The 72,089-nt window shown below is 37.2% G+C and overlaps 1 pseudogene; it reads right to left on the minus strand.

Moving 5' to 3' along the window:
• Positions 1-11,749: 11,749 nt before the first annotated feature.
• LOC114697403 lies at positions 11,750-59,852 on the minus strand (annotated as a pseudogene).
• Positions 59,853-72,089: the final 12,237 nt, after the last annotated feature.

The following is a 72,089-nucleotide window of genomic DNA, read 5'->3' on the forward strand; positions in this document are numbered from 1 at the left end:
ATGCAAACTTTCTTTAGGAAAAAAGGTGTTCCTGGTAGCTTGAAGTTCCCTTGTGGTTTCAGAACATTGATACAATTGAGATGCAGTGGATCATGGTGACACATTGCCCTGTAAAAATAACCCTCTGTAAAACATTGGATGCCAGCTAGTGTGAGGCAAGGTAAATTGGCAATTAGGGGATTTAATATACAAAGGATTGAAAGCAATACAGCATATTGAAATCCCAATGACTGGGTTTCTCCAAGTATTAGATGAAGCGGGGTTTTACATGCCCTTCATTGAGAAAAGTCAGACTCCAAAAAGTTCCTTTGCTCCAGCACAAAGTGTGGAAATCATCTCCAAGCCAGTTTTCACAGTTAACTTTATTACAGGTCACTCATTTCAGACAATTAGCGAAAGCTAACATCCAAGACTAGCAAGTGTAATAAAACTTTGTATTTTTAACTTTGTAATAATATGTAGACTTTAGGTGGAATAGAAACTGCCTCTGTGACCTGGAGAAGGAGAATAATCAGAAGAAAAGCTAGAGACAAAAAGGAGAGGAAGAACTTCACAGATTCAGAAAAATAGAAACAGTGTTGGAAAATTGCAGAAAAAAAAAGACAAGTGATGAACAAAAAAGAAGGCAAGGCCTCAACAACTCTGCCCTGCGGCTTCCTGTAGGGAGGAAGAGAAGCAGAAGATTGCTGCAGAACCCAAGCCTGGCACTCTTGTGTCACCAGACTTGGTTCTTTAGTCTCACAAGCCTCAAATCCAGCTGTAGGTTTTGGTTAGACAGTGGGTGGTTCCTCTCCCAAATGGGTGAGTGGTGAAGGTGAAGAGAAATGTCATAGAGTGGAGGCTGGGGACCAGATGTCATCTTGAGAAAGGAAACTGTTGTTTGAAACTGAGGTGCCAAAGGGCCTTAAAATGGGAAACCCTCAATGCAGGGCTCTAAGTTTCTTCACAGACAGTCCAGGGAGGAAGCTGTGGAGAGCCAGATAGCCAGTTGTTGGGAAGCCAAAAAGTGCTGGAAGGTCATGGCTCATCTGAGGCAGTGAAGCGATTGGAGAAAGGTAACCCTGCCCTCTATTGCTAGGAACAGATCTCATCAACTGGAGTAGCCTTGAAGTCTGAATATTCTGAGCTTTTGCAGCTGTGGTACTCAAGTGGCATCCTTGATATCCACAGCAGCCTGTCTCCAAATTGGTGGTTAATATTTAGGATGTCTTCAGATTCTGAAGACAGATCCTCTACTCTATATACCTCAGGGCTGTGCTTTCTTCGCACAACCCCAGAGGACTTGGAAGATATTCTGGAATCGAGGAGTAGTCACCCCAAATGACATAAACTGGGGGTCTACAAGAGATTGAGAGAATCTGCTCAGCCTACAGATTGCCAAGCTGAGAATAACCAACAAAGGCTTTTGGTAGACATAGAAGTAAAACTAAAGGTGTGGATGCTGATAGTGGATATTTAACATGTTCACCATAAACTTTTGCTGTTATTTTGATGTACAGAAAGGAAGATTTGTCTTGAATCCAAAGTCAGAAGGGACAGAAAAAAAGTCATAATATATTAATAAATACAACAATCCTTCAAGAAAACAGAGAAATTGTAAATACTTTATGCTGAATATGGGACTACCAATTATATTAAAAAAACAAAAAACAGAAATAACAACAAAGAAACACTAAGAGTAAAATTTCTGACACACTCCAGTTAAGGTCACATCCTAGAGTATTGGACTCGATGGGTTTAAAAATAGAAAGAAAAGTAGACACAAAGTTGGGTAGGTAGAGAAGGAAGATAGATCTGTGAGGAGTTGTGGGAGGGGTAAATATGATGAAAATATGTTGTATAATATTTTCAAATAATTAAAAATAAAAATAACAGCAAATACACACGAAAGAATCAAAATATTTTATTTTATCTGATCATAATGGAACAAAACTGGAAAGAACTGCCAAAAGAAAAGCATGGAGACAGCATGATATACTCTTGAAGAAAAGGAGAAAAGTAAAGGATAACAAAAGTCCCTATAATCAAATAAAAATGGAAATACAACTTCCCAGAATGTTTGGAATACACCATGGCTTTTCCAAGAAGAAAGTTTATAGTTATGAATGCTTCTACGGCAATATATCCAGAAAGATCCTAAATAGCTAACGACATGATGTAACTTAAGATCTTATAAAACAAGAACAAGAAAAAAAAACTAAGCAAAAAGGATGCAAAAAATAATAATAAAAAATTAAGGCAGAAATTAATGAAATGTACACTCGGAAGACAATGTATGGAACCAATGAAGAAGTGTCTCTGAGTAAATAAGTAAGCCTTACAGACCCAGGCAAATCAACAAGAATAAAGTCAAACAGACCCAGTGAATGAAATTAGAATAAATAAGAAGTAAATTCTAATAGATCTTATACAGAATATTGAGAATCACTAGGGAATAGTTGAAAAAATTATATTCCATAACACTGAAAAATCTGTAAGTAGATTAATTCCTATATACATATGACCTTTAAAAGTCCATAAAGAACTAAAACAGATTAATAATAATCAATGAGATTAAAATAATCATAAAAAAATTCCTCTAAAGAAAAGTCCAGGATTGGGTGAATTTAACTACCAAATCCTAACAGTTTGAAATGAAAAACTAACACTAAGGCTTCAAATTTCTCTAAAAAATAAAAAGGGAAAGTGCACAATCAAGCAAGTGTTAACCTGACAGCACAGTCAGAGACACAACAGAAAAAGAAAACTATAGAAATATGGATATGGGTGCAAATATTCTATAAATTCTTGCAGATGATATTCAATAACACAATAAGGAGATCACACAGCATGACCAAGTTGGTCTCATTTCATGAATTTATGTGTGATTTAACAGATGAAGTCAATAAACTTAATATCAATATCAACAGAGTTAAGGAACAAAATCATATGATCAACTCAGAAGATATTAAAAGCTTATTTGACAAAGTTCAGTATCCATTCATGATTAAAGTCCTATAGAAACTAGCATTAGATCATATCAAAACATAATAGACTATGTATAACAAACCTATAGCCAACAATATACTAAATGGCAAAAGTTTTATAAAATTTCCTATAAAATCTGGAAAGAGACAAAGGTACTCATTCCTTCCACTGTAATTAATTATAGGGCTTGAAGTCTTAGACCAACAAAATAAGAAAAACAAGTATAATAAATATAAATAGAAAGTTAAATCAAAGTATTCCTCATCTCCAGTGACATAATACTGTATCTAATATTGTATCATCAGAAAACTCCGAGCTGATGAATGCATTCAGCAGAGTAACAGGATGAGCATTTGACAGGCAGAATTCTGTAGCTTTTCTGTATACCAATAACAAGTATACCAGAAAGGAATCAGGATAAAATTTATTTGTAATATCTTAAAAAAAAAGTTTAGAAATAAATCTGAGGGGGTGGAGAACTCTAGAATGAAGACATTAAGAAACTTAAGAAGACACTAGGTGAAAAGCCTATCATGCTCATGAATTGTTAGAATTATAAAAATAACAATCTTATCAATTTCTACAGATTCAAAAAAAGAAAATCACAGTTCCATCTATCATGACAGAATTTAAAAAATGCCTGAAATTGATGTGGAAATACAAATGACTCCCAAATTGCCAAAGCAATCTAAAATAAAAAGTGTTAATCCTGGAGACATCAAATTACCTAATGTTAAACTATACCACAAAGCTGTGGTGACAGAATCAGCATGTCAATGGTACAACAATGTACACATAGTCCGAAAGAAAACAGCTAACCTAGACATATCTCCACTCCACAGCCACAGCCACCTAATATTAGGCAAAGATGTCAAAAAGGTACATTGTAAAAAAGACAGCCTCTTCAGCAAATGTTGCTGTGAAAATGGAATATCCATTTACAGATTAGGAAAGTGATAAATGACACTACAAGTGATTTATAATCTTCCACATATCAAGGGAAACAATTACCAGAATAAAGGAGCAGTTTGTAGTATGGGGAAAGAGAACATTATTTCCAACTAGCTATCAGATAAGGGACCAATACCTAGAATCCATAATGAACTCCAAAACTGAAAGCCAGAAGACAAAATAAAGTAAAACAAAAATGTATGCAATTGACATGCTGGTAAACTGAGCAGATACTTCTGAAAGAAAGAAATCCATATATTTATATGTCATTAGATATTTGCAAAGATGTTAAACATCCTTATCTACTAAGGGACTGCAAATTACAACTACTTTGAAATACCATGTCACTTCATTGATAATGGCCATCACCAGGAAAATAAATGATAGCAAAAGCTGGTGAGAGATGTGAGGACAGAAAAACCCTGTACACTATGGATGGAAATGTTAATAGGTACAGTCATCATGGACATTAAAAAAAATGAAAACGGCAGGGCCTGGAGGGGTGGCTCAGCAGTTAAGAGAGCTTGTTGCCCTTCCAAAAAAACCAGAATTTGGTTCCTGGTACCCACACTGGGCAGCTTACAGCTATGTGTAAGCTCCAGGGGATCCCACAACTTCTTCTGGCTTCCGTGGGCACTTGCACACACCTGAAATACATTCATACAAACACACATAGATATCAATAAAATTTTAAATAATTATGATACTATGCAAAAATAGAATGACCCTATGACTCAGTTATACCACCACCACCACCCCACCCCTGTGGGTATGAAGCACTCCAAGATAACATAGCACATTCTTGCTTATCACTGCAATATTCACAAAGACTAAGAAATGGCATCAATATAGGTGTCTATCATTAGATGAATGTATCCATAAAGAAGAAATGTGATAGATAAGCAAACTGAAATTTTTTTCTTGTTTTTTTTTTTTTTTTTTTTTTTTTTTTCAAGAAAGAGTTACTCTGTGTAGCTTTGGTGCTTGTCCTGGATCTCGCTCTGTAGACCAGGCTGGCCTAGAACTCACAGAGATCCACCTGGCTCTGCCTCCTGAGTGCTGGGATCAAAGGTGTGCACCACTACCACCCAGATCCACAATGAAATTTTATTTGAACAAAAAGAATAATGGCATTGTCACACATGCAGGGAAATGGATGGAACCAGAGATCATTATATTAAATGAAATAAGCCAGACTTAGGAAAACAAATGATACATTTTCTTTCATTTACAAACATGAAAAATTTAATTTGCATGTGTGGTGTGTGTGTGCACGTGTACGTGCATGCATGCGTGCGTGCGTGCGTGCGTGGTGTGTGTGTGTGTGTGTGTCAGCTCATGAAAATAGAAAGGGAATCTTAATAGTGAAAGAGGAGAGATTAGTGGAGGAGAGGAAGGAAAAGGAGTAATGGAATACATGGGACATTAAAGCAGAAGTAGGTTCTACTTGATGGAAGAGAAAGGAACAGAAAAGAGGCGTCAGAGGTAACAGGAGAGGACAGTGGGAAAAGAAATGATGGGGATTAGCAATATGACATATATGAATAAAAATGACATAATCAAACGCATTGCTTAATATGCTAAGCTGGTTTTGTTTTAAATGTATGCAATTTGCTAAAGACCAAGCTTGGATTTAACTGTAGGTATATATAATTAGAATATCAATTTTGGTTTAAATTGTGTAAATGTTAACTATTAAAGGTTAAATGACTTGGTTTTCATTTCACTTGTACTTGCCTAAACATTAACTTGAAGACAGATTGCTTATCTTGAAATCAATGGCTGTAGGGACATATTTATTTAAAATGTGTTGTGTTGACCTGTTGACATTTTATTACTGCATAAACTTTCAGAATTTATTGAATCTTGCTACAGTATCTGTGATAGGTTAGAGGGGTATTGCTACATAGATGGCTAAGCATTGGGAAATGCAGTGCATAAGTGTTGGTTGTCAGCCATGGTGAAGCCCAGAGGTTGATTCATGAATGTGCAATGCTCCCCTATTTCAAAGCTCCTTTGGGCACATTTCTGTCACCAACAGTTCAGCCAGGGTGATATCCACCACAGCAGCACTTCTCTTAGAAACTCAGGCTTCTGGATTAAGAACAGACCTGTTCTGCTAGTTTCAGTTTTCTTCTCTTCAGTCAAATAGCCTACTTCTTGGGTGAACACATATATAATTCAATTAATGGATAAAAAAACAATCTGCTTAGCAATTGGAACTCAAAAGTTTCTATCCATTCACTGGGTTTCTCTGGCTGATCATTCCTGTGTTATGACTCCTGGTCTATGCCTGAGAGTGAAAAGAGTGTGGGACTGAGGCCAAGTAAAGAACTATGTCCAAGTCCTGGTTAGAACTGCAAGGATAATCCAGGTAGGAAGGCACACACCTTTAATGGCAGCATTTGGTAGACTGAAGCAGAAGGGTTTCCATGAGCTTATGCAAGCCTTGGCTACAAATCAAGTACCAGAATACCCAGGGCTACACAGTTTGGCTGTGTCTTAAAACCACACACACACACACACACACACACACACACACACACACACACACATACACACACAGCATATTATATCATATCACAAAAATAGCTTGCTTTAATATTTTAATTATATTTTCCAGTAAGTTACCATTTTGACCTTTGCCCATTTCATTCCTTTCTAGAAGTTTATTCTTTAATATTATACTATAAGGTTAGTCAAGTAAGTGGCCAATTCAACAATCTAAAGACAAATTTAAAACCCTATGAAACATATTGACCTCATCATTAACTCCTCCATTTTGAGATGTATGCAAAATTATAAATGAGATCATTGGTATATTTGGATGTTCAAGGTAATGTATTTGCTATGCATGAAATATATGGGCACCAGGTGAAGGATAGCATGAAGCAGATGACCTCACATCAAAGATGGTAGCATATATTACTGTTTACCTGGGTGCCACAAATTAGGCTTTCTACCAGGGGAAAAACAAAGCAAGAGATACAAACCTATAAAATGTTATTCATTTTTCTTAACCCCCAAACTACCTTGCAATGTTTACTTTTACCAAGATAAAACAACATAAACCAGATTTTGCCTCCCTTCTTACATAAGCAATGACCGAGTAGGAGAGAAAAAGAGAGATGACATAAGGACACGAGGGAACTTTTGTGGGACAATCAACATAATCATTCCCTTACCTTCATGCTATTGGTGGCTTCAAGCCTGTATTCACAAATCAAAATTTGGCTAATAGTGTGCACTTTAGGTTAAGGGAATGTCTGATTGGTTTGTTATTTGAGATACAGTTTTAAGATACAGACTTTACAGTTTGAGATACAGACTGATCTTGAACTCATGATTTTCCTGCTATATTCTCCCAAGCACTAGAATTATAACAATGAATAATATGCCTGGTAAATGATAAGTTTTATGTGGATATTATTGAACTTTAGTTATATATTAATAAAATTGTTGCATTCACATAATTCACACATAATCTCTTTCCTAACAGTACCACATAGTTGAAATGAAAAGTAATGCCTTTCCTACCACTATTTCAAATACAGAAAAATCAGAACTCTCATATACTGATGATAAAAGCATAATTTGATACAATTGATTGGTGAACCTGATTAGCTTGGCTTATTCATATTTTTTACCCAGCAATTCTACTTGGGTACCTAAGCATACAATGCAAATTCATATAAATATTTATGAGAAGATGTGGTCTGAAATGTTTATGAGTATATTCATAAAATTCAAAGTATTTGCTCACTGGAATGAAACTGGCACTTTTTTTTTTCAGTATGATGCTATACAATACGTTTGATACACCTGACCCAACCTATGACATTCTCAGATGCACTATGTTTACCAAAAGAAGTACAGAATGCTACAATCTAGCAGCCCTAGATTATAAAAGTACTAACCTGAGTTTAAAAACGTAATTTGAGGAGTGGATGAGATAAATAAGTGGTTAAACGCTTGCCATGCAAGTGTTAAAAACTAAGTTTGAATACCTGAACCCTGTAAATCTAGGTGCTACTGGTGCCTGTCTAAGTGTCAATAACACCAGTGCTTCTATGTTGGGATGGGAGCTGAAGACAAGAGAATTCTCAGAAGCTTATAGATCACCTAGCCTGATGTATACAGGGAAAACCAATAAGAGACACTGTCCCTTACAATGAAGAGGGTGAGAACTGATACCCGAAGTTTTCCTCTGGCTGCCACATGAACACCCCCCCCCACACACACACACACACAAACACATACCCAAAGATAATTTAATGACTTTTATAGTCAGATAATAAATCTTCTTCTGGATGGGGCACAAACTGGATGAAGGACAGTTAAAGTGTATAACTCACCTGACCTAAATAAGGGCTAAAAAGGTGCACTTTTCATTTTGTGAAAACTCTTGAAGTTCCATACTTGTGTGTTACCTCTGTAGTTGACAGTGTTAATCTGGGAGTGGAGTCTAAAAATTTAGTGAACTAAAGTCTCATGCAATAGCCAACTTTATTCAGGGCATCAGACAATTTAAATTCTGAGGGTTAAGCAAGGTCATATGAGCAAAGTTCACAAGAGTTCAAGCTGCATTTTGTCATGAGGACAACCCATCATCTGAATAATGGTAAGATAATGATTAATCTGAAGTAAATCCACTCCTACTTACTACACCTTGGAAAGGCATGAAAGCACATTCCAAGAGCAATCCCACTCTTTGGAGTGATGAGGTCACAGGACTTTTATCTTGTTTTGTTGGAGTTTTCTTGTAAGCAATCAGAATTCTCCTCACACAGCTTTATTCATGAACTGTGTTTTGACATTTGTGTGCTTTTCTATATGCATATTGCCCTTTAATAATGTTAAAATAAATAGAAAAACATGATGATAAAAAAAAACTGTATTCAAGCCAAAAGGCACACACATCTCTAATTTCTTACTTCATCAAGTAATAGCAGATTTTCAAGTATTTGCCTGGATTTGGTTATTTTGGAGTAAGTATGGGAAAAGCAAAATCACATTAACTTTTCCAATACCTGGGAGACAGAGGGTCCTTGTTCCACATGTGTGATGTGCTCATAGCAAGAAGAATGGGGTTGACACTCCAGAGTTCATAGCAGGAAAGCAAAAGAAACTGAAGTTCATGGCTACCCCAGTGGCACAGAGTGAAGTCTGAGGGAGAGAAGGATATCAGAATCTCTGAAGGTTCTGAACATGTTAATCAGTCAGTAGAATCATACTGAGAATTGTAGCATGAGGTACTGATCTGCCATTAATATCGCATGCATAGATAAGAAGAGGATTGGTGCTGTGGGATAATGCTTGTGTACACTGGTTTAATAAAATTGCTGATTGGCCAGAAGCTAGGCAGGAAGTGTAAGTGGGATAAGTAGACAAGGAGAATTCTGGGAATAGGAAGTCTGAGTCAGGAGATGCCAGCCTGCCATCCAGGGAGCAGCATGTAATGGCACACAGGTAAAACCATGGAAAATGTGGCAACATATAGATTTACAGAAATGGGTTGAGTTTAAGTTTAAGAGCTAGGCAGTAGTAAGCCTGAGCTAATTAATGGCTGAGTAGTTTTAATTAATATAAGCCTCTGTGTGCTTAATTGGATCTGAGTGGCTGTGGACTGGTCAGGACACAGGAAAACTGGCCATAAATGGTGCCAAAACATGGGGCAAGAGTTTCCACCTAAAACCTGAGGAAGCTCTTAAAAAAAAAAAAAAAAAAAAAGATTCTAAAATGGAGCTGAAAACAGCTTCCTAGTTATGTCTCTCAGGCAAGCCGTGAGCTACAGTATGGCGGGTTCACAGTGACATGAGGGCTTGACCTGCAACATGACAGATTCCCTTAGCAGTACACTGCGGTGTCTCCAAGCCACACATTACACTGGATGGCGGATTTAGCCTTTGTTAGTACAGAGTACAGACAAAAAAAAAAAAGTTTCTGGGCTAGATGCTGCTTTGATAGAAACATAGACCCACTGCCTCCCAGAGTCAGCAGACAGCATGGCTTATTACAAATTGTTTTATTGCAGATAGTGGAAGTGGGTCTAACTCTGTGTATCAGCTACTTCTCTTATCACTGTGACAAAATTCCTGACAGGAAACAACTTCCAGGGGAAACGTTATAATTGGGCTCATGGTCTGAAGGGAAATGACCCATCATTGAGGTGAAGGGATGGTAGCAGGTGGCTCCAGGGAATGAGTGTGTGGCCCCTGTCTCCACATCTCAGTAGACCAGGAAGCAGAATAGATAGGAAGTGGATCTAGACAATAAACGATAAAACTCATGACCCATCTCTAGACACGAACTTCCTCCAGGAATACTATATTTTCTAATTTCAACAGCCTCCCAAGGCAGTGCCAGCAGCTACTAAACAAGTTTTCAAAAAGGAGCTGGTGTGCAGCATTCCATATTCAACCCACAGCAGCACTGTCCACCCTGAATTGACCATGAATCCCTGGAGCCAATTTCCAGTGCTACTGCTGTACCTGACTAGGTTCTTACATTCTACTTTGGCTTGCATCATTTCATTCTTCAGTGTGTTTAAAGATACACCCTCAATGGAAAACCTAGTAATCAAAGAATCTTTTGAAAACTAGTAATCAAACAATCTTTTGAAAGTTTGACTAACATATTTAAAATATAAAAAACCACCCCCACCCAAAAAAAATAGATTTCTGAGCTATACTGCTTACTCAGCTCCAAGAAATTTCACCTTATGGCGGCTCTTGGCCCATCTGTGTTCTACTTGTTTCCAAACCCTTATGAATGCAAAACTATCCAATATTATTATCAGCATTCTAATTATTACCACATACCTCTAAAACATGTTTTTAAAATTTTTCTTGTATATAATGATTCATATTTTTATATTTATTTGTATTCACAGCAAGTAAATTGCCCAGGCATTAAGAAGATACAATGAGTTTGATAAATGAATACTCTCCTTAGTTAGCACCCAATGGGAATTTACAACTGTGATACCCTGAAAGTTCTCTAATACACATCCCCAGTCTATCCTTTTCCAGATGCATGTCTCCTGATTTCTATTCTCATAAATTAATTTTTGTCAATATTGAAATTCAGATAAATATAACACATAATATTTTGTCTTCACTGTGTTTTTTTTAGCCCAAACTTTCCCTCTAATCCTGATCCCAGAAAACACCTTGCTTATTTAATGTTTTCCCACTATCCCATTCATTCTCTATGCTTCATCATAGATCACTTAAACACTGACCTGTTTAGAAGCACAACACCCTTTTATGTAGCAGTTTTTATGGTGTTTCCAACTTAACACCTTTTTTATTACTAAGAGATTTTTCTATTCATTTTACATACCAACCACAGATTCCTCATCTCCTCCCTCCTCCCTCCTCCAACCCCCAGACTTCCCCCCAAACCACCCTTATTACCACCTCATCCTTTAAAAGCTTGATATTATAATTTTCATAGCCAAGTTTTCTCTTGTATTTTTTCATTTCCTTTTATTCAATGAGATTTCATAGCTAGTAACTCAATCACTTATTCCATCTCTCCATAACCTCTTCACTTATTCATAATAACTGAATAAGAATAATATAATGATAATAACTAATTCACAATAATTGCTTCTATCTAAAGGTCAGCTGATGTGGAAGTTTTCTTCTGAGTGAAAGTTCTATGTACTTACTTCTTTGTATGATTTTCCATTTTCACTACATAGTCATCATAGTCAATAGAGAGGGATATAACAGCTATTGTTGTTGCATATTGGTTCTCTTAAAGTGGAAGCTCTTGTTTTTTTTCAGAATATGAAAATTTATTAGTGTGCTTCCATTGTCAAAATTTATGATCTTAGTCTTTTTTTCTTGCCTTTGTACAGGGCCAAAAAGGACATATTGGCTACTTTAACTACCTTAAAATGAATTCCAGGAGCATCACCTACAGCATGAACATTTCAACCAAATACAGCAAACAGAACTTAATTTTCCTCAATGAAGTTCAAAAACCATCATTGGGCATGAATACTGTGATCCTCTTGCCATTCTTGATGAGTTGCACCCTGACACACTTCCTGATAGCATTATTTGGCTGTTTGGCTTCAATCCCTACTTTTTCCAGAACAATTTCCTTTGCACAAGAAGTACCTCCAAAACTGTTCCCACTGAGGCTTTCTTGTATTGTTTATCATGCCACTTCTGGTCCCTATGGTGACAGAGGAGTTTCCTGGCAGTATGAAGACCATGACACTTGCCTGCTGTGGATATTGCTCTGTATGCTGTGAATGTGTTGCTATGATTGATTGATAAATAAAACACTGATTGGCCAGTAGCCTGGCAGGAAGTATAGTATAGGCATGATAAGCAGAGAGGAGAATTCTGGGAAGTGGAAGGCTGAGTCAGGAGACACTACCAGCCACCGCTGCCATGAGAAGTAAGATGTAAAGATACCAGTAAGCCACGAGCCACGGGGCAAGGTATAGATTTATAGAAATAGGTTAATTTAAGATGTAAGATCTAGCTAGCAAGAAGCCTGAGCCATTAGGCCAAACAGTTTTAATTAATATAGGCCTCTGTGTATTTATTTGGGTCTTAGAGGATGAGGGCCTGGGCAGGACTGGAGAAAACTCCAGCTACACTTGCCCATCTTGTTGGTGTCATGAGCTTGAGAGAAAGTGAGTGGAAGCTCTTCTAATGTCAATTTGCCTAAAGTAAGATGACTGAGGAAGGCAAAGGAGAACCAGCTAATACTGCTTTTCTATATAGGAATGTCATCAGATTGTCTTCTGTTTCTATCCACAGATGTGTGTTGCTCCCAGCCTTGGTCAGAGAAGCTTGAGTGGGAAATAGTCATGTACAAACATATTACTGCTCAAGGTGCTGAGAATAAGTAACATGAGTACTCAGACCTAGTTAGAACATCTACATCAACCCCTTCCCTGAAAACTGAGGGAATGTTATAGAAAGAATGTAAGAGCCAGAGAATGGGAAGTAGTGCTGTGAAATGGTGTATTCTTGCCAAGATATGGCTCTCACACACATTATCTCACAGCTGCAGAGGTTAGCGGCCCAAAATCAACTAAGTTATAAATGCTAGCATGGAGGGAGGAGGGACTGCCATAACCAGGTCCTTCCCTAACTGAGGAACTCTCAGCAGTTGGTATCTGCTGGAGAAGGGAGAGAGACATTTTTCTTTGGTGTGGGAGGGTAACTATTGTTTGGCTGCCTATGTCCTGAGAGATGATTCTGCTCCCAAGAGCACAGGGACAGCAATAATTAGACTCAATCAGTTAAAACAATTAAGTTATAAGGGGGTGACATAAAGTTGGGAGGGAGATGTGTTAGAGGGTATTTTCTGAAAAGTTGGAGGGTGGGAGGGAGGAGTGGGTATGATCAAGATTCATTGTATAAATATATGAAAATTTCAAAGGTAAATACAAATTGAATTTAAAAGAAGAGATGGCAACCTAAATCAGTGATAAATTCCTGGCTATAAAGAAATAGGGCCTCTCAAGGCTTTACTTTCATAATTTCCCCTGGGATCATTTGAGGTATAATCTTTTACTTTTTTATATGCTGGGGTCTGAAGCCAAGAAAGAGTAGGTCTTTCTTTGTCCTGCTTCCACAGAATTTGTCCCATCAATATTAAGAAAAGAAATGGAATGCAGCTCGCTCGGTGATCCCGAGTCTAAGGAGCTTCACTCTTCTGGTCATTCTCACCCGCTTCCAGTGCTTCCTGTGGCTCCACCCACTCACCAGTCTCAGACTTCCCCCTCTTATCATTCCTCCTCCATCATGGATCTGCACTTACACCCAATGTTTGCCTGAGAAATCAGTTCAGATTGCTGCTTAACTATGCAAGGCTCCTTTCTCTTAAAATTAGGCAATCCGGGCTTTCTTAGATCTATAATTCTTCAATAATCACATAAAAACCTGTGCTTGCATTGTCCAAAGTATTTCTAATAATACTCTGCAGCAAGGGTTTTTACATGTTCATACATACGCCACTAAAAGCTCCCAGGAGACAAACAGCCTGTGCAGAAGATAATACAATGACCTGTGCAGATTATCATCATGCCATAGGCTTCTGAGATAGAGATGTACACCACTGGTATTTTGGGGTTATGTATTAGCTTTATGATTCTGGAAAGAGATTGAAAGCATATGTTGTGTTTAACATCCCTGAGTTCTACCTGCAGAGGGCAGGAGCAAGCCCTTTCACTCTCATGACAACCAAAAATATTTTCAGAATTTTCTCACAAGCAATCTTCATGTATAGCTGTCCAGCTTCTTTCTGTGGAGTCTGTATTTATTTTATATTTTTGATTTGGCAGCAGGATAGAAGGTTTTCAGACTTTGTCAAGGGGTTTAAAAATAGATTTAGCTTATGTGCAAGCTTGGTTTTCCATGAGAGTCAGCCCAGATTTAAAGCAGACATTTCAATGTCATCATCATGCCAGGCCACAGGACAGAACTAGAAAACACTGCAATGTTTCCACCCAAACAAATACCCAAGTGTCCTGGGAGTGAGGCAAGGCAAGCCAAGCTGGCAGAGGAGACATGCAGGCTGAGGTCACATCCCATAGCACCGAGGCCTTGCCCAAAGACTGAGATGCAAAAAGCCCTGGCCAAGGGTGTCCCGGATGTCCATCTTGTCCCTGGCATAAAACTAGAGTTTTAAATGCCAAAGCTCACAGAAAATGGACTCCTTTGGTTTGGAACCCATCTGCCACTCCTCACTATGTCCAAGTTTTTATTATAAAGACAGATTTATTTTCTAGCATTATTTGTCTTCATTCCAACTTTGGGGCAAGCAATCTGGTGTGAAGGCAAGGTCACCTCTGCCTGTTGCTACTAGCAGCTTTCATTGATGGCAGGATTTGAAATGAAAGTAAAACAGAGCACAAATTCTACAATCTAGACATGGAGAGGCTCCACTTCAACATGATAAGTACGTAAGGATGGTCACGTGTGTTGCTGCTCTATAGAAATAAGTCTGTAATAGAGAACAAGTAGTATTCTTGATAAAAATTTGCTTGGATGTTAAGATACCCTGGGATATATGTTCATCCTTAGCTTTGATTTTTCTCCTAATTTAGCATCTTTTTTTTTTAACTGATATAAGCATACTTGGGGCTTCTTATGTGTTGAGTCAATCAAGCTCTAGTCACTGTGAAGGGTAAACTCTTAATACTCAATTACTATCAATGCTTGATTTCTGTCAATAAATGTTTCAGATGTGTCATCCTAGAGAGGTACTTCAGGAATCATTTCACTCATGCAGTTAATGTCAGTTGGGATAAAAAGACTTTTAATTTCTCAGCTCTAAAGCAGTATCAATGAATGAATGTGCTATAGTGTGACTTCTTGTCTATGAAGTAGAGGGAAAAAAACATCTACTTTGACTTCCTGTATCCATTTTGGCTGAAAAATCGAGTATGAAACTGAGATTCAGCATAGATTTAAAATTGTGGAGGTTGGAGAAATTGCTCCACAGTTACAAGAACTAACTGTTCTTACAGAGGACCTTGGTTGAGTTCCTATCACCCATATGTAACTCCAGTTCCAGGGAATCTGACACCTTCTTTTGTCCACCACCTGCATCTGCATATGCATGGTGCACAGAAACAGACAAGAATCCACACTCACACATAAATCAAATTTAAAAAAAAATCTTTAAAAAGAGGAAAATCTGTGATGGGGAGACTTGATTCAGCAGTAATAGTAATTTCATTAGCCATTGAACCTCTCTCTTTGATATAATAGAGCTTAATATTTACTAACTAGAGCTTAATAATCTTTGAGATGCTAGGAAATTTCTACAGACTTCCATGACCAATTCTGTTCAATAAAAGCATCCTGTCTCAGTTATGGTTTCTATTGCTGTAAAGACACAGCATGACAATAGTAACTCTCACAAAGAAAAACATTTTGGGTGGATTGCTTACAGTTCAGAGGTTTAGTCCATTCTAGTCATGGTGGGACATGGTGGCATGCAAGCAGACATGGTGCTGGAGAAGGAGCTTAGAGTTCTACATCTTGATCTGCATGCAACAGGAAGTGAACTGTGTCCCACACTGAGCACAGCTTTAGCAATGGAAACCTCAAAGCCCACCCCCACAGTGACATATTTCTTTCAACAAAACTACACCTACTCCTGCAAAGCCATATCTCCTCATATTGACACTCCCTTTGAGGGCCATTTTCTTTCAAACCACCACACATACATTATACTGTATCCCTTTTTTCTTACTGAAAATGAAAATGAACTCTGGGGTACACCAAAGATCCTATCTCTTCCAGCCTATTTAAAAACATTATCCTAACAATTGCCTTTTTTGATTCTGTAATTGTTTGTCCTGCACAACTGAGTAATTTGTGTCAAAGTATAAACCCACTATTATTTAGATCACCACAAAATTACTTGAAAAGTCTTTTTCCCCCTCCATCTGTCAGCCAGGTGCCATTATTGCTACATTTTACAGCAAAATTCCATGAAAGTGCAGCCTGCTGTCATATCCTCCAGTTTTCTTTCCCCAGTGCTCTCTTAAATCTGCACAAATCAGAATTTTGTTCTAAAGCCATACTGAAACTGCTGTCATAAGGGTCATTTTCTAGGGCTTGATAGAAATGCTGACTCGGACCATCATTCAGTCAACAGGTATTTAATGACAATGGCCATACAGAATTTCAGTCTGGTTTCTGAGGAACATAAAGTCTTAGACTAGAAGAAGCAAGCTTATTTAAGATGTGACTTGTATTAGTTCTTTTCTATTGCTGTGATAAAATGTCATCACTAAATACAAGTTTAGGACTGGTAGCACAGACACTGAGAGCAACAATTAATAAATGTGACCTCCTGAAACTGAGAAGCTTCTGTAAGCCAAAGACATGGCAAATAAGACAAAAAGACAGCCTGTGGGATAGGAAAAGATCTTCTCCAACCCCACATCTGAGAGATGGCTGATCTCCAAAATATATAAAGAACTCAAGAAACTAGACATTGAAATATCAAACAATCCAAGTAAAAAATGGGCTACAGAGATAAACAGAATTCACAACAGAAGAATCTCAAATGGCTGAAAGATATTTAATGAATTGCTCAAAATTCTTTGTCATCAGAGAAATGTAAATCAAAATGACTCTGAGATACCGTGTTACACATGCCAAAATGGCTAAGATCAAAAACACTGATGACAATTTATACTCAAGAGGATCCACTGTTCGTGTGAGTGCAAACTTATCTAGCCACTTTGGAAATCAGCATGATGACTTCTCAGAAAATTGGAAATCATTCTACTTCAAGACCCAATGATACTATTCTTGGGCATATACCCAAGACAGGTTCAACCATACCACAAGGACATTTGGTCAACTATGTTGATAGCAGCATTATTCATAAGAGCCAGAACATGGAAAAAACCTAGATGCTCCTCATTGGAAGAATGGGTAAAGAAATGTGGTACATATACACAATGGAGTATTACTCAGCTGAAAAAAAAAATGACATCATGAAATTTGCAGGCAAATGGATGGAACTAGAAAATATCATCCTGAGTGAGGTAACTCAGACTCAGAAAGGCAAACATGGTATGTGTTCACTCTTAAGTGGATACTAGATGTAAAGCAAAGGATAACTAGACTGCAACCCACAGCTCCGGAGAAGGTAAAAATCAAGGAGGATACATGGATTACCTTGGGAAGGGGAAACAGATGAGATCTACATGAGTAAACTGGAGATGGAGGAGCAATACATGGGAGGGAATAGGGAATGAGAATATGAGGGAACAAAACGGGATGGTCAAGCTGGGGGATGGACAGAGTGGGAGGGCAATGAAAGAGATATGTTGATAGAGGGAGACATTATGGGGTAAGGGAGAAACCTGGTGCAAGGGAAATTCCCAGGAATCTGCAAGGATGACCCCAGATTAGAATACTAACAATAGTGGAAATGGTACCTGTCCTGGCCTATCCCAGTAATTAGATTGGTGAATATCCTAACTGTCATCATAGAGCCTTCATCCAGTAACTGATGGAAGCAGATGCAGAGATCCACAGTCAAACACCAGGCTGAGCTCTAGGAGTCTAGTCGAAGAGAAGGAAGAGGGATTTTATGAACAAAAGACATCAAGATCATGATGGGGAAACCTACAGATACAAATGAACCAAGCTCCTAGGAACTCACAAACTGTAGACTGACAGCTGTGTAACCTGCATGGGACCAAACTAGGCCCTCTGCATGTGGGAGACAGTTGTGTAGTTTGGTCTGTTTGAGGGGTCCCTGGCAGTGAGATCAGGATCTATCCCTGAAGCATGAGCTGGCTTTCTGGAGCCCATTACCTACAGTGGGAAACCTTGCTCAGCCTTGGTGTTGGAGGAGTGGCTTGGTCTTGCATCAACTGAATGTACCAGGCTTTGCTGACTCCCCAGTTTGCTCTGCCCATGACCTTGGGCTATAGGGCCCAAAGGAGGTAGTGCTTCCCGCAATTGAGGGATCATGTGGTCCCTTCTCCCTGCTGCCTTCTGCATTTATTTATTTATTTATTTATTTATTTATTTATTTATTTATTTATTTATTTATATCCTGGTGTGATCAGACACCACATGACCTAGGAATTGAACCCAGTTCCTCTGGAACATCAGTCAATGCTCTTAACTGCCTAGCCACTTCTCTCCTCTCATGGGCCTAGCAAATACCACTACACTCCATGGGAGGCCTTACCCTTTTGAAGGAGGGAATTGAAGGTGAGTGGGGGACAGAGAAGGCTGGGGGGAAGCAGGAGGAGAGATGAGAGGGAGATCTGTGGTTGGTAGGTAAAAAGAATAATAAAATTTCTTACTTAAAAAAAGAAAAGAAAAGAAAGCAAGTTAAAGAAAGATTTATATATTGGCTTCTGTTTTCAGAGAGCTTGATGTCCAAAACAGTGGGAAGGCATAGTGGCAGCAGCTGAAAGACTGCATCTCAACTACACACAGGCAGCAGAGAGCAAGAGCAAGGAATGGTGAATGGTTCTTAATCTTTAAAGTCTGCCCCCCCCTCCAGGTGACCTTCTTCCTCCTACACAACTGCACCTCTAGAGTTCGATGACTTCTCCTAACAGTTTCACCACCTAGGGACCAGGTGTTCAAATATGTGAGGTTATAGGTTATGGGGTACATTGGTCATTTAAACAACCACATAAATTATGTGACAAAGATCATTTATTCTCTGGGTAAGGAAGGGGTCTCTTATAATAAGTGACCCACACAGTAAGACAGTAGTTAGGTGGCTTCCAACCCCAGGGGAAACAGTGGGCATGATGTGTTCTTTCCCTGCTTATATCCCTATCTTCTTTGGCCTTGGTGTGTTTTAATGATCAATGTTCAGTTCTCTTTTTAAGTGTCCTGTCAGAAAGATCTGACATAGATAAACATAGTCTTCTTAATATATATTTCCTATTTACTTCAAAAGAGCATTCTCTGTTTTCCTATAAAGTTATAAGTCATTTAATGTAAAAATCTGTGGTGTGAGAATCTGCCAGATTCCAGCTCTGAACTGCTCCCTCCTTTCAAAGGGTTCTTAAGTGGAGGAGAAAGGAATGAAGAAATATTAGGTAAAAATATAGAAAGAGATAATATGAAAGACAGAGACACAGGATAGCTTCCAGAGAGCCCTGGGTCTATACCCAGTCCCTCAGAGGTTTACTCAAAATGTTTTTTTATAATATACCAAAGGGAGAGGCAAAAGACCTCCCCCTTGTGAGATCAAAGCACACCATACAGCCAAGCATAGATGTGGTGATATTTTCTTTGTGCACCCCAATAAAGCTTATCTGAGTACCAGAGGAAAAACCCAGCCACTATATTAAACATAGAAGTCAGGCAATGGTAGCACATGCCTTTAGTCCTAGCATTCAGGAGGTAGAAATCCATCTGGATCTCTGTGAGTTCAAGGCCACACTGGGAACAGAGCCAAGCATGGTGACACATGCCTTAAGTTCCAACATTAGTTAACTATAAAGGTCTGGAGGTCTGTACAGACAGACAGAGGAAGTGACAGAGCTGGACAGAAAGAGGAAGTGATGTAGCTGGGCAGAAAGAGGAGATGAGATGGCAGAACAGAAAGGCATATAGACATGGGTATACAGGAAGTAGGTCATTTTGGAAGCTGAGGAGTTTGTGAGGTGAGGTTGGCTATGGCTTGTACTATTCCTCTGATCTCTCAGTTTTAACCCCAATATCTGGCTCCTGTTTTTTTTTTTTAAATTAATAAGATCATTTAGCAATTCATCTTACATCTGGTGGCCCAATGTCTGTGGTAAGAATTCAATAAACAGTCACCTGCCTGGGACTCAGGCCTAAGCTGCATGCAATTGGATGAAAAGCCTCCTGTGGCCTAACAAGCCCCCGGCTCAGGACCAAGCATCATGCAGCTGAAGTCTCCAAATTGGCCTCTCCAGGAGGTAAATGTTCAGCTGTTAGGGATTGGAACATTATCTCAAGTGAGACTGAGTGCAAGATGGGTCAAATGTATAGGGCCAGAAGGACAGAGAGGAAAATTAAAGCCATATGTGGTTAATAAAGCTATGAATTTATGGGGCCATGATTTATTACAACAATGGAATACCCAGATTAATATTCTTCCAATCTCAGAAACAAACCATAAATTAAGACATTTTTCTGAGAGAAATATTAGAAGATATTATAAAGAACAGTCAGTGCATGCAGATTATACAAGAACAGGGCACAACAGCTGCTGGTCTTTCAAAGTCATCAACAGCTCTATCTTTGAAATGGTTAACAGAGAAGCCTGTGTGGATTCAGCAATGATCTTTAACAACAGAGAAACTGAAGGCCTTGATAGAGCTGGTACAAGAGCAGTTAATTGCTCAGCATATTGATAAATCAACCAGCCCTTGGAATTCTCTTTCATTTGTTATTAAAAAGAAATCTGGTAAATGGAGAATGGTAACAGACCTAAGAGCAATTAATAAGGTAATTCAGCCAATGGGCTCTCTACAATCTGGAATTTCTTTGCCTACAATGTTACTTTAAAAATGCCCTTTTATAGTTATCAATTTAAAAGATTGTTTCTCCTCAATACCCTTACAAGAAAAGGTCAGAGAAAGATTTGTCTTCATGATGCCTGCTTATAATAATTCTCAGCCAGTTAAAAGATATCAATGAAGGGTTCTCCCACAGGAAATGTTAAATAGCCCAACCCTGTGCCAATATTTTGTATGACAATCATTGGAAGTAATATGTAAATAATTTCCTGGATCTGTAATTTATCACTTCATGGACAATATTTTACTACCTGATTCAAATGCAGATACTTTAGAAAGAATGTTTGAAGAAGTAAAGAAAATTTTGCCTTGTGGGTTACAAATTGTTCCTGAAAAAGACAAAGAGGAGATTCTATTAAATATTTAGGATATAAAACAAGTCTACAAAAAAATTAGACCCCAAAAGGTGCAAATTAGGAGAGATCGAATATGGACTCTTAATGACTTTCAAAAACTATTCAGAAACATTTCCTATCTACGGAACTGAGTAATTTGTTCAAAACCTTAGAAGGTGATAAAGACTTAATAGTCCAAGAGAATTATCACCTGAAGCTGAGAGAGAATTGACCTTGGTGGAAAAGAAAAAGTACAGGAAAGACAAGTGGATCAGGTCGATCCAAAGCTGGATTGCATTTTGGTTATTTTACCTTCTAAGCATTCTCCTTCAGGAATTTTAATGCAGAGGGAAGATATTATATTGGAATGGATGTTTCTACCAAATAAACAGAGTAAAAAATTAAAAACTTATATGTAAAAGACCTCTGAGTTGAATTTAAAAGAAAAATTGAGACTTTGTCAATTAACAGGAATAGACCCAGCAGAAATTGTAGTACCTTTAACTAAGGATGATATTGACAAATTATGGGCAGAAAGTGAACCTTGGCAAAGAGTTTGCAGTAATTTCTTGGGAGAGATTAACAACAAATATCCCCAAAGCAGTAGAATTCAACTTATAAAGAGGGCTAACTAGATCCTGCTTCATATTGTATGGGAAACACCAATATCTGGAGCCCCTACATTTTATACAGATGCAAACAAACAAGGAAAGGCAGCTTATGATCAGAAAAATTAAGTAAAGTTGTTCAAAGTCCTTACAACTCGGTTCAAAAATCAGAATTATATGCTATGCTGATGGAATTAATGGATTATTTGGAATCTCTCCACATAGTTACTGACTCTCAGTATGCTGAAAGAGTGGTCTTACATATTGATACTGCAAAATTTATCCCTGATGAGTCAGAACTAACTTTGTTATTTATTCAGTTACAAGGTATAATCAGGAATAGGAGTCATCCCTTATATATAACTCACATCTCATCCTATACTGGTCTGCCATACCCTCTAGCACAAGGTAATGATGAGATTGATAAACTATTGATAAGAAATGTGCTGGAGGCCTCAGAGTTTCATAAAAGAGGTCAATAGCCATGTTTTTTTAAAAAAAAGGTTTTTCCATAACATGGCAACAAGCCAGGGAAATTATAAGGAAATATCATACTTGTTCTTTTTACAATCAGACTCCACTACCAGCAGGATGTAACCCAAAGGTACAGAGGAATTAAATCTGGTAGATGGATGTGTTTCATTTTGTATAATTTGGAAAATTGAAATATGTACACCACACCATTAATACTGATTTAGCATTTCAATGGGTAACTGCTCTGAGTTCTGAAAAGGCTGATTCTGTAATCAAACATTTGCTGAAAGTTATGGCTATCATAGGTATACCTGCACAAATTAAAACTGACAATGCTCCAGCATATGTTTCTGGTAAAATGAAACAATATTTTTTGCTTGTTACAAGTATACCACATAATCCCACAGGCCAAGCAGTCATAGAAAGATCAAATTGAACTCTAAAGGATATGTTACATAAACAGAAAGGAGTAACAAAATTCCCAGAAATAGATTACATAATGCTCTAGTAACTTTGAATTTTCTCAATGCTAATGAGAAAGGAACAACAGCTGTGGAGAGGCATTGGATAATAGAAAAAACTACAGAATTAAATCAGCTTATATACTTTAAAGATGTGCTGACCTCAGAATGGAAACCAGGATATGTATTATTTTGGGAACAAGGTTTTGTTTTTGTTTCTACAGGAAAAGAAAAGCTATGGATACCATCAAAATTGATAAAGGTTAGAACTGAACAAGAGAGACTTCTTGCTTAGAGGAGGTGATGGTTCATCAACCAGCATATCCATGCAATTTAAACTAACTTATACCACTAACAAATGCCTTTTCAATTAATCAGATATAACTTGCCAAAAGAGAACCTCCCCAAAGTTAGGGTCAGGGAAGGGATTTTGCTTTTGTCTTTCAGGAGAATGAAGCCTAAGGAATCTGAAGAACACTGGACAAATAAGACATCTGGAAAAAAAGAACAAATCATCTAGAATAAATGTCCCAATAAAAAGAGTAAATTGGCCTATTGGTATATCACATATAAAATTTCATAAGTCTTCCCAAATGTTAGTTTCTGCTCTTCTCTACAGATACTTAATACAAATGGTCTTTATGTAGTGCCTATTTATTAAAAATTAAAGCTAGCTTTGGAGTTGGAGAATGTCTCTGTCCTTCTCTAAATCCAAGCATACTTGTTAAAAAAAATACAAAATTTCTGTATCATGTCAGAAGAACCATCTGATATGGGACAGAATAAAACCAAAATTAAGGGACTATTCTATTGCAACTTATCTCATAATTCTTTGGTTCTATTTTGGTTCTCTAATACTTTTCTTAAGCTATGAATTTTATATCAAAATTTATAAGATTAATAGATATATGTATGTATTTTAAACTTTTGTCATGATATTAACGGTCATCTAGAGTACTAACTAATTCTAGAAAAAAAGCTTCATCTAGCTGCCTGTACATGTTTTCATGTTTGAATCTCTATCAGTTTTCTGTAGGGAATCATGAACATGTCTAACAGCAAATTTGAAGTCTCCAAAAAGATGATGGGGCCCCTCAGCAATGATTCCATCAGGATCATGATAATACTGCTAAGCTGATAAACACCACCCAAAGATCAGCTTTGGACTACAAACTGCTCAGGACAATTTCAAGATAGCTAGCTGAGATGATTCAGATTCACAGACCACTCAAGCAAGGACTTGAGACAAGCCCTACACTTTCGCATTGTGCAAAGACTGGACAACAAATGATAAAGCTACCTCTCCAAGGATTTGACAATTAACCCAAATTTTTTCTTTTCAGGATCAACAATATGAAAATGTACTAAATAATTAGAAAATGATGTTTGGATATTTATAACATTTGCTTTTAATGGAGTTTAATCCTATGTGTATATAGTTTAATTTCAACTAATAGTTATAGTAAATTAAATGATTCTCAAAAGTATGAAAAATATCAAATGGTTCTGCTAAGACAGTGTGAACCCATAACAACACACAAAGTAAATATTTATGTGCCATTTCAACCTTGGTCTTTCTCCATTTATCATGAAAGCAAGCTGCAGAGTTTAGAAATGTATTATCCTTTCTTTGATCTCCATCCCTGAGCTTTCTCCTTAGGATTTTTAACAGAAGCAAAACAAAATAGGAAAGGTGCTTTAGGTATAGAACTCTTTAGGGTCTTTTCTTCACATATACAGAAAGCTGTGGAGGGAAAAAGAAAACACTGCACTTCTGAGGTCTCCTGTGCATCTTCAGAGGGAAGTGATTCTGTGGGTGTTTATTGGTCTCAAGGTTCAGAAGGAAGAGAGTTTGCACTGTAAAATCCTTACATTGTAGTCACAAGCATAGCATGTACCTTAGTGAAGAAAGTCTCTCCATCAGATCACAGTTGACATTGTAACAAATTAACTACAATCCTTAGTTCCTGCCATCTACAGGTAGTCTTTCCTTCCATGTTTATTTAAAGTATCAGAGACAAACTAGAAATTCAATTTGCAAGACAGGAAAACAGTCTCAAAGTCTCCTAGCTAGACATAAGCAAGCAGTCTTAACAATTCCTCCTTGAGGAACAGACTCTCCAGCCTTGGTTACATGACAGGGAAGACTACAGGAGATGACTGACATCCTCATCATAGCACCTCCATACCCTCCTAAGCCAGGACCAACAAGAGTCACTGTAGAGTACTGAGTGACCTGAGAGTTACACAAAGCAGCCTCCTACCACTCTCTTGCTTGGCTGAGTCTTGGTGTGTTTGACTATCTCCCACAGACTGGAGTGATGCATTCCTTAAGCCATCTTTAGGTCATCATTTATCAGACACTTCAGGAAAAAATAATTTTGCTAAATGTCTTTAATTGCAGTGAAAATGTAATTATTTTTTTCAGGGTCAAATAAACCTATCTTTTGAAGGAATCAGAAAGTCACTAAACAAATCACTGTTTATATCTATACATTCATTCATGTGTGTGAATTTTTACTTTTTTCATGTACTTCTAAATATACTAAATGATAAGTTAACATTATCTTTTATACCTCATAGGAAACTAGAAATTGATAATCTACCAAAGTTATTGACCTTGTAAAATTTTATCGCACAACTAAATTACACATCTTTCCTTAAGATAGACTTATAATTTTGATTTAACTATATTTATTCTAAAATATGACTACATCATTTTATAAATCATCTGTTTAGGGCTATTTAATTTTGTTTTATTTTTAAACTGATGTGCCTTGGTTTAGTTTCTCAAAATAATTTTCTGTAGAAAAAAAGAGAATTACAGTGAGTTAGAAAGTTCATTATGTCCTTCCTCTAGTGTCTAAAAAGTAACTTCATTTAAGGAACCATATAGGCACAGGCCACTCACCTACCTTGACAATTTTACAACCCTACATTGTCCTAGAATCATGTTCAGGTATTGTTTTTTAAGTCAATGTCCCGTTTCTTCCTTTTTCACTATTTTTTCAATTTTCTAAAGAAAAACAACACTAAAACATTAAATAGAAGGATCTACTTGCATGGCTTCTGAAGGGGGTGCCCCTCAGTTGTGACAATAGTGGAATAATGGGAGGCTCCTTTTCTTCTCCATTGTCCCTGGGTTCAGGCCCCAATTTCCCCTTCCATAACATCAATGGAAATGGCATAACAGAAGTATCTGCTGTATCAGATGTTTTCACAGGCATTTTATTGACCCTGACACTTAGTCACAGAACTCACACTAAATTGAACCATTATGATTATTCTCAGAGTGGATTATCAATGTAATTGCGATTGTGTGAAAAGTATTGTGAACATTTACTGTCCCTCTGTTTCAACAGCAAATACTTTTTAAACATGAATAGTTTAGCAATTAAAATCACAAACATACTCATAATAACAAAGGTCATGTCTATTATTATTATTATTACTATTATTATTATTATTATTATTATTATTATTATTATTATAAGACAGCTGAGTTTCCCTTATATTTAATTGGAAAACAAGGCACTAAATTTTAGAGTCATTATTGATGTGCATTGAACAATTCATTTAATCAGAATCTTTAGTTGGATAATTGTATTTCATGAAAGTAAATAATTTTACTAATACATTTACATTTGTTGTATCAAATAACTCAGAGTTGTCATAATGAACAGCTCCAGGTCACTTGAAGTGCAAATCAAGCAGATTTCTGTAGCCTAATTAGAAGCATACACATATGGGAAGAAACATGCCACACACACACCTTCCAGCATTTAACAAGTTCAAAAAGAATACTTGGTGCTTTCATTTTTCTGATTTTTGGTGATATGCTGTGCCAAAAGATCAACCTGATAGATGTAAGCCAAATTTTAATTGAGTTTAAATGGTGTGAGAGCCAGAACTATGCCACAATGATTTGAGTTTAAATGGACAAGCTATGTGGAAAGCACCCAAATGATTCTTTTGAACAGAGCAGGACTGCAGTACCATGATATGTATCATGTGTTCAGGGATTCCAGAATGCACTAGTCAGCTTTTGTTACTGTGACCAAAGTACATGACATAAGAAACTTACAATAAAGTATTTATCTTAGGTCTTAGCTTCAGAGAGGTCAACCATGGTTGCTTGATTCCATGCCTTTGCCAGAAGGTCATGGCAATGTCAAACTGTGATGCAAGCTGATTTTCACTTCTTGGCAGGACTGCGGACAGAGAGGGAACCAAGAATGGACTAAGACAAGATACTCTCGAAGTCTATTCTGAGTCACCTACTTCCTCCAGCTAGTCCCATCCACATAAAGTTTCCAGGAACTCCCACCAGCCGGAGATTTAGGCTGTACCAGTAAGAATCTCGGAGGCACTTTACATTCAAATCATAACGAAGGGATAGCTGGATATTCAGTATTCATTTATAAAATATTCCTTCTCACTAATTCAAAGTTCATTGCAACATGGTGTGAGTAGGTATGTGGCTGGAAAATTAGAAGCAGAAATCATACCAGACACATTACTGTGGAAATCTCAACAATTAGTTTATGTAGAAAGCCAAACACAGGTCTTCAGAAGACTAAAGTCTGTTCAAGTGAAACAATCTTTAAAACAATTAACTCTGTTCAGAGGGGAGAGATCTGCACTTAAGAACACCCCTTTTAAATGCAGAACTCAATAGTTACCCAAATTTGAAGAGTGGACTTTCCTGGATGCATGATGAAGCTCATCTCCCTCCCTGATGCAGCAACTTCACAGACTGAAGGATTTCTGAAATAGAGGTTCCATATAACCTGAATTTATACTTTCTTAACACACTTAATGGTGTTTAATATCCAAGCCAGGAGGTACAGAGAATCCAAGACAAGTAATTTTCAAGATATGAAATTGCTGTCAAACAACAGTTAGTTGCATAATTTTCAACTTAAGAGACAAAAAATTAAGGTCAGCAAAAGAATGCTAGGTAATTGTTTTTAATCTGCCCATAATTTTATGTCTATATTATGAATAAATAATATTTTCTGCTTAGAGTTTTAGAAGGAAAGTTACATAATGAGCTTTTTTTCAATCCTCACAATATGTTCTATAATTGTGAGTCCATATGTTCCTAGTAATAGATAAAATTAGGTAGAGTCTACAGATTTTCCATTATGATAATACAAATGAATATAAGGAATTTTTTCTGAATTCTATCCCTAAGCAAAATCTGGCACAAATATTGCAGTCCTTGTTGCTAAAGTATTCTCCAACCATATCACATTTTCAAGTTTCTCTGAAGCCGAATAAGGAAATGATCATAGAAAATCACTTAGTGTTCCTTACGACACTCATGCCTAGACACTTCTGTCTGTGGATCCTGGAAATGTCTCAAATGGTATCTGGTCCTATAAATCTGTTATTGTTAATCTGCCTTCAGCCTCTCTGTCCATTGTGGAGGACACTCCCCAATGACAGCAGTCAGGCCAGGGGCAAACACTTTCCAAGACATCTAGAGGTGTTGAAAACAAATGTGTACTCTAAGAAACTGTCCAAACATGATTCCTTTCCTGATGTTCACCAGCTTTGCAGTGTTCTTCTAATGCTCTGCACATTCTGGGTCCACCTTTCATGAGCTATAAAATATGTATCAACAATATAACATAATTGTTTTGGTATAAAAATAATGCAAAAAAATTATAGCATTGATACATGTCATCTAGTCATACTAGTCATCTAATATTAGGGTGTAACTAAATTACTGCAGCTACTGTTATTGATACAAATGGAATTTTTAACATTTAGTTGAATTAGTAAAGAAACACTTTTACTAGTTAACTATTTTATGAACAACTTCAATTTGTAGAAAAGGCAAAGAAAAAAATAATATGATTTATAAGTACTATCTGTTATAAAAAGAAGAGGAAAATTTTTCCTAATGTGTTATTTCCAAAAATTTACCAAGACCTAGGGTTGACTTAGTTAATCAGAGCCTTTGAGTCATACAGCCAATACATGTAAAGAGCTCTGAAATTATTAGCTATTATGAAGGCCCACGGGTGTGGCTTAACTGAAATCTTGCATTTAGCCTCATTCTTTGGACTATAGACTGTGGTTCCCATGTCACTTTAACATGTCAAAGACTGGGAATGGGTGAGAAAGCAAACACATTGCCAAATCCCTGTATCATAATTTCTATTCAAGTAATTTGAAAGGAAAGCAGAAATCTATTAAATGCTCAAAATTAAGAAGCAAACAAACACAAAAACTTCTGAAGTGATTAAAACCTTCACAGTCTGGAAAATAAGCAAGTTGACACCCAATCCCACTTTCATTAGAGCCAATCAAATGGTAGTTTTCACATAAGAGATGTGGGAGGAGGAAAAATCTACAGGTCACTTATAGGCCTGTCTTTCAACAGTCCTTTACAGATCCTTTCCTCCAAAGCAATTTCTGACCCATAACGATACAATGTATAAACACACAGCCACTCCAGGAAACTTATGGAAGATGGGTGCCAAAGCTCTCCAGAGAGGATGCTCAGTGACATGACCTGGAAATCATCTAGGGATGAGAGGAAGTGTCAGCTAGTTTCTAGGGAAACAGTTAATTGGTTCCTGAACCATGATTAGAATATTCTTTCTCATTCCTTCCCTTCCTCTTCCCTCTCTTTCTCCATTTCTTGCTTTCTTCTCCCCTCTCTCTTTTATTTCACTTATCCATTCATTTCGTTGAGACAGGATCTCACAGTATAGCCCAGAATAGCCTCTAACTCTTACCCTTTTTGTCTCAGCCTTCCAAGTGCTGAAGTTATAAGTGTGCACTGTCACAGCTGAATCTAAGACATTTTCTTTACACAATCCACATTATTTTTAAAATCTAGAAGGGACTAGCAAGATGACTCAGCTTGGACAATGGTACTTGCAACCAAGCCTGAGGACATGAATTTGACACAGTGGAGGAAGAGGATTAACTCCCTGTCTCCACACATGTGCCATGGCACATGAAACTACACAAACAAATAAATAAAAAGATGTACATTTACAAAATAAAATTCAGAAGTGGTTTCTCCATAATGCCTAATCTGTTAAAAACTAAGAGTTAATACAATGAATTATTGCTGTGAAGAAAAATTAATCAAGCATTGCATTTAGTGGTCATGTTTCCTTATTCTGTTTACCATTTCTCTAACTTTGACTTATCTCTTTAAGAAATCATTTAGCTTCATTGCTTTATATAACTTAGCTTTAATACAGATATAAGGAGTGAATTTTGATGTAAGGACTTTCCAGTGACCAATAAAGCTGAATAGTCTGCCTATATGTTGCAAATATACATGATGCCCTGTTTCTACACTGTTGGGTTCCTGCAAATTTTATGGCCAGCAGGGAAATGATCTGTGAGAGGAAAGAATCGAATTGGTTTCAGAATGCTTAGTTAACTGGTGCTGGTTCAAACTTCTAGAGTTTGACACTGGGCAGTTTATTTTAGCATATTTAAGTATAGTACGGTTTTGGTGGGTGGGGAGGTTAAGACGTGTCTACATCTGAACTCTTTTTGCAAATTACATTTGACCTCTACCATGAAGATAGGTTCTAAAGCTTAAGGGTCTAGGATGTATTTTGGTCTCTGACTGAGGTAGCATAGAGGTCACCAGGCTGCACAGCACATATGACATCTCCCCTTAAGATGAGTTCTATTGACTGAGAAAAAAAAAAAGCTCAAGGTAAAAGTCTAGGAAGGGAGGGTCTGAGAAAAACATTCTGGGGGCTTCAGGTGGGGTCTGGCCATACAGATAGCAAAGTTTATCAGGTTATTAACTATACCCACTCCCAGCCTTCTTGTTAGAAAACAGTTATAAATCTCTTTCAGTGAAGAGACAGGCCTGCAGTGATTAACATCCCTGGTTTCCCTAGGACTAATCTGTGGGTTTGTGCTCTCTACACTACATGAATGAGTATGCCATTAAAAGAGTGGTTTGTGAAAAATTAACCTCCACTTTAAAGTATTAATTAGGAAAAAGTTTAATCAGATTCTGTTTTTTATAGATGGATCCACTGACAAGTAACTAGGCTTAGATATGGTCATATCTAAATTCTAGTGGCTTTATAAGGAGAGGGAAGTTCCTGAGCACACAAATGCACACACACACACACACACGTATATATAATCATGCACATATGCACACATGCACACATATACACCTGTGCATATGTACAATTGTGAGCATACTTGCACATGAACATCTGTACACACACTCATGCACATATATACCTGTGCAAACATGCACATGCATATATACAACTATCACATGTACAGAGCCTGAACTGTTGTCATGCTATGGCCTGCACTACCTTGGGACTCTGTTATCAAAAGCTATTACCAAATGTGAACTCTCAAGACTAGATAAGATCTGTAAGCTTCGTTTTGGGTAAAGACTGCTCAGCCTGTGGTATTGTGTTATTAGTAACAGAAAGCAGATGGATACCCACAGTCAGGGTGATCTCACTTACTTTATCAGGGCTCTGCAGTAGGTGTTGGTACATTCGAGTGATGACCAGATGAGAACCACAGGATCCACAAAACTAAAGTGTGCAGAGGAGCAAGGCATCAGGAGAAGAGTACTTAGTGTTCAGATATTATGAAACACAGTGGTAGCTAGCAGAGATTAGGTTTTCAAAGGTCACCTTTAAAATGTCTCTTATTCACTGCAAAAATAAATAACTCTAAAAGAACAGTAGGTATAAAATGCCCAAATCAGCCGTCCCAGTGACTCAGCACTACAACTCCAGATGAGAAAATAGACCCAGGCAGAGCACAAACCCCAGGAAAGCAGTAAGTTTAGGAGCAGAACAGAATGAGAACATGAAGAATATTGAGTCATATAAGAGAATGACTTAAAATGAGATTTAAGAAGGCTATAGAAAAATCCTTAAAGCTACGATTCCATTATATGGCTGCCATTAAAAATGGAGGAAGGAACAAAAGCAAATACTGGGACAGAATCTGTCAACTCAAAGAAAGAAAACACAAAACAAATCACACAAGGCAATGTCCCTTAGGTATTATTATTTCAATTTTCTGTGTCAGTCTTGCTGAAAGAGCTTTCATTGTTTAAAGGGACATGTTGGAAAGACTTGATTTATTCTAGGTCTCTAGAAGGAACTCTAAGGCTGTAGTAATACCAAGTCTTCCCAAGGCCCTGTCTACACATGTTATTGAAATAGATGATGGATTCTATACACACATACTTATCATGTATAAATATATGATAGAGATAGGTATGTGATAGGCAGTAGATAGATGATAGATGATAGATAGATGATAAATAGATGACATATGATAGATAAGATAGATAGGTAGATAGATAGATAGATAGATAGATAGATAGATAGATAGATAGACAGATAGATAGATAGATAGGCAGAAAGAAGACAGGAAGACAGACAGATAATGTTATGCATGTAACTATATAAGCTAGAGCTGCATCTTCATTTCTGAGAATGGCTGAATAGGAGATAGACAGTAATCATCTTCAATGTCCTGTCTACTTTTGGGATATACAACCTTCTTTACTAGGAAATACAGCTTGCTCATTATGATTTCTTGTTTAAAATCATCCTGATTAGATGAGGTACCATGTTATACATAAAGCAGCCCAGAACCTGCTTCTTTAACATAATGCTAATGCTACCCTGCCTGTATATATACACAGAGGAGTTAATAAGATATTAATAAAGTGGAAGTTACCTTACTTTAAAAGTTATAATCATTAAGAAGTAAAACTATCCCCATTAAGGTAAGCCAAACATTACTTATAAAACCTTTTTCTTATAAGAATATTAGCACCAGGTTTCTTCCCATCCTCATGTGATCTCCCTCTATCAAGATATCTCCCTCATTGCTCTCCTACTCTGCCCTATTCCAACTCTACCATCCTATTCCCCCACGCTCCCATCCCCCACCCACTACCCTCCTTTGTCTCCCCTGCTCCCAGTTTGCTTAAGAGATCTTATCTATTTCTGCTTCCCAGGGTGTTCCACATGTCCCTCTTACAGTCCCCATTGCTACCTAGATTCTCTGAAGTTGTGGGTTGTAGTCTGGTTATCCTTTGATTTACATCTAGTATCCACTTATGAGTGAGTACATATCATGTTTGTCTTTCTGAGTCTGGGTTACTTCAGTAAGGATGATATTTTCTAGTTTCATCTATTTGCTTGCAAATTTCATGATGCCATTGTTTTTTTACTGATGAGTAGTATTCCATTGTGTATATGTACCACATTTTTTTTATCCATTCTTCAGTTGAGGGGTATCTAGGTTGTTTCCATGTTCTGGTTATTATGAATAATGCTGTTATGAACATAATTGTGCAAGTGTCCTAGTGTTATGATTGAGCATTCCTTGGGTATATGCCCAAGAGTGGTATCATTGAGTTTTGAAATAGATGGATTCCTAATTTTCTGAGAAAACCACCATACTGATTTTCAAAGTGGCTGTACAAGTTTGCACTCACACCAACAGTGGAGGAGTGTTCCTCTTGTTCCATATCCCCTCCAACATAAGCTGTCATCAATGGTTTTGATTTTAACCATTCTGACAGGTGTAAGATGGTATCCCAGAGTTATTTTGATTGCATTTCTCTAATGACTAAGGATGTCGAACAATTCCTTAAATGTCTTTCAGCCATTTGAGATTCTTCTGCTGAGCATTCAGAAGTCCAGTCAAAGAGATGGAAGAGGGATTCTATGAGCAAGGGGCATAAAGACAGAGTTGGGGAAACTTACAGATGCAACTGAACTAAGCTAGTGGGAACTCATGAATTTTGGACTGACAGCTATGGAGCCTGCATGGGACTGGACTGGGTCCTCTGCATGGGTGAGACAGTTGTGTTGCTTGTTCTGTTTGAGGGGACTCTGACAATGGGAAAAGGATCTATCCCTGGTGCATGAAATGGCTTTTTGGAACCCATTGCCTATGGTGGGACACCTTACAAAGCCTTGATGCAGGAGGAGGGTCTTAGACCTGCCTCAGCTGAATGTACTGGGCTTTGTTGACTCCCCATGGGAGGCCATAACTTTTCAGAGGAGGAACTGGGAGGGGTTTGAGGGGAGGAGCTGGAGGAGGGATGAGGGATCTGTGGTTGGTGTGTGGAATGAATAAAAAATTTCTTAATTAAAAAAAGTTAATAAAAAAATAATATTAGCCTATGTATAGAAAGCCTACAAGCAGCCGGGCGGTAGTGGAACATGCCTTTAATCCCAGGAATTAGGAGGCAGAGCCAGGTGGATCTCTGTGAGTTCGAGGCCAGCCTGGGCTACCAAGTGAGTCCCAGGAAAGGTGCAAAGCTACACAGAGAAATCCTGTCTCGAAAAACCAAAAAAAAAAAAAAGAAAAGAAAGAAAGAAAGAAAGCCTACAAGCTCCTTTATTATTTAACAAAACTGGAATTAAGATATATATATATGACTACATGATAGTGACTATAAAATTATTAATACATATTAATATATCATAGCTTAAAACTTATAAATACAATTATACATGCAATGTATATGTTATAAAGTATATAATATATTATATTGTATTAATATTAACATTAGTGTACATAATATTGTAAATATCCATGCTTTATATGTGTACCTTTATATGTGCATATTCATACAATATATATGTATAAATATCCATCCATATATATATTAACAACACCATTCTGGTAATGAACAATTCAGGGAGGGTTTTTGAACCTTAATTAGACTTTTAAAAATGGCAGTCTTTTCTTATCACATAAACAACATAAACTTACACTTGTCTCATTATATGACTGATCACTTCTGGACACTGACCTGCCCATGTGTATCAATAGCACCAACATCACCACCGTGTTAGATGCTGAGCTTGCCCTTGGGTATAAATGTGGCAACAAGGGAGTTGTTGGAACCACACCTGCCTTTCTGTGGTTGAATCCAACCCTGTATCCAGACTGAGACACAGCTCTCATTTGAATGCTGGTCAAAAACCCATGGCAAGTAGTATTTCTTTTTACTCCAATCCAAGCTGTCTGGAAGACCATCTGTTCATATAACAGAGTCCAAGTCAGCTTTATGGACATATTTTTACAATCTGCTGTCCCTTTGTAAAAGACTACCCTACATCTATGTCTTCCAATCCTCATACATTACAATTGTACAGTTTTTTCCCATGGAGTCTCTTACATAAACCTGAATATTTTCACAATGATCATGTTTATTTTTACTACCACAAAGAACCTAGAATAGGCACATTCCTCCAAGTTTTCACAAAATATAGCAGAAATGCAAAGTAAAACCCTGGTTTTTCCACAGACCTCTCCTTTATTTCCTTCAAGCCCTACATGGCTCAAAAACTTAAAATCATGGAAAATTTAGCTCAGATACTTGTTTACAAGATTATACCTGGCAGGAACTACTCTCTGTCTGGATTTTATTCCCTGCTCTCTTAGAGTCTGTCTCTACTCACAATATACAGATCCCCTATACCAAACCCTTGCATTAGACCCATTTGTATTTAGAATGTGAGTATCTGGGAGGAAAATCCTGTCATCCATTGTTTTTGCACATGCGTCCTCGGTGGCTTAAGTGAACTCCATTATCTGGGTATCATAACAAGAGTCTGAGCAACAACAAGAGCAACAAAGATTATAGACTTCATCCCTAGAGCTGATTTCAAGCTTTTTACATCATTGTACCAACCCCAAATAATCTGGTGTTTCATCATTCACATGGCTGTGAATCCTAAGGAGTTAACTTTTCCATGTTTAGCTTTTGTACACTCTCCTGGGTTGAAAAAATTCAAACAATTTCTCACAGGGTCAGACTAGTAATTCTATTTAATGTGGTCACAAAATTCTTTTCTTTTAAAGCCATCTGATAATCCTAGAACAAGTTGAAATTTGGTGGTTTTCAACCAAGCTTTAAAGACAATGTCAACTTCATTATTTGTGAGGCTTACTAAGTAAAAATATTAAACCCAAGTTGACTCCTTCCTATAATCCTTGCACTCTAGAGACAAACACAGGATTATTGCCACAAATTTGAGGCTAGCAAGAACTACAAAGTGAGACCCTGTCTCAATACCTAATCAATATCAACATGGGAGTCATTGTTAAAAATAAAGTGAGTGAATGAGTGTGTGTGTGTGTGTGTGTGTGTGTGTGTGTGTGTGTGTATTTCTGTGTGTGTGCAAAGAAAGTAGAAGAGAAGATATTTGTGGGGGAAGTATTAGGATGAGAGAAGGACAAGAGAGGGTAGTGGGGTTTTAATATGATCAAATTCCATGATATGCATGTATGAAAATGTCATATGTAATCCCTAATTTTAAACAATTAAGGTACACTAATAATAATAATAATAATAATAATAATAATAATGACCAATCAACACCTCCAAAGTCGATAGAAAGATTTTAAGAGCCAGACATCAAGGAAGACTGCTGCAAAACACTATCTTCTTGACATGAAAGGACCATGGCACTTGTGAACTCATAGAAGCTATGGTTACTTGCACAAAACCTGCTTGAAATCAAGACAATGAACATTCCAACATGGGTAAGAGAAAGCCTCATGAGACTCCACACCAAGGTGTGGAGCTTTGGACAGGTAATGACTGATAGGAGAGGAAGAGTCACTTTTCTTCAGGTTATAGTACATAATAAGTTGCCTATGTTTCAGTTTATAGCCCTATACTCAAGGTCAGATAAGAAGCATGAATTACAATCAATAAGTTATATTTTTAAAAAGAGAAAAATACAAACTTGTGAGGAGGATGGGAGGAGAGAGAGCAGTTGGAAGGAGGAATGATGGCTATAATCTAAATATGTTGTAGTCATGTAGAAATCATGAAATACTAAATAAAAATAAACCCATTACCAGAGAGAAAAAAACTTTAAACAACAAAACAAAAAATCCCAAAGCCTTTTGAGGGGATATTTCCTTAGAGGCTGACGTGTAGCTGTGTCTTCCAAAGTAAATGAGCAAAATATTTTGCTGTGATGATGTTGCAGATTTCCTACCTAGCCTTTTCATAGAAACACACGGTTCTCAGGGTTGGAGATTTAGCTCAGTAGTAGAGTGCTTGTCTAGCGAGCACAAGTCCCTGGGTTTGGTCCTCAGCTCTTAAAAAAAAAAAAAGGAAGGAAGGAAGGAAGGAAGGAAGGAAGGAAGGAAGGAAAGAAGGAAGGAAGGAAGGAAGAAAAAAGAAAGAAAGGAAGGAAGGAAGGAAGGAAGAAAGAAAGGAAAGAAAGAAAGAAAGAAAGAAAGAAAGAAAGAAAGAAAGAAAGAAAGAAAGAAAGAAAGAGAAAGGAAGAGTTCTCAACTCTCATTTTATCATTTAGATAGATAGGGAGAAAAGTGACAGAGTAAACAAGATCCAGTTCAGGAAAGTTATTAGAATGAAATACCCAGTGAAAAACTGAATACTAATGTGAGCTCAACATTTCTTCACCCTCCAGTTTCATTATTTTATATTAAGCTAACCTGCTCTCTGTGGTGGTATTCTAATTGTACTGAAATGTGATTGTATGTTAATAAATAAAGTTGGCCGGGGGTCAGAGCTATTAGAGCCATAGCAAGAGTGTGGCGGTGGTGGCACACGCCTTTAATCCCATAGATCTCTGTGTGTTCAGGGATACAGCCAGCATTGGAGACATACGCCTTTAAGACCTAGAGGGATGTACATACAGACAGTGACGAGGCAGTCACGTGTTTGGGTTTACAACCATTGAGAAGGCAGAATGACTTGGAAATGATTTACACACAGGAAATAGCTCTCTCTTTCGGGAAGCTGGGACAGCAGGAGGAAGGGTGAGATTTTAGCTCTGAGCTCTGACCTCTCGGCTTTCTCTTTTACATTGTTTCTGTGTTTCTTATTTAATAAGACTGTTGGATACATCTACAGCTCTCTGAAAACCCATCAGAGTATTTATTTTGTCTAAGAAGCTCTGTGCTCATGGAGTAATCCATTTCTAAGGAAGTGCATTTTTTTCCAGAAAAATTTCAACTTAAAGAGCCTGTAAATTGCCTTGTACAAGCAGTCCTGAAGTCACCTATCAACACATTTGTAACAAACACAAGTTTGTGCAAATTAGACATGTCATCCAGCAGCTCTGGGCACTGATGAGATTGGAAGACTTTGCTTTTCTTACCTCTTCAGGTGAAAAAAATGGCTGATGATAATGTAATTCCCACACCTTGGGTTATATATCTCACCCAACACTGAAGAAAAGGCCTCACGCCTTGTTGAGACCCGCTAGGTAACAGTTCCTAGAAGGGGATCCCCTCCCTGTTTCTCCACCAGCTACAAGATAAATAGGTAACAACAGATTAAAAATCAACCACAAACCAGTACAAATTAGCCATACAACTTTGAAACAATTGAAGGAGGCATTAGAGAAAGGAAACTGCCATATGGCCAATATCACCATTCTAAAATTTTGGACACCTTCTTTATATGTCTTTAGCTCTACAGCCAGTGCTTTCAAGGTTGAGCTGAGGCAATAAAATCAAAGCTGTGTTTGTACCTTTCTTTTGGTAGATGTGGATGCACTATCAGTTGAAAATATTTTTAGGAACATTTTCAAACATTTGTTTTTGAAAACCTGATAGATGCAAAAAAGATAGGCTATGCAGCATAACTACCAAAGAGTTGAAGTCTGGTCAAAAGAGGGGCACCAAGAAATCAATCATTAATCAATTTTTTAAACTTATAAAATATTTTAAAACACATACAAAAAACAAACAAACAAATAAACAAAATAGACCTTTTTCACTTCAACACATATTATGCCCATTTTCTGGTTTGTATAAAGCTTTAATGTTTAAGTATGCCTCACCTTGAGCTGCACATGGGCCTGAAGCATCCTAGATTTTGGCAAACAGGTAGAACAGTTAATAAAAAAAAATCAAAATAGGAAATAGGCAGACTAAATTGACAGCACATCTGTAAACATATTCTATATTTGAAAATTACAATATCAGTACAATTGGTACAGTTTACAGGTGAACTGAAACTGGTCTACTACTAGTTCCTGAACCCAGATAGACCATGTGCAAATAGATTTATGTTTTTGAAGTAGTTTATTTTTCTTTGTGTGTCTGTGCATAGGTATGTGTGGGCACATGTGTTCTGGGGCCTGTGTAGGCTAGAGAAGTCATTTCCTCCTGGAATTGGAGTTACAGCTGTATGAGAGCTGCCTGATATGGGTGCTAAGGAGGAAAGACTGGTCCTCTACAAAAGAATGTAACCCTTTACCCACTGAGCCACCTCTCCAACCTGGGACAATTAGTTTTGTCAAGTGGACACATTATGGAATCATGTAGGAAGAGAGTCTCAATGAAGAATTATCTAGATTAGGTTGGATTGCAGACATATCTGTAAGGAATTGTTTTGATTATATTAATAGCTATGGTAAGACCCAGCTCACTGAGGGTGGAATTTATCTCTAGAGAGGGGGCACTGGACTGTGTGCTTGTAGAGTAGACTTAGCACTAGTAAACATGCATGCTTTCATTTCTGTGTTCAGTTGATTCAAATTCCTGCCTTGACTTCTCCACATGGCAGTTAGTAACAGCAAAGTGTAAACTGTATGCAGCCTTTCTCCCCTAAACTGATTTTTATCAGGACATTTTATCACAGCTACAGAAATGATACTAGGACATTAATATCCAAATGTTAACTATTTTTATAAAAGTGGGACTTTTAAAATCTTGAAATGTAAGATGCAATTCTCCCTTAAATATTGAATTATAACTTCAGCTTTTTTGTTTGAGAGAAATTTAAAAGGGTGGGTAAAGTGTCTTGTCTCCCAACAAAGGTATGCAAAGTTATATAGACACTCTCACACAGGAGATTAAAGCAAAGATTCCAAAACGACATGGGAACAGAAAAAAAAATCATGGGACCTGATGGTCTCAACAAGAGAAAACTTTTGAACTGAAGCTCATAGACATAAGTTAATAAGTTTAAGCAAGCCTTTGACTTCTTGGTGTATTTAAGGAGCTGATCTTGATGTTCAATGCTTCAGAACACCCTCAGGTGTGTGTTCAGTTGGAAACAACATACATATTATAAGCTGGTGCAAAGCTCTGCATGATGCATTCATGTGATTGAAATTTGGGAAAAGATTCAAATTAGGCAGTAAGAAAATTAGTCTGACATTTAAAAAAAAAGAAAAGAAATAACCCAGTGTTAAAGATGGATTGAAAGTACAGGTCCCTGAAAGTGGGAAAGACCTATTGCTGCTAGAATGCATCCTGGGTGTTCTCCAGGAACACGCACAGTTCTTGAATGATTTAAATGAAGCCTAGTGACTCATGTCCAAGTGCCTCACCCAGTGCTACATAACTAGTCTGGAGATCTAAACACTAATGTCCAACTTCTGTTTAAAATTCAAAGCATGCTTCACAAGCATGTCTGTGATCCTGTGATCAGAACCCCTCAGGAAGAAACTCTAGGCAGAGATAGAACATGCTCCATTCTGTACCAAGGAACACAATGTTACTTCTGTTTGTTGAAGGCCCTGACAAAGAAATGTGACTGAGAGCTGGCTGATCTATGTACCCTCTAAGCCAAAGACAAAGCAAATGTCAGTAATTTGCAGTTTTCTTTGTTTATCTGGGACAGATACAATGCTGGGCTCAGATAACAATTGTCTAAATGACAAATTATGTCCCAATAATAAAACATTTAGAAAATTGGCTGACTGTTGCATTACCAAAGGGAACTGAATGTTTACCATATGCCTAAACTGCACTTGAAGGAAATTTAGTAGTCATGTCGTCCAACTTCTTCATTTTACTGGTAAAGACTAAGAAAGGCCAAGATGTTAGTTCAAATTACATAGCCAAATAAACAGAAGAGGAACTCAAATGTAGGTATTCAAGTCTACAGTTCAAGCCAATTAGTCTAAGCTGCCCAAAAGTCTGAGTGATGAATAATTGGCAAGGTAACTGTCTTTAGTTGAAAGCTATTGATTGTTTTCCCCATCTTCTATATTAAAATCATTAAAAAACATGCACTATTTCTTCCTTAAAATTCCAATGCAATTTATTACATTTGAGTCTGATGTTTCCTTTGTAGAAGTGATTTTGATTATTAATTACATTCCCTTTTCAAAAATAATAGCTATTCAATTTTTCCATCAGTTTGACTTTAATAATATGTGTTTTTCTAAGAACTATCAGCTTCATTCAAGTTACCAAACTTATTTACAAAGCGATTTAATAAAATTCTAATTTTATCTTTTTAATAATTGTAAGATTCATTATGATAATCACTATCACATTATAATAGATTTTCTTCTCTATCTCTGTCTCTCTGTGTCTGTCTCTCTGTCTTTCTGTCTGTCTCTTACTCTTTGTCCCACCTTACTGAGTCTAACTGGGTCATTCAGTTTGTTTAACTTTTCAGTATACTGCTTTTTCTCTTCTTCTACATTCTTTTCAGCAATTGTTGTGTTCAGCCTGGAAATTTTAATCACACTATTAAACTGCAGTAACTATTTGTATTAAAAATCTTCTTGTGTGTTCCATGACAATCTAAATCTTTTCTTGAGTAATATCTTTTGATCATTTCTCTTATTTACAGTGGTTTTAATTTTAAGTGGTTTATATTTTGACTATATCAGGGAACTCAATTTCCTCTTGAGCCAAAGGTTTAAGACCTTTCATGACAGGAAAGAAGATGAGCATAAAAACAAAGAAACAACAACAATACTGAGCTAGAGATCAAAGATTGTATTTAATGAATACATTTAAGTGAATATTAAGTTAATATTAACCTGGTGTCCATTTAGCAACCAAAAGTCCTAAAATAATAGCCTCATTGTTTGTTTCTTTGATTTTCAATGTAGCCACCATTGTACCCTAGAGTTCCTAAAGAACTGTGTTAGTATCTTTATTCAAACTACAAAAATCTCTGGAAAGAATATCTGATTTTGAACAAAGATTAAAAACTTGTCTATAACAATCCAATGATAAATGGCAAGTTATAAGTTTGCAAGCAAGGTGTAAATATCCCTATAGATAAATTATCTAATGGATATAGTTTATTTTACATAATTATGGCTGGTCTGCTTAATTAAATCTGACTAAATGTAGCTTTTATAAATAGGATGTTGCTCAAAAGATGCTTGCTTCTTCTTTCATTCAGACTTTCATATATGTTTAACATTTTAAAAATCTTTGTTCTAAATGCATTTGCAAAGACATAGGAACAGGATAAATCTGTTAATAAGGATGCCTAAAACTGTATACCCCTCATCAGCCCTTGAATTCTTAATGATGTCATATTTAGAAATTTTATGTTATGTCTATTTAAATTTGAAATTAATTTGGAGAAATTAGAATGTAAATAAAACAACACTATTTGAGGGTAAAAAAAATGTTGCCAATTTACAGAACAGAGTCTTACTCAGCTCTTATAAAATTGACATCATGAATTTTTCAGGCAAATGAGTGGAACTAGCAAAAGTCTTCCAGAATGAAATAGCCCAGACCCAGAAAGACAAATACTGAATGTACTCATTTATATCTGGATATCTAGCTATTAAATAAATGATAACCTACAGTCTGTAGACTCAAAAAGGTTAGGCATAGAGGAAGGGACTAAGGGCAACATATGGAAGGAGAAATAGAATCCATTTCATGGGTGAGCAAGAAAGGGCAGGCAAGTAGAGATGAGAATGGGATAATCAGGTGAGAAGAATGAGGAGAGAGCAGATTGAGAGAGGGAATAGGGAGGGGAGAGATAGTTAGAATTGAAGGTCATTTGATGGGTGTAATGGACACCTAGCGCAGTAGAATCTTCCTATAACATATGAAGGTGATCCTAACGAAGTCTGCAAATGATTAGGGAGAATTGTAATGTAAATATCTGCATTTTCTCATGCTCTTAGGTGACCCCTATGAAAGAGATGTTTGATCTCCTAGGGGGTTGTAATCCACAGGTTGAGAACTGCTATTCTAGTGTCTGACACAGAAAGGTACTCTGTGGGGTACCAAAAGAGAAACATGAATGCCAACCCAACCACAAAACCTTTGCTCTACAATCTGTTCTGCCTCTAAAACATGCTAGGGCAATGGTGGCACATACCTTGTGGGATTAACGAACCAATGTCTGATTTGACTTAAGGCCCTCTCCATGAGATGATACTTGACCCTGCTTTGGTGACCAGAAACCAAAAACTAAATAGCCCACATACCTACCGTAAAACCAAATACTACTGCTCTGAAAACAAAACAAAACAAAGTGAAACAGGAACAATAAAACAACTCCTAGTGATATCCTGCTATACTCAGCTATACTCATAGATGGGTGTAGCTGGAGAGTTTTCTCTCTGGGTCCTGCCAAGCCTCAGCAGTCCCTTAGCCCACTTATAAAATAAACATACAGACACTTATATTATTTAAACTGCTTGGCCATTAGCTCAGAACTATCATTGTCTAACTCTTACTCTGATATTCAGCCTATTTTTATTAATCTATACTTTGCCACGTGGCTCGTGGCTTACTGGTACCTTACATCTTCCTTGTCCTGGCTGCGGCTGCAGGCAGTCTCTCCCTTCCCTTCCTGTTCCCTCAAGTCTCTTCTCTGTTAGTCCTGCCTATACTTCCTGACTGGCTATTGGCCAATCAGTGTTTTATTTATTAACACATTTGTCATACAGAACAACCCACAGCAGATGGGTGCCTCATTCAAACATCATCAGAGTGGCTTATTTCTGCAGCAGATAGGAACAAACACATAGACTCACAGCCAGACATTACACAAGGAGAGAGAGGAAGACCTTGGAACACATAGCTCTAAATGATATGTCTCCATCAAATCCCTCCCCTAAGAGCTCAGGGAACTCCTCAGAAGAGGAAGCAGGAGTTGGGGACACTGAAAGGATGGAGCACAGCAGAAGAAAAAGGTTCACTAAAACAAGTGAGCAAGGCCAGTATGAACTCACAAAGAGACTGACCCAGGAATCACAAGGCCTACATAGGTCTGCACCAGGTTCTCTGCAAGTATACTATACCTTACAGTTTAGTACTTTTATGGGATTCTTGAATCTGTGAGTTACTGGGTTTCTGATTCTTGTGACTTCTACCAGGGCTCTTTTATTTATCTGTTGTTTTGTCTTGTCCAATTTTAATTTCATGTTTTTTGTTTTATCTTATAATTTATTTTGTTATCTTTTGTTATTATCTCTTAGAAGCCTGTTTTTTTTTCCTAAGGAGGGACAAACAGGAAGTGGATCTGGATGTGAGAGGATATGGTGGTGGAGAACTATATTTAGCTTATATTATATGAAAAAAGAATTTGTTTAATAAAAGGGAAAAAGTTATATTTTATTATATAGTAGTTAAATATCATAAGAACACAGAAAAAAAGAATATCTGATTTCTAGGACTAAGTGGATATGAGCAGGTGGTTAATGTGGCTCCATCTCCATCAGTGCAAGCGATATGAAAATATCGAGTAGAGGTTATAGAAAACTTCCACAGTGAAAATCAGTCTACTATATTAGACAATGCCTAACATAATCTTATATCAAGACAATCTACATTGCATAAAGGAAAAAGTAGGGGGGGAAAGACCTGCAAATAACAGACACTTGAATAAATAAATTCAGTATGGACAAATTTAGGAAGAAATTGTCTTACAAATCATACATAGACATTATCGGGCTTTACACACCCATCTTGACTGTAAAAGAGGATGTAATAGAATGTGTGAACTTGATCCTGAATGAACACTTCATCACAGTGTGTTCCCCAGGGATGGTTCATTACTAGCTTTGAGTATTTAATATTAATTGTCAATGTTCTCCTAAGAAGCATCTTTCTTGCAGACTCCTGCATCTATAAAACCTATAGTAAACCAAGGAAGGCCCCTTTAACTGCCATTCCTTAACTGCACACACCAGGGAGAATGCTGAAAGCCAGCAAGAAGGCCAGGAGGCCTTGTCAAGCTTAGAAAGTGAATGCATACTCTGTTTCCTGCCTATAGTTGGCCATATTGCTAGATACTTTGACCAACTTTTATCCCCTGACAGATTTTTTTTTTTTATTTCAGCACTCAACATGAGTTTTCCAGCCTATGTAGACTCATGATAATTAAATCCACACTTCTTGTTGGCTATCAGCCTGTGTTCATGCTTGATGCATATGTATCTTGACCCTCAGCTTGACATTATTCTAACCTTTGATAATGGCAACCCCCTAGCAATCTCATGTCCTTATGAGATATCTGTGTCATCATCTTTGAAATTCCATTTTTTCTGAATCATATGTCTTTTAAAATATGGATTCTAAATTTCTACAACACAAGCTTTTTATAGAATGGATCTAACCAATAGGCAAGTCCTTTGTTTTTAATGTCTCACCGTATCAGTGAAGTGCCTGTGTGTTTTAGCAGAAAATTGGATGTTTAGGTCACAAGCAAATGGTTTTGAGGATCTGCCATGTTCCAATAACAGTAAAAATTTGGAAGTGATAAAAGATACAATAAATAGGTCAGTTAATGAGAATTATTTACCAATTTACAAGTACCAGGTGTTTAGGAAGTGCATTATGTATCCATCATCTTTGCAGTAAGTATATGGAGTGGTTATTATTACTGTTTTTTTTTTGTTACAGTGTGCTTGATGATACCAAGACAAAATTATCAGATTATCCAGTTAAGATATGTTCAAGTCCAATTTTTAACTCTAATTTTAAAACCAGACCATGTTCTTTGTATAATGGAGAAGAGAGACATGTATAAGTAAAACAGAATAATAATACCTACCAGTCAATAAACTATTAGAGAAATATTAGAAAGTATAACCCATTGCATGAATAGAGGGATGGGAAGATTTAGAGTTAGCATGACAAACAGAAAATAGATGCAAACAATTCTTGAAGTATAAGCAGTGTTTGTACAGAGAACAGGACACCATTCCAGCCAGAGGAAATAGACTGAGGAAGACTAGGGCTGGCCATGAGTGGTATGATAAGTCAGAAATAATTTGATTCATGTTTCCTGGGGAAATCCATACTGAATCTTTGGATCCCTGCACAAGGCTTCCTAGTGAAAATCTCTCCTATTTACCAGGAAAGAAGCATGATTATGTGGATGAAATATTCTGTATCTTTTCTTTTTCAGAAACTGCCACAGGAAAAGAGCTTGGCATGAGCAGATTCAGTGAAACTAAACACGGAGCAGTTATCTATCTGAGAGCCTTCTGCCAAAATGGTATGACTTCCAGCATACCATTGTACAATTATACCTGACATCTCATTTCATTTTATTGACTCTGACAAAATCCTCTTCTAATTTAGGCAAGCAAATTCCACACACTGCATTTCTACAAACCTTAAAATTACTCTGTTACCTTTGTACTTCAAACCTAAGATTTCAAACCTTTGCCCATCACCTGTCTCTTAGGTTTGATGACCCAGTGGATTTCTGTGCACTTTTCTCATCGTATCCTAACTTTTCCAGCTATTCATGTGCAAAGCCAGAGGGAGAAAGGCTGTGCTATCCATTTCTAGGAAATGGCCTATCCTACTTCTGTTACTCTAAATGGCCCATTTTAGTAAATTACTATATGAGTTCTCTGAGACGATGGCTCTGATCTTTTCCACCCAGCCAACTGTGTCAGCTGTTCAGACCACTGTCCTGGTTGTGGGTCCTGACTGTGTCAGACCAGCTGCCACTCACATTGCAGAACCAGGTGATTTGTGATTCTTTCATCTCTCACTAGACCTGCATAGCTGCTTTGTGAGTTGGCGGTTTGACTCTCAGTCATCTCTTTTCTTGATGCTAAAATTGCTTGGGGCACTCACTTAATTCTTTTTTTAATGTCTTCATCACTTATGATTTCTCATTCTATTTTATTTTTGAAAATAGATTTTTCTCTCATTAAATACATCTCAACCACAGTTTCCCTCTTTCCACTTATCCTACCTCCTCTTCCACCTCCCCTCTTCCCCAGATCTACATAATTCTTTACTAAAGAGCAATTTACAGGATGGAGTCATGATTCAGCCTTTAAGAGAATTTCCTGCTCTTGCAGAGGACCTGTGTTTGGTTCCCAGGACCCACACTGATGGGCTCTCAGCTGCCTATTACTCCAGATCAAGAAGGAATCTGATGCCCTCTTCAGGCCCTCACAGGCATTGCACAAATATCAATCACATACATGCACACAAAATAAAAATGTCTTTTAAAAAAAGAATATTTTAGCACGGAACATGCACTATTTGTTAAGTATTAGCTTACAGTCTTACCATTTTCATATAACCGATGCATGTGTATATTGTAATTCCTTACCTATAACAGTTGTGAGTTCCTCAACAAGATCAAAACTAACAAAAGAAACAAGTCAGTAATAATAATACAGATGAAGAGCATACAATGTAGTCCATATCTCTCATATTCTATTTTTAATTATTTTGTTTAACTATAATTTAAACATATTTTGTCATATTTAGGTGTTCTTTTCAGTGATATGTCTCTGTGAATATTCTGTGAGATCAATTCCTCCTCTCTCTCTCTCTCTCTCTCTCTCTCTCTCTCTCATACACACACACACACACATACACACATATGCACAAACACACAATCGATGGAAAAGCCATTTTGTATGCCTTAGGAATCTTTGGAGTATATTACCAACCTAAAAGAAAAACAGTTTTGTTTTGTTTTGTTTTTCTACAAACAAATTTGCCTTTAGGCTCCTAAAGACTTCTGATCCAAATTCTTGGTAGGGTTCTTTGGCTTCATTTTAGCATTCCCATTAGTGTCTTATCTCTGAACTTCACTACTCAATTTAGTATGTGGTAGGAAGCTTTCACTAACAGTGACTTCACATGTCCACAAAAAGAAGTTCACGAAGAAGCTGAGCTTAATGAATCAATGATGATATAGCTGAGGTAGACATGCAGCAGCATCCTCTAACTTTTTAACATTTAATATAAATCCTTTCCCAGAAGGAAGAGAGATAATAAAGACTCAAGTTATTTTATTTATCAATGTACATTGTCTTTATTAATTGCTAATTAGGATTTTGTAGTACACAGTCATCACAATAGGCCTGGCCCTTTCACTCTGTGAAGAAAAATTTCTACTTTCCAGTTTGGGGCTATTATGAATAACTGTTGGAGGTGAGACATTCATTTTCAGTTTTAAAAGGAACTAGGTATTTTCCAGAGTGGTCAAACTAGCCCACATCCAAGCACCGTGTAAGCCACCTAGCCTTCCTCTACTGCATTAACTTTATTTGAATGAACAATAGCCCCTTCTTCCCAACCCTGTCTCATATTTTAGCTATTCTATAGGTTTATAGTAATATTGCATTGTGACTTGTTTGAGCTTTCTCTATTATATGATGATGTGCTTTGAAAATTTTTATTTTTTTTAAATTTTTAGTTATGTATATGAGTACTAGGAACTGAAAACTGGTCTTCTGCAAAAGCAGCAAATGTTCTTAAGTGTTGACTATCTCACTAAATTCCTGGTGATATTTGTAATTTTCAATGTGTTTATTTGCCTTCAGTGTATCTTTATTATAGAAATTTCTAAAATGTATTTTATGGTAGCCTATTTTCTAAATGGATCAGTGGGTCATTTTTTTTTTTACAGTTATAGGAGTTTTAAGAATGTTTTTCCTAATTTATTTTGAGACTTCTTATACCTTAGCATAAGACCTATGTCATCTAGGTCATTTGCACATATTTTCCTCCCAGGAGGGGTTTCTGTTCATCCAACAGTGTGAATCATACACACACACACACACACACACACACACACACACACAAAGTTGAACTTTGATTTAATTGCTTTTCTCCAGCGGATTGTTGTAATTGTTAAAGTTGAGAAATATTTACCTCACCCTTACTCTCTCCAGAAGTTATTCTTTGTTACTTTAAATTTATTTTATTAGAGATGAATAATTAGGTTTTGGCTATCCTGTTTTTTTTTTTCCAACATGAAGTTGAGTATTTTTCTTTCAAGTACTGTGAAGAATTGTGTTGGGGTTTTGATGGGGATTGCAGCATTGAATCTGTAAATTGCTTTTGGTAAGATTGGCATGTTTACTTTGATCTTACCTATACAATAGCATGGGAGATCTTTCCATTTTCTGATATATTCTTCACTTTTCTACAAAGACTTAAAGTTATTGTCATACAGGTCTTTAACTTGTTTGGTTAGAGTTACCCCAAGATATTTTATATTATTTGTGGCTACTGTAAAATGTGATGTTTCCCTTTTTCTTTCTCTGCCCATTTATCATTTGTATATTGGAGGGCTACTCATTTTTTTTTTTTTAGTTAATTTTGTATCCCATCACATCACTGAAAATGTTTATAAGCTGTAGGAGTTGCCTGGTAGAATTTTTGGGGTCACTTATTTATACTGTCATATCATCTGCAAATAATTAAATTTTGAATTATTTCTTTCCAATTTGTATCCTCGATCTCCTTTTGCTGTCTTTGGGCTCTAGCTAGAACTTTAATTACTATATTAAATAGATATAGCAAGAGAAGACAGCCTTGTCTTCTTCATGATTTTAGTGGAATTGTTTTTATTTTCTTTCTATTTAATTTGATGTTGGCACTTAGTTTGCTCTACACTGCTTTTGTTATATTTATGTATATTCTTTGTATCCCTGATCTCTCCCAGACCTTTTTCATGAAGAGGTGTTAGATTTTTTTTCAAAAGGGTTTTCACAGTCTAATGAGATGATCTTATGGTGTTTTTTTTTTTTCTTTCAGTTTGTTTACATGGTGTCTTACATTGACAGATTTTCATATGCTTAATTATCCCTGTGTCTCTGGAATGAAGCCTACTTATTATGGTGGATTTTTTTTTTTTTTTTTGGTGTTCTTGGATTCTGACTGCCAGTATATTATTGAGTATTTTGGCATCAATATTCACAAAGGAAATTGATTTGTAATTCTCTTTCATTTTTGCATCTTTCTGTGGTTCGAGTACCAGGGTAACTGTAATCTCATAAAAAGAATTTAGCAATGTTCCTTCTGTTTCTGTACTGTGGAACAATTTGAGGAGTATTGGTATTAGCTCTTCTTTGAAATTCTGGTAGAATTCTGCACTGAAACCACCTGGCCCTGGCCTTTTCTTGGTTGGGAGACTTTTAATGCCTGCTTCTATTTCCTTAAGGGTTATAGGTCTGTTTAAATGTTTATCTGGTCTTGATTTAATTTGGGTATATGGTACCTATCTAGAAAACTGTCCATTTCTTTTGGATTCCAATTTTGTGGAGTACAGAGTTTTTAAGTATAGCCTGATGATTCTCTGGATTTCTTTGTGGTCTGTTGTTATGTTCCCCATTTCAATTCTGATTTTGCCAATTTTGATATTCTCTCTCGACTTTTAGTTACTTTGGATAAGGGTTTGTCTATCTTGTTGATTTTCTCAAAGAACTAACTCTTTGTTTCATTGATTCTTTGTATTATTCTCTTCATTTATATTTTATTGATTTCAGCCAGGGGTTTGATTATTGCCTGTCATTTACTCTTCCTGAGTGAGTTTGCTTCCTTTTGCTCTAGAACTTTCAGGTGTGCTGTTAAGTCACTGCTGTGGGATGTTCTGTATGTCCTGTGGGAGCCCGTTCTTGGGTTCCTCATGGCTTTACCCAGCAGGTCCGCATAAAGCATGATTAGGACCATGGGCCTGAGTGCAGGTATCTGAGATGGTCTGCACTTGACTGTGCTGTGGGATGGTCTGTATGTCAAGTTGCTCTGATTGGTCAATAAATAAAACACTGACTGGCCAGTGGCTAGGCAGGAAGTATAGGCAGGACTAACAGAGAGGAGAAATAAAAGTACAGGAAGGCAGAAGGAGTCACTGCCAGCCGCCACCCTGACAAGCAGCATGAAAAGATGCCAGTAAGCCACGAGCCACGTGGAAGTTTATGGATTTGTAGAAATGGATTAATTTAAGCTATAAAAACAGTTAGTAAGAAGCCTGCCACGGCCATACAGTTTGAAGCAATATAAGTCTCTGTGTTTACTTGGTTGGGTCTGAGCGGCTGTGGGACTGGCAGGAGACAAAGATTTGTCCTGACTGTGGGCAAGGCAGGAAAACTCTAGCTACAAGTCACTAATGCTGTTATTGATTTTGTCTTTATACTGGCATCCTGGCATCTGGGACAGGGATGATTGCAATTGTAGGTTCTATTATCTGGTCTTGTCTTTGTTGGGTGGATGTTTTGCTCTTTGGTTTCTGTTCATTCTCTGGTTCTTAGGATAGTGTGGTGCCTGTGTGTTGCATGGTGCTTATACTTCTGTGGTTCTGATAGGTGTAGCCATTTGAGCTTCCAGGTAAAATATGCTTCTTGGTATTGGGAGTTGACACTTAAGATTAGAGAGTGGCTGTGGCTATAGCTGTAGCTATAGCTGTAGCTGTAGCTGTAGCTGTAGCTCTAGCTCTAGCTGTAGCTATAGCTGTAGCTGTAGCTGTAGCTGTAGCTGTAGCTGTAGCTGTAGCTGTAGCTGTAGCTGTAGGGATCCACAAATGGGAGGAAAACATGGTGTTCCATCAAGATTGTTGAGGTCCTGGAGATTGAGGCAGAGAGTTTGGAGAGGTCACAGCAGAAAGTCTGTTACAAAGCTGGGAATGAAACTGGGGCATTGGATTTGGAGGACTTGAGGGAAAGATGAAGATTTGCAGTTACCTTCTTGCATTTCTTGGTTAGATTGCTCTGTGGTTTCCTTGAAGGGCGAGTGCGTGCCAGAGATGAGGGCTAGAAAAAACAATGTGGGGGAGGGAAATTATGAGAGGGACTTTATGTGATCCACTGGAGTTGGGGTAGGAGAGGAAGGGAAGCTCCAGCAAGTGTTTATCTGCAGTTCTAGGGATGAGACTGGGGGATTGGATCTGGAAGAGCAGAGAGAGAAAGAGAGAAGTGAAATTCTGTAGTTCCTGCTTCCTTGGTAGGAATGACATATGTTCATTCTTTTTTTGTTTGTGCTTCTGAGGCAGGTTGTCTCTGTGTAGCTTTAGAGCCTCTCTTGGAACTTGCTTTGTAGATCAGGGTGTCCTCAAGCTCACAGTGATCTGCATGTCTCTGCCTCCCAAGGGCTGGGATTAAAGGTGTGCACTACCACCATTCTTGGAGACAAATTGCTAAATGGTCTTATTAAATAAAAAATACAGAGCCAGATATACTGGTGAAAACCTGAGAGATCAAGGAAAAAAGAAAAGCCACAAGCTAACCTCACCTCACTGACACTTAAGTCTCCAAAGAGACTACTTCTTGTATATGCACACCTATATGCCTTTCTGTTCTGTTCTCTCATTGGCTCTCTAAGCCCAGCTACATCACTTCCTCTTCCTGCCCAGCTCTGTCTGTACAGATCTCCAGCCCTCTATGGTTAGTGCTAGGATTAGAGGCATGTGTCACCGTACTTGGCTCTGTTCCCAGTGTGGCCTTGAACTCGCCGAGATCCAGACAGATCCTTGCTTCCCAAATGATAGGATTAAAGGCATGTGTTACCATTGCCTGACTTCTATGTTTACTATAGTGGCTGGCTTTTTCTTCTGATCTTCAGATAAATTTTATTGGGGGACACAGTGTCACCAATAGAGAGACACAATACATCACCACATCATCTGGCTTGTGTCCAGTGTGTAACCCCTAAATATCCTCCAGTTGTCTGATTTTTACAGCTAAAACTTCAAGTACTTTGTTGTGTATGTATGGAAAGAGTGGATAACCTAGTCTTGTTCCTGATTTTAGGGGAATTGCTCCGAGTTTCTCTACAATTAAGTTAAGGTTAACTATGTGTATGTTGTAAATTGCCTTTATAATGTTTAGGTATGTTCTTTGTATCCCTACTTTCTCCAGGACTTTTATCATGAAGAGGTGTTGGATTTTATTAAAGGCCTTTACTGCATGTAATGAAATGATCATATGGATTTTGTCTTTCAGTTAGTTTATATTTTGTATTACATTTATTGTTTTATGAATGTTGAAGCATACCTGAATCTTTGGGGTGAGGCCTACTTGATAAGGGAAAATGATTTTTTGATATGTTCTTTGACTCTGTTTCCAAGTATTTTATTAAGATTTTTTTGCATTTGTGATCATAAAGGATTTTGGTTTATAATTATCCTTATTTGTTGGGTTTGGGGGTTGTTTAGGTAAGAGGATAATTGTGACCTTGTCAAATGAATTGGGCAATGTTCATTCAATTTTTCCATTTTGTGGGATTATTTGAGGTATATTGTCATTATCTCCTCTTTGAAAGTATGATAAATTTTGTATTAAAACCATGTGGTCCTGGCCATTTTTGTTAGGAGATTTCAATGACTGCTTCTGTTTAACTAGGGATTGATTATATGTCTATTCAAATTGGTTATCTGATGTTGACAACTTTTATAAGTGATAAGTATTGAAAAAAATCCATTTCTTTTAGATTTTCCAAATTGGTGGAGTACAGGTTTTTAGGGTATATCCTTATGATTCTCTGGACTTCCTTGTTATATGTTTTTGTAGTCCCTTTTTCATTTCTAATTTTGTTAATCTGGATATTCTTTCTCTGTCTTTTAGTTAATTTGGATATGGGTTTGTCAATCTTATTGATTTTCTAAAAGAACAAACTCTTCATATTTTTTTTTTTGTTTCTTTGTTTCCATCTTATTGATTTCAGCTCTGAGTTAATTATTTTTTGCCATCTACTGCTTTTGGTTGTTGTGATTTCTTCTTTTTGTTCTAGAGCTTTCAGGTATGTAGTTAAATTACTAGTATGAAATCTCTCCAATTTCCATTTTTGGAGGTACTTAATCCTATTAACTTGCCTCATAGAACTGCCTTCATCTTGCCCCATAAGTTTGTGTATGTTGTATATTATTTTCAGTAAATTCTGGAAAGTCTTAAATTTCTTTATTAATTTCTGCGTTGACACATTTTTTTCATTCAGTAGTATGTTGGTCAATTTCCATGAGTTTGTAAGTTTTCTCTTGTTTCTGCTGTGTACGGGTCCTCTTTCCCTTTTCAGCCAATTGGTTATCAGTCTTAGAGGGCAAAGGGGCAAAACTGGCAACAGAAAGCTTTGCACATGGGAAGTAGCAACCTCTACCAGTCAGCAAAAACTTTCCAACACTGCTGTTGATATCCTACTTTAATATATGGTAGTCTGATAGAGTGTAAGGAGTTATTTCAATTTTACTGTATCTGTTCAAACTTTCTCTGTGTGGTAAATTTGGAAGAAAGTTCCATGAAGTGCTGAGAAGAAGCTATATCCATTTGTGTTTTAGTGAAATGTTCTGTAATTATCTGTTAGTTTTACTTGGTTCATAATGTGCCTTAACTCCTGCATATCTCACTTTAGACTTTGTCTGCCTGATCTGTCTGTTGGTGAAAGTGGGATACTTATATCTACCTGTATCATTGTGTGGGGGTGGAGGTGTTATTTTAGCTGTAGTAATGTTTCTTTTATGAACTTGGGTGCCCTTAAGTGCATAGGTGTTAAGAATTGCAATGTCATTTTGGGTGATGTTTTCCTTTGATGAGTGTGTACTGTCCTTCCCTATCTTTTCAGATTAGTTTTGGTTTGAATTCTACTTCGTCAGATATTAAAATGGCTATATCAGCTTGATTCTTAATGTCCTTTTGCTTGAAAAATCTTTTTCTATTCTTTTAGCCCAAGGAATGTTTCTCCTTGATATTAAAGCATTTCTTAGATGCACTATAAGGATAGATTCTGTTTTCTCATTGATTGTTTTTAGTCTGTATCTTTTTATTGGGGGAATTGAAGCCATTGATTGCAGTGGAATACTATTTTAAAGTATGTTGCTTTTTTTCCGACTGCTTTTGTTAACAATGCAAAGATGTGTTATATTTGTTTCATTAAATAAAATTAACCTTTGAGCAGGATGCTAAGTCAGCAATTAGCTGCTGGGAAATGGTAGGAAGGAACCACCTGTAGCGAGGGTTCTTAGTTGAGGGCTGAGCAGAAGGATGTCTGGGTTTTTGGAAGAAAAAAGCAAAGGAAGAAGATACTATTCAGCATCTCTAAGCAAGCAGAATTCCACCTCAAACTTTGAAATATGAGATTTTTAGGGGGATAGAGGTCTAAATAAAGTTTCCCTTAATAGCTTTGCAAGAGTCTGTGCCTGAGGGAACAGAATCCCCTCTGGCTGTGGCCTTTGTGGCTGGAATGCTGCTGGTAGCAATGGAGTTTCAGTCTCAGTTTCAGATTAGCACAGCAGTTGCTTAAGGGGTAGCCACTATAAATAATAATAATAATAAAAACAGTCAACAACAATTGTTGTTGAGAAGTATCAGTGAGCATTACTATTGAGTCACGTTATCCTCTTGATGTGTGTGTGTGTGTGTGTGTGTGTGTGTTTGTGTTTCCTGTTTTTTCTTTAGTTTTGTTTTGTTTTGTTATTGTTTTGAGTCACACTGGCTTGGCATTGTTTATTCCTTCATTTCTGGGTGTGATTAACTCCTTTTGCTTGGAGTTTTTTGTGTTGTTTTGTTTTGTTTTGTTTTTTCACATTCTATGGAGCTGAATTTGCAAACAGAACTTTCTCAAATTATTGCTTTATCATACGTCTTTTATTTTTGATCTATTATGACTGAAAATTTTGCCAGATATTAATTTTTGGACTAGCATCTGTGGTCTTGTAGAACATCTTTCCAGGACTTTATGGCTTATACTGTATCCTTTGAGGAATCAGGTGTAATTCTTACAGGTATATCTTTATCTGTTACTTGTTCTCTTTCCCTTGCATATTTTAATAATTTCTTTGTTATGTACATTTAGTGTTTGGATTATCATGTGATGAGGGAACTTTTACTGATCCAGTCTGTTTGGTGTTGTGTACTTTTTTGATTACCATCTTGTTCTTTATGTTAGGGAAATTTGTTTCTAAAATTTTTGCATTTTCTATTCCTTTGAAGTGAGTTTCTTTTCCTTCCTCTATTTCTATAATTCATACAGTTTGTCTTTTCATAGTTTCCCCAATTTCCTGGATTTTTTTGCACCAGTAATTTCAAGGATTTGGTAAGGATTTCTTTGACTGATATGTCCATTTCTTCTATCATGTCTTCAGTAACTGAGATTATCTCTTCTACCTTTGGTATCCTGTTGTTATGCTTGACTTTGAGGTTTGAATTCCTCAATTTTTCATTTCTAAATTCTACTGTTTGGGTTTTCTTTATTGCCACTGCAGAAGGTGGTCTGCTCCAGTGATATGGTGAGACTGAGGGATTGGGTTTACAATAGATAAAATAAGAGTGGAAGATCTAGCCTATCTGCTAAACTGACTGGCATGGCCTCCTTTTTCCCAGGCAATGTCTGTTGGAATTGGAGACTAGGATATCAGGATGAGTGGGAAGGACAGTTAGAGGAGAAAATTGGTATTATCCACTTAAATTTGGGGCAAATAAGAAGGGAAGGTCATAGCAGGAGGTCAGCTACAGAGCTGTGGATGAAACTGGGGCTTGGTTTTGGTGGCAAGGGGGAGTAGGAACTATGTACAGTTAGGCTATCTGCTTCCCTGGCTGGAGTCAATTGATCAAACACTACATTATTCTGTCCTCTTGTCTATAATATGCCACAAGTCTGTGATTTCTATTTAGTGTTATGATGTCCGTTTCATTCTTGGCATCTTCACTTTTATTATTTATTTAAGGTCACTTTCAGTTTATTATTTGACCTTACAATGTTAGCTACTTATCTCCTTTCCTTCAGAAAATACTGCCAAAAGCAATTTAAGAAAGAAAAGATTTATTTCAGCTCCCAATTCAAGGGCACAGTCTTTCATGATAGAGAAATAGTGTGGGGCTTTGAGGTAGATGGTGACATTGCAGCCATAGTCAGGAGACAGACAGCACTGAATGTGGGTTTTAGCTAACTTTCTCCTTATATCTGCCCAGGACTCTGGCTCACAAATGTGCTACCCATATTTAGTGTGTATCTTCCCACATCAATCTACTTAATCTAGATAATCCCTCATAGATAATCCCAAATATTTGTTTCCATGATGATTTTAAACATGACCAACTTGACAATATAGACGAGCCATCAGATTTACCTATTCATAGAAGTCACAATTGTTCTGTTTTTATTGACATATTCTTATGAAAACTGTTTTAAATTGCTGTCAAAACCCCAACATTTAAGTGAATTTGATACCGATATCCATTATCTTTTCTCATTCAGATTACGGTTTTCCTAGTATTCAGCATGACACACAATTTCCTACATTTCCTGGGTATTTAAGCCATTGTATTTGCATAATTTTAATCTTACATATATCTATATCTATTTCAACTAGTAGTTGTCCTTGTAAGGGCTAGTGAGTCAGTTCTGGTTTCCTTCTGTGGATTTTCTGTTCAATAATTGTTTCTTTGTTAGAACACGCTGCTGCTTTGGTCTGCTTCATTACTCTGTTGTGGCTCTGATTCCTGTTTCATCCCTGCTGATGATATGCCAGGACAAAGTGCTTAAGGTTGCTGGGGTACCACACAGAGGACTGAATGAGACAAAAGCATCTGTCAGTCATGAGCATCTCTTTTCACTTAGGCAGAGGACAGGTACTTTCTGGGCTCTGGGGATGCTTCCATGCAAGAAAGATGCATCTGCATCTTATACCAGTAACATTCAATGCTGGGCTAGTATTGAGTTCACCAAGTTCAGTGGATCAAACCTTCCCTAGAATCAGGCTGTATATCCTGAAGCATATATAGCAACACCTTGGAGAAAATAGATGGAGAAGTAATGCAGGTTCAGAACCATGTGTGAAAGTCTTGGATGGATCCAGGATAATTTAAATGTCCTACAGAGGAAATTCTGATGCATATGATTTTGGAACCACTGGCAGACACAATATCTATATTTGGGAAACTATAAGCTTCTAGTATGTACATTTTTAGTTTTCACAGTGATGTCTCCAGAGAGTTCATGAAACTAAAGAAAAATATATTGAGTAATAGACTCCACAATTAAATGATTCCTATACATTTAATTACAAAAAAAATCTTTATATAAGCTAGGGCTACATAAGCAATCAAAAGCAAATTTACTCCCACATAAGGCAGTAATCTCCACTCAAATAAACCACTCAAAATGCCCATGTATGATATTTTTCTTCACCTGGTGAATTATTCTAAATATTGGTTTGTGACATAATCTCTTTCCTGACATAGGAGGGAGGATATAGTGTATTGGTTAAGAAAATATATATATATTTAAAAAAAAAAGAAAATTTATATCAGTTCAAACCGAATGACTTCAGAATTAGCCTCAAACTGTGTAATTTTCATTCCTAGTTTTCTTTCTTCTCTTTCTTTTTTCTTTCTTTTCTTTCCCTTCTTTCTTTCTTCCTTTCTTATTTATTTATTTCTTCTTACTAACCCTGCCTCCCTTCCCCCTCTCTCTTCTATAGCTCAGTTTGGCTTTAACAATGATACCATTCCACTTCAGTCTCTTGAATGCTAGGATTATAGGTATGTTCCATGCACAACTGGCACACATTTAATTGAGCTGCCCATGTGCTTATTATAATCAATCCATGTGGGTCCATTTAATGGGTAATAGGGATTTATTAAGATACAAAATGAGGAAATACACTCACAAATACAGAACGGGGTAGACAGCTGAAGTCATCCTCTGATCTGAGTGGGAACAAATTCATCTCACAGGAGGAGCAGGGAGAAGGGGCATGTGAGACTTCTCACTCTCCTTTTAAGAGTTCACATACAATGGCAGGAAGCACTGCCTTCTTCAGGCTCTATAGGCCAAGGCAGAGCAAATACCACTGCATTTCCCCTCTTTGTCTAAATAAGAAAGTTCTAAACTTAATGCAAACTATATACAAGAAGAATGATTATCAAGTATTGTCAAGAAAAAAACAAAGAGTAATAACATAAACCAAAAATGGAACTATAACCAACAAGAATAACATTCAACAAGAAGGACATGCTAAATATTCAAAAGTGTCCAAAACATAAGTAAATGGCAAATTACCAAGATTACTCCAATAGCTGTCCTGTCTCGAAGATTGTAACTCTAGTACTAATATAAGGGGACGTGCTGTGGGATGTCTTTCTGTATGCTGTGAATATGTGTTGCTCTGACTGATTGATAAATAAAGCTGTGTTGGCCTGTGGCAGGGCAAGATGGAGCCAGGCAAGAAAATCCAAGAGAGATAGTGAAAGGAGAAAGGAGAGTAAGAGGAGATACCAAACCGCCATCCAAGGAGCAGCATGTAATGGGATGCAGGTAAAGCCATGGAACACATGGTGATACATAGATTAATAGAAATGGGTTATTGCAAGATGAAAGAGCTAGCTAGCCAGAGGCTTGAGCCATAGGCCATACAGTTTGTAAATAATATAAGCCTCTGTGTGTTTACTAGGGAACAAGTGGATGTGGGATGTGGATGAGAGAGATTTGTCCCAACTACAAAGCCAGGCAGGACTGGAGAAACTTCCAGCTACAAGTTTCAAACTCCATTTTTTTTTTTTCTATTGCATGGTCTATGTGCATAGCTTCTTGTTTTACATAAAGGCCTTTGACAGAAGTTAGTAATCTTGTTATATAAAATCTTCTTTCAGTTTCTACCAGCTGCTGCCACCAGTGACTCTTAACCATTTCTTTCCACATCACTGACCATCTCACCATACTCTTCAGACACAAATCTCTTGAGTTTCCTTGGCTAAACTTTGTGGTTTAAGCTATTTTGATTGTTTTTTAATTAATTAATTTATTTACTTTAAGTTTTTTTCATTTTACATAACAATCCCAGTTCCCCCTCCCTCCTATTCTCCTTCCTCCCAACCCTCCCATCCCACCCACATCTATTCCTCAGAGAGGGTAAGTCAACCCTTGAGGAGTGAACAAAATCTGGCACGCATACTAAGCTGAGGTAGAACCAAGGCCCTCCCCTCTGTGTCAAGGCTGAGCATTGTATCCTACCCTAGGAGATGTGTTCCAAAAAGCCATTTCATATACCTGTGGTAAGTCCTGTTTCCACTGCCAGGGGCTTCTCGTACAGATCTAGCCACATAACCATCATCCACATTCACAGGGCCTAGTTCAGTCCCATGCATGTTCCAAGTTGACAGGTCAGAGTCCATGAGCTCCTACAAGCTTGAGTTAGCTATCTCTGTGGCTTTCTCCATCATGATCTTGACTTCACTTGCTCCATCAGTTTCTTTAAAGTTTCCAGTTAAGCAGTTTTGTGCATAAAGGTCTCATTGTAAGAGGGTCCACATAGTGTGGCCAGGGCCATTCCTAGAGAGATGAACATAAGCTGTATACACAATGAGATTTTTATGCATAGCACTATTCCAAAGCCAATTGGGAAAGATTAACAAGATTGACAAAATTTTAGACAAAAGAAAGATAAGATGCAAATTATTAAAGTTGAAGTGAAAAGGGGAAATATTACAACAAATTCTATAGAAAAACAGATACTTTAAAAACATATTTTAAAAATCTATATTCCACTTAAGTGAAAACTTTAAAGAGACCGATGAATTTCAAGACTAATATCTTAACAAAATTAAATCAAGATGACAAAAATAATTTAAATAGACTAATAACATCCATTGTAAAGGAAGCAGGAATTTAAAATCTTCATCCTAGAAATGACCGAGGACCAAATGAATACAGCACAGAATTCTAATGTACCTTCAAACAAAAACTAACTATACTTCTTAAATTATTACATAAAATATAACTGGAAACAATACTTTCAATTTTTTATGAAACTAAAATGCCTCAGTACTCAAATGAGACAAATATCCAATGAAAATAAAAAATTAGAAGCCAATCTCTCTGATGAACATTGGGGCAAAAATTATCAATAAAATACATTCAAACTTAATTCAAGAATGCAAAAAAGATTATCCACCATGACCAAGATGGCTTTATCCTAGAAACAGATAGTTCAATAAACATAAAGAAATGAAAACAGTCTACCATATAAAAATATTTATGGAAAGAAATTTCATGGTAATATAATTAGATACAAAATAAGTCTTTGACAAAATTCAATATTACTTCATGATAAAAATCATGAAGAGTCTATGGAATCAGGGGCTTATCTCAACAGAATAAACGTAACATGTATGAAGCTCATAGCCAACATCACGGTAAACAGAAAAGAAAAAAACTGAAAGTATATTCACTAAAATTAACAATGAGATAAGGGCATCCATTTTTATCATTCTTGTTCAGCATATTCTTAATGTCTTACCTAGATTAATAAGAGAAGTGAAGTATTTAAATTGAGTAAAATTAGGAAATGAAGAAGCCAGAATTACATTCAACATGGTTTTCTCCCCTATCTAAATCTGTCTTAAATATATCAAGTCCAATTCTTTTTGCCCAAATACTGTGTAGTATGAGGTTTGCCCTAGAAAAAAGTCCAACCTGTCAGTGGTCACACTCTTGAAGATAACTGATTTTTTTTTCTAACAGCTATTAAATGTCAATGTCTTTTCAGTTATAGGTGGGACTCCATGCCACTTCTTCCATACAATAATTTTGTCTAGCTTGAGCTTTGTGCAGGCTTTGTGCATGCTATCACAATCACTGTGAGTTTGTATGTACTTCTTGCCCTGTTCCAAAAACAAAAAACCAATGTGTCCTTAAAATTACTTCTACCAATATAATAAGTCTAAGTTCTCTAATTTGGCATCAGGCAAATTCTTGAGACAAGGGCATAGAGCAGCCACAACATTTGCAAAATATTATAAGAATTGTCTCTAGCCTAGTTGCAAATATTGCTGCATGTAACTGAAGTTTTCTCCAGTCCTGCCTGGCCCACAGTCAGGACGAATCTCTCTCACCCACCAGTGCCACAGCTGCTCAGACCCAACTGAGTTAACACACAGAGACTTATATTGCTTACAAACTGTATGGTCATGGCAGGCTTCTTGCTATCTAGTTCTTACATCTTAATTTACCCATTTCTATAAATCTACACCTTGCCACATGGCTCATGTTTTGCCAATATATTACATGGTGGTACTCATGGCATCGGCTGGCAGTGTCTCCTGACTCAGCCTTCCTGTTGCCAGAATTCTCTTTTCTGCTTGTCCCACCTGTAATTCCTTCCTGGCCACTAGCCAATCAGCATTTTATTTATACAGAGAGATATCCACAGCAGTTGCCCTTTGAAACTTCTTGATCTTGGACTCCAAAGTCCATAATACTTTCTTAGGAAGTTGAGAAGAAGATTGCTACAGGATTGGAACACCTGCTTATAGTGTCCAATGACATAAGAAATACTAGAGTTGTAGAGCTAAAATCACAGCAGAAATCACAGAATGGGAGAGTAACCAGCAGCATGTCATGATTTCCCAGGAAAGCCACTGCATTATAGTGAAACTCCTGAGAGAAGCCCTTAAAGAAACCAGAGATAAACGCTCTAGGGCTGGATATCCACTATTGAATTCCCTATGGTCCAAGGGGGCTTTGCTGTCTGGGGTGGGATATCAGGGAAAAAAAATCTATGTACACTATGTTCTTATGTCTGTTAACTTTATTCCTCTAAGACAAAATTACATCAATTCAGCTATAATTCCACCAGGCATTCAAGGCAGGAATAACTCTAGATATACCAAGCTCTATATCTGTCTACTTTATTTCTCTGGGATGAAATCCTGTCTCCATAACTGCAATTCTGTCCAGCTCCCTAGCTCATAGTCCAGCTAACAACTAAACTCCTATGCTTCCAGCCTCATCTTCCTCCTCTATTTCCTTGTTCTCCATCTCTGCTATTCTCTACTCCTGGCACTCAGAAAACTCTATCTGAGATCTGCTTACCCTCTATGGAACCTCTATCATCCTCTCTTCTCTCTTGCCATGCTGTTCTGTCTTTGTCTACAGAAAATGCCTGTCGTTTCTTTCCCTGGGCACATGGTTCTCTGCCTACTCAAGTATGTTGTTTTATCTCTTACCTTGACATGTAAAAACCTCTTTTGTTTTCAGTCAAAATGCTATGGAGAACCACTAGGTCTCCTCAAGGTGAGGGGATGGTCTGAGCTTCATTAGCACAAGAAACAAAGCTAGGCTTTTCCCTCCAGCTTGTCTCCTAAACTCAGCAGGGCAGTTAGTAACTTAGTAGGCACAGCAGGTCTGGGGAGCTGAATTGTTTACCAATTGGTGTGGGCACACAAGGATTCCATAGCAGAAGACAGCTGGAATATTAAAAGCTGGGTAACACCAAATATTCATAATAAATGGCTTTGCCTGTTGACATACCCTTGGCCAGTCAAAGTTCAGCTTTAATACACAGCTGAATCCCTATAATATATTCTTGTGGCCTGCAAGAATCCCCAAGTTCTCTGAACTCAACTTTCATTTCAATATACACTAGTTGTATAGTTTAGAGCCTTTCCATTTAGTTTTATGCTCTCGATTTGCCTTACTCTGGGACAATCATTTCCTCCTCCTTGTGTATTCATCCCTTTCATGATGGAAAAGTGTACTCTGCTTCATAGTGGAACTAAATTGCTTGCTTCAATATTACTAGCTCACAAATCACAAGCAATTTCTCTGGTGCCTCAGATGAGACTGGGAAATGTTGTATTCAGGCTGGAATGAGTTATTACTTTTGAAGAGTTGGGATACATTGCAATAAGGCCATGAATTCCTGGGAGCCAGAAATGGAAGGTATAATTTGAAGAGTGGTGAGGACAATGCTATGTTTAGTGTACAATTTAAGAATTACCCAAAATTTTATATTTGAAAGTTCAGTTTTCCTTGTGACAAGATAGAAGCATATAAAATCTGACTGATATTTTCAGATAGCCATCTAGGATACATTAGAAAAATAACACTGAGATATCTCTAGGACTTAGACCCTGGAGCACAGCCTATGCCCCTCCACCCACAACCATCACTGCCCCAGTTGCAGGCCAGCAGTGAAGACTCCTGCAAGCAGGCCTCCCCACCAGCACTGAACATCACACCCTGTTAAGATTTAAGACCCACTCCATACCCCAAATCTACCTGTCCCTCTACAGCCTCAATGACTTTCTGAGACACAGAATCCACCAGTTCCAATTAGACCAGGAGCTCCCAGAGACACAAACACAGCAAGCATAGATTGGACCAAGAACAGGTCCCTCAGACACAGACACCTCTTGTACTTATTGGAGGAAGAGATGAGTAGACACCAATGCAAAAAATACATACAACAACATAAAGAAGAGTTGGCACCACCAAAATCTAGTGGTTTTACAACAGCAAGACCTGAACATCACAATGTAAAAGAAGCAGAAGAAAGGAAACATTAAAATAGGTTTTTATGAAGTTTTTTCATCTTTATGAAGATGATAGAGACATTTAAAGAGGAAATAAAAAATTCCCTTAAAGAAATTGAGGAAAAGACAAACAAAAGATTGTAGGAAATCAATAAAATCCTTAAAGAAAGCCAAGAAAAATAAATTAAACAGGTGAAGGAAATAGTTCAAGATCTGAAAATTGAAATAGAAGCAATGCAGAAATCACAAACCAAGAAAATGTTGGAAATAGAAAATCTGAGTAAACAAACAGGAACTACAGATGCAAGCATAACCAACAGAATACAAGAGATGGAAGAGAGAATCTCTGTTATGGAGGATACAATAGAGGAAATAGATTCATCAGTCAAAATAAAAAAAAAAATTTAAAAAAACCCACTAAAGCCAAAAAAAGTCATAACACAGAACATCCAGGAAATCTGAAACACAATGTAAAGGCCAAACCTAAGAATAATAGGGATAGGAAAATAGGAAGAATATCAACTCAAAGGCATAGAAAATATATTCAACAAAATCATAGAAGAAAACTTTCCCAACTTAAAGAAGGAAATATTTATGAAGATATAAGAAGCTTAGAGAACATCAAATAGACTACACCGCCCCCCCCTCCAGGAAAGTCTCCTCACCACATGATAGTCAGATCATTAAACATACAAAATAAAGAAAGAATATTAAAAGTAGCAAAGGTAGACCTATCAGACTCAACTTTTCAATGGAGACTCTGAAAGCCAGATGGTCCTGGACAGACAATGCAGACACTGAGAGACCATGGATGCCAGTCCAGGCTACTATACCCAGCAAAACTTTCAATCACTATATATGGAGTACACAAGACACTTCAGATTTAAACAATGTCTATCCACAAATCCAGGCCTACAGAAAACACTAGAAGAAAAACAAAACATATGGAAGTTAGATGCAACCATGAAAACACAGGCAATAGATAAGCCATAGCAGCAAATCCCAAAGAAGGGAAATACACACACACTACCATCAAAAGATAACAGGAATAAACAATCACTGGTCAATAATAACTCTTAATATCAATGGACTAAATTCACCTATAAAAATACACAGGCTAACAGAATGGATATGAAAACAGGATCCATCCTTCTGCTGTACACAAGAAACACTCCCAAGCCGGGAGGTGGTGGCACATACCTTTAACCCCAGTACTCGGGAGGCAGAGCCAGGAAGATCTATGTGAGTTTGAGGCCAGCCTGCGCTACCAAGTGAGTTCCAGGAAAGGTGCAAAGCTACACAGAGAAACCCTGTCTTAAAAAAACCAAAAACACCAAAAAAAAAAAAAAAAAAAAAAAACACGAAAAGAAAAGAAATACTCCCCAACTTCGAAGACAGACACTAAATCAGAGTAAAGGGGTGGGGAAAGCATTTCCAATCAAATGGATTTATGAATCAAGCCAGTGTAGCTATCCTAATATCTAACAAAATAGACTTCAAACTATAATTTAATTTTAATCAAAAGAGATCAAGAAGGACATTACATATTCATCACAGGAAAAGTCCACCAAGATGAAATTTCAATTCTGAACATATATACCTCAAATACAAGGATACCCACATATGTAAAAGAAACAATACTAAAGCTTAAATTGCAAATCAACCTGCACACACTAATAGTGGGAGACTTCAACACCTTACTCTTACCAATGCACAATGTTCTGCCAGATAGAAACTTAAGAGAGAAATAAGAGATCTCACAGATGTTATGACTTAAATGGTCTTAATAGATATCTACAGAACATTCTACCATAACACAAAAGAATGTACCTTTTTCTCAGCACCCCATGGAAACTTCTCTAAAATTGGCCACACACTTGGTCACAAAGCAAATCTCAAAGATACAAAACATTTGAATAACCTTTTTATCAAACCACCATGGCTTAAAATTAGATTTGAGCAACAAAAAATACAGAAAGCCTACAACCTCATGGAAATTGAATAGTTCTCAACTGAATCACCAGTGGGTCAAGGGAGAAATAAAGAAAGAAATTAAAGACTTCCTAGAAAATGAATGTACAACATACACAAACTTATAGAATACTATGAAAGCAGTGCTAAGAGGAAAATTCATAGCACTAAATGCCCACATAAAGAAGTTGGAGAAATCTCACACTAACCACTTAATTACACAACTGAAAGCTCTAGAACAAAAAGAAGCAAACAGACTCGAGGGGAATAGAAACCAGGAAATAATCAAATTGAGGGATGAAATTAATAAAACAAACAAAGAGAACAATACAAAGAATCAATAAAACAAAGGGTTGATTCTTTGAGAAAATAAACAAAATAGACAAACCCTTATCCAAACTAACAAAAAGGCAGAGAGAGAACATCCAAATTAACAAAATCACGAATGAAAAGGGAGATATAACAACAAACAACAAGGAAATCCAGAGAATCATCAAAAACCTATACTCCACAAAATTAGAAAATCTAAAAGAAATGGACAAACTTAAAAAATCTAGCTAAATAATTTAAATATACCTATAACCCCTAAGGAATTAGAAATAGTCATTAAAAGTTGTATAACCAAAAAAAAAAAAAAAAAAAAAAAAAAAAAAAAGGCCAGGACCAGATGGTTGCAGTACAGAATTCTACCAGAATTTCAAAGATCAATAATACTCTTCAAATTCTTCCACACAATAGAAACAGAAGGAACATTGTCAAACTCTTTTTATGAGGCTACACTTACACTGATACTCAAAACACAAAGATGCAACAAAGAAAGGGGATTACAGACCAATCTCCCTCATGAACATACATGGAAAAATATACAGTAAAATGCTGGCAAACCAAATCCAAGAACACATCAAAAAAATTTATCCACCATGACCAAGTTGGCTTCATCCCAGGAATGCAAGTATGGTTCAACATATGAAAACCTGTCAATGTAATACACCACATAAACAAACAGGAAGAAGAAAACCACATGATCATCTCATTAGATTACTGAAAAAGCCTTTGACAAAATCCAACACCTTTTCATGATAATGGTCTTGGAGAGGTCAGAAATACAAGGAACATACCTAAACACAATAAAGGCAATTTACAACAAGCCGATAGCCAACATCAAATTAAATTAAGAGAATCTCGCCGGGTGTTGGTGGCACACACCTTTAATCCCAGCACTCAGGAGGCAGAGCCAGGAGGATCTCTGTGAGTTCGAGGCCAGCCTGGGCTACCAAGTGAGCTCCAGGAAAGGCGCAAAACTACACAGAGAAACCCTGTCTCGAAAAACCAAAAAAAAAAAAAAAAAAAAGAGAATCTCAAAACAATTCCACTAAATCAGGAACAAGACAAGGTTGTCCACTCTCCCATATCTATTCAATATAGTACTGGAAGTTCTAGCTGGAGCAATAAAGCAATAAAAGGAGATCAAGGAGATACAAATTAGAAAGGAAGATGTCAAACATTTGCTGTTTGCAGATAATGTGATAGTATACATAAGTGATCCAAAAAATTGCCAAGGAACTCCTACAGTGGATAAATTCCTTCAGTAATGTGGCATTATAGAAGATTAACTAAAAAAAAAAAAGTAGTTCTTCTATATATAAATGATAAAAGAGCTGAGAAAGAAATCAGAGAAACATCACCCTTTATAATAACTACAAATAATATAAAATACAGTGGGGTAACTCTAACTAAGCAAGTGAAAGACCTGTTTAACAAGAACTTTAAGTCACTAAAGAAATAAATTGAAGAAGTTATCAGAAATGAAAAGATCTCCCACGCTCATGGATAAGTAGGATTAACATAGTAAAAATGGCAATCTTACCTAAAGCAATCTACAGATTCAATGCAATGCTCATCAAAATCAAAACACAATTCTTCCCAGACCCAGAAAGAACAATACTCAACTTCATATGGAAAAACAAAAAACCCACAATAGCTAAAACAATCCTGTACAATAAAGCAGCTTCTGGAGACATCCCTGACTTTAAGCTCTACTATAGAGTTATAATAGTAAAAACAGCTTGGCATTGGCATAAAAACCAACATGTGAAGCTATGGAATAGAATTAAAGATCGAGACATTAATCTTCTATGAACACCTGATTTTTTAGAAAAAAGCCAAAACTGTACAATGAAAAAAAAGAAAGCATCCTCAACAAATGGTGCTGGCATAACTGGATGCCAACATGTAGAAGATTTCAAACAGATCCATATCTATTGCCATGCACAAAACTCAAGTCGAAATGGATCAAAGACCTTAACATAAACCCAGTTACACTGAACCTGATTGAAGAGAAAATAGGAAGTAGCCTTGAATGCATTGGCACAGGAGACCACTCTCTAAATATAATATCAGTAGCACAGACACTAAGAGCAACAATTAATGAATTGGACCTCCAGAAACTGAGACGCTTCTGTGAGGCAAAGGACAGTAAATAAGACAAAATGACACCCTATAGAATGGGAAAAGATCTTCATCAATCCCACATCCAACAGAGGGCTGATCTCCAAAATATATAAAGAACTCAAGAAACCAGATCATCAAAATACCAAACAATCCAAGTAAAAAATGGGCTACAGAACTTAACAGAGAATTCTCAACAGAAGAATCTCAAATGGCTGAAAGACATTTAAGGAATTGCTCAAAATTCTTTGTCATCAGGGAAATGCAAATCAAAATGACTCGGAGATACCATCTTACACCTGTCAGAATGACTAACATCAAAAACACTGATGACAGCTTATGTTGGAGAGGATATTGACTAACAGAATAACCCTCCACTGTTGGTGGGAGTACAAACTTGTGCAGCAACTTTGGAAATCAGTATGGTGGTTTCTCAGAAAATTGGGAATCAATATACAAGACCCAGCTATACCACTTTTGGGCATATACTCAAGGAATGCTCAATCATAACACAAGGATACTTGTTCAACCATGTTCATATTGGCATTATTTGTAATAGCCAGAATCTGGAAACAACACAGATGCCCCTCAACTGAAGAATAGATAAAGAACATGTGGTATATTTATATTTACACAATGGAGTGTAATTTTACTCAGCAGTAAAAAAACAATGACATCATGAAATTTGCAGTCAAATGGATGGAACTATGAAGTATTAGTGGTAATCCAGACTCAGAAAGGCAAACATGGTATGTACCCACTCATAAGTGGATACTAGATGTAAAACAAAGGATAACTAGACTATAACCCACAGCTCCAGAGAAGCTAGCTAACAAGGAGAACGCTAAGAGAGACACATGGATCACCCTGGGAAGGGGAAATAGATAAGATATCCATGAGTAAACTGGGGGGGGGGTGCTAATAGAGGGTAGGGAATGGGGGATAAGAACATAAGGGAATGGGATGGTCAAGCTGGAACAGGGATGGATGAGAGAGCAATAAAAGAGATTCCTTGATAGAAGGAGACATCAGGGAAATAGAGAAAACCTGCTGCTGGGGAATTTCTCAAGAATCCATAAGAATGACCCTCAGTTTAGACTACTAACAGTAGTGGAGAGGGTGCCTGAGTTGGCTTACCCTGGCAATCAGATTGGTGAACTGTCATCATAAAGCCTTCATCTAGCAACTGATTGAAGCAGATGTAGAGATCTACAGCCAAGTACCAAGCTGAGCTTCAGGAGTCCAGTGGAAGAGAGGGACAAGTGATTCTCTGAGCAAGGGACATCAAGATCATGAGGGGAAACCTACAGAGACAACCAAACCAAGCTAGTGGGAACTCATGAACCTTAGACCAACAGCTGGGGAGCATACATGGGACTGGATTAGGTCCCCTGCATAAGTAAAACAGTTGTATAACTTTGGCTGCTTAAGGGGCCCCCTGGCAATAGGACCAGAATCCATCCATTGTGTGTGAGCAGACTTTTTGACACTTGTTACCTCTGGTGGGACACTTTGCACAGCCTTGATGTAGTGGCAGGTGCTTGGACGTGCCTCTACTGAATGTACCAGGCTATGCTGACTCTCCATGGGAGGCCCTACATTTTCAGAGGAGGGACAGGGGATGGGTTTTGTGGGGGAAGGCTGAGAGATGGGATGAGGGAAGAGAGGGCAATCTGTGGTTGTTATGTAAAATGAATAAAAAAATTTCTTAATTAAAAAAAAAGAATAATGGCACTGAGATAAAGTTCCAAGATTAAATCTGTTTGTTTTAAGATGAGAGAATGATAAGATAGATACATGTAATGAACATTATCTCTTGACATGTGATACTGATGCCACCTTAGGACTCTATCAATTAGAACCTCCTGAACCTCCTGAAATGTAAGGTAAATTAACCTCTTTTCTTTATAAGTTAATTTGCTGTAGGTATTTTTATTTTAGTAATGAAAACTGACAATACAAGCTACAAACTATCACTTGCTAAAGTATCTCATTAGTCATTAGTAGCCAACAAAATAATCTCTATATGATTCTTTGTTGACTGTTACTAAAAGAATTAACAAAAATTAAAATTTTATATTTATTAGAGTTAATTTGAAAGTTTGCTTCATTTAGAATGTCCCCCAAAGATAGCAAGAATGGCCACAGCAGCATCCCTCTCTCAGTTAAAGGTAATTGATATACTTCATGACATAATTATAGTAAAAAGGGAAGTTGTAACTTAATGTTCTTGATTTTCAGTAACAGTCCTCTAACTATGCTTCTTCTCTTTCACTTGGTGATGTGTATATATGTGCCTACTTGAGGGTATGCACATGTGAGTGCATGCCAGAGGTGTTGGCACTCCCTAAAGATGTAGTTATTGTTGACTGTGATCTGTCTCGCATAGGTACTGATGTGACTTGGGTCTTCTGGAAGAGCACCACAAAATGTTCTTAGCCACTAAACGATAATTCCAGACTCTGACCATGTTTTTGAAACCCCCTGTGGAGACTCATATGTCAATGTGCTAAGAATGAGTGATTGTGAGTACTGGAGATAGGTCATTTATGTACCATCCCCCCTCACCCAGAATTTAGGGAGAAAGAATATAAGACAGCCAAAGGTTGGGGAGGGGTACTGTGAAATCCTGTCTTATTTATCTGACATGGCTAGGACACACAAGGACTCAGAGCAACTGTGATTACCTGCACAGGACCTGCACAAGATCAAACCAATTAAACCTTCCAGAACAGAGGGTGAGGTGGATCCTGATGCCCCACATGTAAGTGAGAAACTATTGACAGTTGATGGTTGCTGAGGCAGGAAGAGTCTATATTCTCTGGGGGTATGGCCACTGCTAGGTTTCCCATGCTCCATGGATTGCCCCTCACCCATGTATCTATGGACAGTACTAATTTGATTCAGTGTGTTATAAGAAAAGAGAACATGAAGTTGTGGGAGGACTGGCAGAGATTGATGGAGTGAGGGGTGTTATGATTAACATACATTGTACAGGTGTACAAATTTTTCAAAGAATTAAAAAGAAAACTCCCAGGAGTTGGCAATACAGTGTAGGATTTCTTTGCATGTATGTGAAGGACTGTGCTTATGAAAAGGCTTTGGTGGCAGATGTAGTCGAGGTTTTTCATTGTATGTCAATTAGCTCAAAGTCAGTGTGAAAAAAGTTAAAATCATTATCTTTCCACCATGTCAACTATCTGCTCATCCTCCTCTGGATGTTATATTTTTGAGAATGAAATTGTCAGTCTGACAAGCAACAGTGGTCTGAGAAATGCAGGCCAGTTGACTTTCATCATTTCAAATCATCTATTACATCCCACAAAGGCAATTCCAGAAGAGTTTCTACTTGCATTTTTATCCTGTCATTTTCCTTTCTATTTTCACTCAATTTAACCATTGCCTCTTATTTTCACATTAGCAATAACTACCAGCATGTACTCAAAGTTGTATAATTCCTACCTGCTTTGGTAAATGTTTTGCCAGAGTTGAGCACTGGCTGTTTTACTCTCTTCTTTACACATTTTTAAGATAATTATCTGACTCGGCTCAGAAAAATGTACATATATGTGTTTGAATTAATTTTACTTTTGAGACCTTGACCCCATCTGTAT

The sequence above is a fragment of the Peromyscus leucopus genome, chromosome 9 (assembly GCF_004664715.2).
Source record: "Peromyscus leucopus breed LL Stock chromosome 9, UCI_PerLeu_2.1, whole genome shotgun sequence".
Lineage (NCBI taxonomy): Eukaryota > Metazoa > Chordata > Mammalia > Rodentia > Cricetidae > Peromyscus > Peromyscus leucopus.